Source organism: Amblyraja radiata, chromosome 9, assembly GCF_010909765.2.
Source record: "Amblyraja radiata isolate CabotCenter1 chromosome 9, sAmbRad1.1.pri, whole genome shotgun sequence".
Classification (NCBI taxonomy): Eukaryota; Metazoa; Chordata; class Chondrichthyes; order Rajiformes; family Rajidae; genus Amblyraja; species Amblyraja radiata.
The window spans coordinates 20,497,298-20,569,386 of NC_045964.1; the positions used below are offsets into that span (position 1 = coordinate 20,497,298).

General features: G+C 42.1%; 1 protein-coding gene and 1 pseudogene across 1 annotated transcript in view; one reads left to right on the forward strand and one right to left on the reverse strand.

The window, feature by feature from the left end:
• Positions 1 to 13,520, forward strand: part of med6 (mediator complex subunit 6) — a 20,651-nt gene extending 7,131 nt beyond the window's left edge. Inside the window, exons 2-8 of the mRNA XM_033026828.1 lie at positions 495 to 654; positions 2,306 to 2,397; positions 5,362 to 5,444; positions 6,072 to 6,180; positions 8,992 to 9,107; positions 10,628 to 10,655; positions 10,749 to 13,520. Coding sequence (XP_032882719.1) covers positions 495 to 654; positions 2,306 to 2,397; positions 5,362 to 5,444; positions 6,072 to 6,180; positions 8,992 to 9,107; positions 10,628 to 10,655; positions 10,749 to 10,879 — 719 coding nt within the window. The 3' untranslated portion in view covers positions 10,880 to 13,520. The remainder of the gene's footprint in view (positions 1 to 494; positions 655 to 2,305; positions 2,398 to 5,361; positions 5,445 to 6,071; positions 6,181 to 8,991; positions 9,108 to 10,627; positions 10,656 to 10,748) is intronic.
• An 8,832-nt stretch (positions 13,521 to 22,352) lies between these two features.
• On the reverse strand, positions 22,353 to 43,665 carry LOC116977302 (annotated as a pseudogene).
• Between the last annotated feature and the right edge of the window lie 28,424 nt (positions 43,666 to 72,089).

The window sequence follows — 72,089 nt, forward strand, 5'->3', positions numbered from 1 at the left end:
TTGCAATGAAATACGCCTGGATTGTATTCACTGTTGTAATCTAGGAAAGTGCTTGGTTCGCACGATAAAGTACCACAAACTCTAGCAACATTATAAATCACATTAGTCCCTCTCAGCCTGAAGAAGGGCCACGACCGGAAACAACACATATACATTTACTCCGGAGATACTGCCTGACCCGCTGAATTACTCCAGCATTTTATGTCTATCTTCGGTTAAACCAGCATCTGAAGTTCCTTCCTACACTTAATTAATCACATTATTTGTTGTTGACAGAAGAATAAAATAAATATTGTGCTTGACTCTGTATTCTGCATATATAGAATGTATAAGATTAACCGATGATCATTTGAATTAATATCTAGTTACCTTAGCAAGTAAATATAGTTGCCATTGCAAAGCAGCTATTTACTTTCTCCCTGTATGCATTAATCAAATAAAGCCTATTTTTAAAAAAATGGTACTTTATATTTGTGCTGTTTTGTTTCTTTTAGATAACCTTCTGGGGATCTCATGGGTAGACAGTGCTTGGATTCCAATTCTAAATCCTGGGAATGTGCTAGACTACTTTTCTGAAAGAAGCAACCCATTTTATGATCGGACTTGCAACAATGAGGTAGTCAAAATGCAGCGGCTTAGCTTGGACCATCTACAGTACGTATTGCTTGATCAATTTGCTCCGAAGTGCATCTCTTTTTGACAATTCCCTCAGATTACTGCATAATGACAATAAAGGAATCTAATCTAATCTAATAACATCTAATAGGTGTTGGTAGATAAAGTTAACAGTACCATTTGTGCTAGTCTGCTGCTGTAGCTTTATAATCATGTTGAAGTCTGCTTTTGTGCTGTGCCACACAGACCCTCACCTGTTATTTATAGGTTCAAAGATTCTTCTATTCCCCAGCATATTAACATTTCATGTTGCTTTTGTGGGTTCTTATTTTGCAAGATGTTTAATAAATGAATCACCAGCAATTATGATCTGGAGCGTGCCTTCACTCATAAAACATCTGGGTTAGCAGTACTGGGGCCACAGATCAAACAAAATGGTAGTCCCTGTTTTCAACCTTAATTGAATATACCACATGTTGTAATATTAGTCCCTTTGTATTTGGTGACTGGATATGATATTTAGCTACAGATAGACACAAAATGCTGGAGTAACTCAGCGGGACAGGCAGCATCTCTGGAGAGAAGGAATGGACATTTCAGGTCAAGACTTCTTCAGATTAGAGTCAGGGGAATGGGAAATGAGAAATATAGATGGTAATGTAGAGTGATATAGAACAAATGAATGAAATATATGCAAAAAAGTAACAATGATAAAGGAAGCAGACCATTGTTAGCTATTTGCTAGGTGAGAACGAGAAGCTGGTGCAACGTGAGTGGGGGAGGGATTGAGAGCTATAGTAGATTGATGATTGGTATCTAAAACAACAAATTTTTACAATAAATGTAAATGAATGCTATTCTGTGGCAATATTTGTTCTGGCAATAATTCTTTTCAATACATATTTTTTTTAATGAAGCTTGAAAATAGAGGTGCAGGTTTTGGTGTGCTGAGTAAGTTGTTTATAATAGAATGAAATGTTTAGTTTTTTTAATTTTTGCCTTATTTTCATTTATTATATTATCTATGTGCAGTGCAGAGAATCTGACCGTATATGTGGTTCAGTTCCGATTGAAAATTATATGTTTGCAGTACACACCTGCAACGCAAAGTTGCAGAACCACAAATGTGTCTGCCTTGCCCAGAGCTGGAAACGTGAGCTAATCTGTGATGTAAATTGCTTTCATCTTTCAGGAAACAGCTGGTAATAATTGATTTCAACCCTGTCATTTCACTGTGGTACTGTTAAAGGACCCGTTAAGTAATCTTAATGAGAAAATTGCTTCATTTTTCTAACACTATAATAGCATTGTCAGTAACTGGATCGTCAAAATGCAGGAGGCAATCCAGTTATCTGCAGTAAATGTGATTACAAATAAAAATTGGGTGATCCCGTTATTTATACTTCAGCTACCTGCCCCTTGCGTGAATTTGACAATCAATAGGATAGCAAGCTTCTTTGCTATGTCCTTCTGAGTTTTGGGACTATGTTATGGTTGGATGTCAGATTCTGGGGAATGATGGGTAAATTATTTGATGGTTAAAAATTTGTTTCACCATAAAGAGTTCATTATCCAAGCCTTCCTTTCATTTGCAACTCTTATGTGTGTAAAGCAATATGAGAACAATGATTGCTGGTGAAGCAACCTGGTGAATCAATCATTTATCCCTGCTATTTTTCTGTTGATTTAGTAACATGACTGGTCTGGAATACATTCTGCTACATGCACAAGAACCTATATTGTATATTATTCGAAAGCAACACAGGCACAGTCCAGCACAAGGTAAGTTTCTATGTAACTGAAGCTGTCATAAGAATAGTTTTACAATGGTGTTCAACCTTGGTGTGCTATATATTGTGAACATTTAGAATTTATCGTGGAATCAGAATTTCAGTGGAAGTCATTTGCAAATTCTCTTTTGCTGTCCAACTTGCAAAGACAAATTACTGTAAGGAATTAACTGCAACAAAGATAAATGTGATTTTTTTTGGGGAGTTTTTTCCAGAAGCTTTGAATGTACGAGTGGAGAATGCTGCCAAAGTATACAGTGCAATGTAGGGTTGGGTACAGAATGGGCAGAGAAACGGCAGATGGAATTTAGAAGAAACAACTGTGAAATGTTGCACTTTGGGGAGTTGAATGTAAGGGGAAGATATGCGGTTGATGCGGATATGCGGTTGATGGCAAGATCTTTTACAACATTGATGTGAAGAGGGGTTTTAGGGTCTTAAGTTTATAGCTTCTTGAAGTCAGGGCTTTTAGTATAAGAGTCAGGAAGTCATGTTGCAACTTTATAAGATGTAGGTTCAGCCCCATTTCGAATACTTTGTGCAGTTCCTGTTGTCCCATTACAGGAATGACATGCGGGCTTTGGACAGGGTGCAGAGGTTTATCAGAAAAGGTCATAAGTGATAGGAGCAGAATTAGGCCATTTGGCCCATCGTCTACTCCGCCATTCAATCGTGTTTGATCTATCCCCCCCCCTAACACATTCTCTTGCATTCTCCCCATAACCCCTGACACCTGTACTAATCAAGAATCTATCTATCTCTGCCTTAAAATATATCCATTGATTTGGCCTCCACTGCTTCCAGTGGCAAAGAATTCCACAGATTCACCACCCTCTGACTAAAGAAATTCCCCCTTATCCCCTTCTTAAAGGAACGTTAATTCTGAGACTATGACGTCAAGTCTTAGACTATTCCACTAGTGGAAACATCATCTCCACATCCACTCTATCCAAGCATTTCACCATTCGATAAGTTTCAATGAGATGAAATGTCGCTTGGATTAGAAAGCATTAGTTATAAGGAGAGGTTGGGCAAACCTGGATTGTTTTTTTCTGGAGTGTCAGAGGCTGAGGAGAGACCTGATAGAAGTATAACATTTAGGAGGCCTAGATAGGGCAGACAGTTGTAGCCTTTGTCCCAGGATAGAAGTGTCGAAGACTGGCCTCCAATATCCTGGAATATCTCTACTTTCCTTTTTAAGAAAGGCAACAGCTTTCTCTGCTCTCCAGACCTCCGGGACCCTGTCTATGCTAGAGTAGAATCAAAAATATTGGCTAAGTTCCTGCAATCTCCTCTCTTGCCCCTCCCAACGATATAGATTCCATCAGGCTCTTGGGATTTAACCACCTTATGTTTTTCAAGCCCCAACATCACCTCCTCCTTGATTTCAAACTGCCCTGCATACTCATATTCTCCATACTAATCTCACTGTCATAATTGTCTTCTCCTTGGTGAGTACAAATGCAAAATATTCATGTAGTACTTTGCCTACATCCACTGACTCCAAGAATAAATTGCTTGTAATTGCTTGTTCAAGTTCATTCCTGCTCGCGTTATATTCCTCAAAAAACACTTCAGAATTCATCTTTCTAAATCTTACTCAAATTTCCCATTTCTTTTTTACTAAATTCACAATCTCTTTAGTCATCTATTACCTTACCATCCCTTACCTTACCATCCTCACCTTTCCTCCTTACTGGGCCCCATGCTGATGCTGAACTCTGAGCTGCTAGCCTTAAAACAACTCCCTTATGTCAGACGTGGACTACTCAATAACAACTGCTCCCAATATGCTCTCCCCAGATCGTGCCTAATAACGCTGTAATCTGCCTTACCCAATTTAGTATTTTCCCCCAAGGACCAGACTTATTCTTGATCATAACTATCTTAAAACCTATCTTAAAACCTCTGGATGCTGCCTGTCCCACTGAGTCACTCCAGCATTTGTGTCTACCTTCGATTAAAACCTATGGAGTTGTGGCCACTGGGCCAATATGCAGGAATGCCCTCCCTAACAACATTGATTATGCCTGCATATCAAGGGATGCAGCAGTTAATATCGCAGCTCACTATCACTTAAGGGCAATTAGGGATGGGCAATCACATAATAGCTCAGCCTGCAAAACCCACATCCTGTAAGTGCATTAAAAAAAGCTCCAAGATTACTGTCTGTGATCCATCTTCAAATATAAGCACTGGCATTCAAAGAGTCATAAAAAGCTGCAAGACATAAAATAGCCATCTTGTGTGCCTCTAGAGGTCAGTCTGTTATGGACATGATCCACTGTTAGAGTTTGAACTTGCAATTGCATTTGATATTTCAACCTTAATACATTGTAAGAGCCGACATGTGGATTTAAAATTGAAGTCTGGCTGTTAGCAAGGGTGATGTTCAAGTGGATGCTGAACATAGTTTCCATGCGCTAATAACAAAAACGCACATTCTCTTCATTTTTGCTGCGAATTGTTGTGTTGAACTAAGTTTTGTTGGCATAAGTCACTGCACTTCAATTGATTATGAGATTTGCACTGTTGTACCACATAAAACAACTTTGTCTCCCCTTTTTCTGCTAATGAGTAGCATGAGAAGAAAATAGACTACAAAGAGCATTTGAGATTAGCGAAGGAGGAGTAACTCAGCGGGTCAGGCAGCATCTCTGGAGAAAAGAGATAGGTGACATTTCGGGTCGAGACCCTTCTTCAGTCTCCTTGTGTGGGTCTGTTTTCCTGCTATAGCTCCCCAATAAACCAATCCAGTCATTTCATCTCTGACATTATCCGGGGCTGATGATGCTGAAAAACTAGGATTTCAAGCAGTATCCGCTGAAGTATTATTTGTTTAATGTCTGGTTCAAGATTATTTATCTTTTGAACCATATTAGAAAATTTACTCTAATATATAAGAAATTAACTTTTGCTGTTTATTTTATTTTAACTTTATTTTTCTCCTTTTCAGCTACTCCTTTGGCTGATTATTATATAATTGCAGGAGTGGTGTATCAAGCCCCTGATTTGGGATCTGTATTAAACTCTAGAATGGTAGGTGATTTTTCTTCATGTTTTTTTGAATAAGTGAATTTGATGTTCCTACCAAATATACATGGTCAATAAGAAGACTACATCATCCATGTACGCCAGTTCATTTTGAATTCAGTTCAAATTGCGGTTTCTCTTCCAGGGATGAAAACCAGTATGCCTTCTTTTCCCTCATATCCTGTTATTACATATTACATCCTATAATTAGTGTAACAGTAACAGTTGTGAAGTGTTTTGCATGGCTGGATATCTCAGTTCCTGTCATCTCTATTTATATTTCATTAAAGGCAATAATTCATTAAATGTTAAAAGGGAACCAACAGCTCTAAAGTTAAAGTTAAACTTCATAAACAAACCGGAGTTGCTTTCGTGAATGGTGCAGATCCACTGCTGTCAGATCTACACAGCTTGCATGCAGCTGTCCAAATGATGTCCATCTTAACAAATGCAAGCCCTTGAAATATCATTTAAACATTCTGCAGGAGACATCTAACATAGTGGTCGCTATGTGATAAACTCTATGTTCCTTTTCCAGCCGAAAATATTTTAATGTTATGAATAGTTCATTTATGCTGAAGATTATTATTGTTTGGCAACAATTATTTCAATCCTATTTTCTTCTAAAAATAGCTGACGGCAATACATGCAGTTCAGTCTGCCTTTGATGAAGCCATGTCTTACTGCCGATACCATCCCTCTAAAGGATACTGGTGGCATTTCAAGGACCAAGAAGAAAGGGGTAAGTTATCACATACTATATTCCAAAATTGACCATTTTCTGAAACTGTTAGTAGCATGCCATCTGCTGGTGGAAAATCATAGAGCAAACTAAAATAATAAAAATTACAGATCATAAGAGGGAAAACTGTTCCTATTGACAGAAAATGAAAGACCGAGAAACATAGGATTTGGGCAGTTTGCAAACAAACCTAAAGTGACATCAAGGGAAATTGTATTACACTGGAATGGATTGGAATTGACCGCAGCAATGTGGGGGTTGACGATTCAATTGCAGCATTAACAAAGAAGTTAGATGAGTATATGGGGGGAAAAAATAGAGGGGTGAGGACAGAGGAATGGCACTGGCTGGATCTTTCTTACATAAAGCCAATGTGAACATGATGGGTTAAACAGCAGCCATTCATGCAATAACCGTTCTGTGATTTCATCTTACTAGTCAATTTCAGTCTGAGATACAGTTAATGACTGAGCATCCACAGCGTTTTGGGCCAGAGATTCGCAATATTCCCACTGACTGAGCAATTTTGTCTATTTTCCAGTCCTAAATGGCCATCCGCTTATCTTCAGACTGTTTCGTGGATCAGAGCTTCCAGCTAGGGCTCTCAGCCCTACCTTCTTAACCTATAAAAATGTTATATCTTTCAATAAGATCACTAATTAGTCTTCTAGTGTAAATATCATTCATATTACTCAACTCTTGGACAACTGTGTTCCAGAAATCCTTAATTCCTTCTTCTAATGATGCTGCCTAAATTGCTAAGTGCTTCCAGCATTTTCTGTAGCTGTGTTATTACAGTTTGATTTGCCTTGTCTACAGATAGATTCAAGTCACTACAATTGCAGCAATGTAAACCAGACTTCCCACCATTGACTCTAATTACAGCACACTGCTTCTGGAAAGCAACCAACATAATCAAAGACTTGTCCCACCCTGATGATTCCACCTCCCCCCTGCTCCTATCCAGCAGAAGATACACAAGCTTGAAAGTGTACAGATGCTGGAACAACTTCTTCCCCTCCATTATCAGGCTTCTGAACGGTCCTACAATTAGCTAGAGTACTGTTCGATTCACCTCTACCCTATTGTGGATCTTTGTTTATGGAACTGATGCGCTACAATGCTGGGAAAGATTTTCTGCATTCTGTATCTTTTATTTGCTCTGCCTATTGTACTTGAGTTTGACGATTCTATTTATGTATCGTATTGTCCGATCAGATTGCATAGCATACAAAACAAAGCTTTTCATTGTACCTCGGTACATATGAAAATAATAAAACTAAACCATGCAAATACAATAGCACATTATAACTAATTTAATCATTTATACCATGTGTTACATCACAATTCCTTCTGTGGGACGGTAAATAATGCTGAGGCACAATCCTTTCTAACTACTGAACTGTTGTCATTCCTTATTAATATTGCTACCCAGATTTATTTTCCTCTTTGCCTACTTTTCCTATACTTTGTTAACCGTGGAATATTTAGTGTCCCAGCTTTGGTCAGCATGCAACTATATTTCCGTAATGGAAACATGAATATAAGGAACTGCAGATGCTGGTTTACAAAATAAAGACACAATCTGCTGGAGTAACTCAGTGGGTCAAGCAGCATCTGTGCAGAATATGGGTAGGTGATGTTTTGGGTTGGGATCCATCTTGGACCATATCCAGTTACTCCCATTCATGCCACATCCACCTGTCCTGTTGCGGATATAACATACATTAGTTAGAGCATCATTAAGTTTGGGCTATGAATTCTTTTCGCTGCTGTTCCTGCTGCCTGCTTGCTCACTACATTTTTAACCTTGAGCCTTGTTTCTCTCTTATCTAACTCGGGTTACTATTCCTCATCTGAGCTGGTTCAAATCCATCACAGAAGCACCAATAAGCCCTCCTGTGATTATTTTGGTGCTACGCCTATTGAGATGTAACCCATCTAACTAGAAAATTTCCCACCTACCAAGAAAATGTGATGTTCTCTCTCCTGCACGTCACTCCAGTCATGCATTCATTTGCTTTATCCTCTTTCTGCACTTACCAGTGTGACACCAGGAGTAATCCTGAGATTGCACTCTTTGGTCATTTTTAAAACTAGGATTGAAAGAGAAGAGGGGACGTAAACAGTGTAAAGATATGGGGCAAAAGCTAGCTAGCAATAGGTGGTGCACGTGAAGAGGGGTTGATTGTTAGATAAGAATTAGGTGGGAGAGGGAAGGATGCAGATCAGCCTTTTGTTCTCCACTTAACACCTCCCAGCCCTTGTCACTATCTCTACCCTTCCCTCTCCACCTGACTTATCAGCCAATTAAGCCCACCTCACCTGTGCCCACCTATTACCTGCTAGCTACTGCCACCCTTCTCCCCAACATCTTTATACTGTCTTCTTCCCCTCTACTGTTTCAGTCCAAATGAATGGTCCCGTAGATTATTGGCTCATGCTATGAGTCATGCATTTGGAGTTACGCCCACTAGCTTGTTAGCATCGCAGTCTGCTGCATTCCGTTAGTCTTAAAGTGAACTCTCAAGTGAGAAGTTGTATTGCTTGTACCTAATAAACTCTATATAACCTGACATGGTGTGAGGCCATTGTTATTATAAGGGACACGAATCGACAGGTCCTGACCTGAAACGTTGACTGTCTATTTCCCTCCACATGTGCTGCCTGACCAGTTGAGTTCCTCCAGTGGCTCTCTTTTTCTTGCTCCAGATTCCAGCACCTGCAATATTTTGTGCCTTCATTTAAAAGGGTGATTGTTTGCCTTGAAGATATCTGAAATGTGTCGTTTTCCCACTTTTTCCCAAACAGACAAAATAAAACCAAAATCGAAGAAGAAGGAGGAACCAAGTTCAATATTTCAGCGTCAGAGAGTGGACATGTTACTTCTGGATATCCGGCAGAAATTCCAGCCCAAATACATTCAGGTCTGTCTGGTCTTTGTTAAATATATGAATGAATGCAGAAGAACACTGTTACCGATTGTTTGGTGTTCCCTTAATTCCACAATGTGCAGGGAGAACAAATGGTTTGAATCCTACAATTTGCATTGGTGGCAGATGGGTTTCAATGTGGTTTAGCTGATTGTCTCAGCAGCATTCAACTCTGAGGAACCTCGGGATTGCGCCACTTTCTGAGACCGCTTTTAATATGAAAACCATCTGGCTATACTTTTTTGCACGAGGACACACTGCTACTAGTTCGGGTTTAATAGGAACTAAGTTAAAACAGGTTTTTTGTTATTCAGTAAAGGTGATACTAAAAAAATGGTCAACTGTGTCCACCAAACAACCCCTTCATAGAATGGATTTGAATAGGATTATTTACGCATTGTACTTTGGTTTTTCAATTCACCTTCATGGATGAAATTGCTTGGTTTGCTGCAGATGTAAAGTGAGTTTATTCATTCTCTCCACGTCATCCTCGGGTGGCACATCAATATAGTTGATGCTGTACAGTGCCAGTGACCCAGGTTCGATCCTGACCTTGGGTGCTGTCTGCACGGAATTTGTATGTTTCTCCCTGTGACCATTTGGGTTTTCTCCGGGTGCTCTGGTTTCCTCCCACATTCCAAAGATGTGCAGGTTTGTAGGTTAATTGACTTCAATAAATTTCCCCTAATGTGTAGGATAAAACTAGTGCATGGGTGATCGCTAGTCGGCGCGGACTCGGTGGGCGATGAGCCAGTTTCTACGCTGTATCTCCAAACAAACCAAGCTACATCTTAAATACAATCTTGGCAGCATTGGTACCCATCAACTACCGCAGCCAGTAACAGCTCGCATGCTGTTATATTAAGCACCAGGTCCACAGAAGGTCCAACCTTATTGCAATTTCAAGCCAAGCAAGGTTGCATGATCACTCTGGTGCTTTTCTCAGTCTTTCTCTTTGCACTGCCGCACTTTACCTGCAATGGGAATTACGTTGGAGTGGAACTAATCTACTTGACAGATGGGAAACGAATCAATCTATTTAGCCTTGACTGCAGAACCATGTTTATCTCAAGAAGCCACAGTATGCAGACGATGCTTGCTTATGCGCCTTTGTATGCTGAGCTTTAAGTCGTGGTCCATTTGTTCAACAAAAAAAAACACAAGTTCAACCTTGCAACTATTGTCATTGGACAATAAGGGTTGACAATGACAATGACTTCATGGGAGTGCTGAACAGGAAATTCTGTGGTATTTCCTGTCTGTTTCAGAAAATAATAGCTTGCCCCCTTTGTTTGCTCATGCTCTAATTTTAACTAATTGCTTGTCTTCCAGAGTCGGTCTCATCCTGTTGAAATGCGGAATACAATAGAGTCTCCCTTGTATAAACATTGACCTCATTAGAGTGAGCAGGGTATTACTATTAAACAATGCGAGAATTTATTTGATCTTATCTTATGAAGGTCTCTGAATACTTTAAAAATATATATATTGATTGACATTGTTTTTATTTTCAGCCAAAATCTGGAGACAAACCTGTACCAGGTGAGGTTTTTATTGGCACATCAACTTAATTATGTGGGCTTTTAGATAAATATATTGACTGACTTTTTGAATGTGAATATTTTTGCTTTTCAGTGGAGCAGGTGAAAAAAGAATCTGAACCACCAACTGAAACAATCAAACATGAAGAAAAAGAGTCTACAAAGAACTCGCAGCAGAATTCAACAACAAAAGCTCCTCCTGAGAAACGGATGAGGCTGCAGTGAAGAGATGTTTGAATCCTTCTCACCGAGTCAATAACTTTTTGGCTCAGTTCTCATGGGCGACTGAACTCTTGCATTTTCATTTCATACACAGCAATTATTTTTTGTTTTTGTTTCCGTACTGCAACCACAAAGGGAGTATGTTCTCTGGGAGAATTTTAGCCGTTGCGGTTCTTCAGTCCCTTCCATTTCCCAAATGACAACAATCCTTGTAGCTTAAAACATTATTTTCTTGCTCTGGTTGAAGTGAGATGGAATCATTGAAAGATGTCCAAAACTACCATTTTAGCCGTAGCCGGATAAGAGGATTGAAGTTGAAAACAAGTGATACTATTGGTACTTGAAATATTACTTGGCTGTTTTGTACCCATTTAAAAAGGATGCTTTATATGTCACAGTTTATTCAGAATCTGCAGATGCTGGCAATTTTATAGAAAAAATGAAAATGCTTGAAACACTCAGCAGGTCGGACGGCATCTGTGGAAATAAATAGTTAATGTTTCAGGTCAAAGACTGTTCAGATTTGCCTGATTTACAGATTATTCAGGTGTATTGATTAATAATGGTATAGTTGTTTGGTTCATTCTTTCGCAAAAACTACCTATAATATTTTCCATCTGACTGAGATGTGTAGTTGATTGAGAAATGATGGGTGTGAAAGCAAGTTATTTTGCCCTGTGATCCTTGGCATTGTACATTGTTACTTTGTAAAGGTAAATTACATTAAAAATTCATGTTTGATGATGAATTTGGTAAAGATGTCCTTCAATGAAATGGTCAGTATTTCCAGGACTGATTCGTGGGTTTATGCTGATTACCTCATTATTAGTTTGCCATTTCTTTTTCATTCTTCCTGTACAACTGAAAGGGAGTTATTCTATTGCATTTTTGTGCTTTATCCTGTACAAATGCAAGTACAAAGCAGCAAATCTACAGGAGAACAGTGAATTGCCTCCCCTCACTGGCCATGTGCTTGTCGCAGCAGCCTCTTCCTGCCAGGATACCTTGTGGTGGCTTCCCCTGATTGGAGGCAGGTTGCCAGGGATTGCCTCCGATCAGGGCAATCAGGTGAGGATGTGGACGTCCCCAAATGTCCTCCGCAACCAAAGAGGCCGCAACTCGAGTCTTCAGGTGGTTCCTCGACCAGGAAGTGACGAGTTAGCCAGTCGAAGAAACTGCTTTAAGTGGAGGTGATAAAATGTATATGGAGATAACAGTGAGTATGAAAATGTTGCTCTTCTTTGCAAGAGAATATGAGTACAGAAGCAAAGATGTCGTCCTCCAAATATATAGACCTGGAGCGTCGTGTGCAATTTTGGATTCCATACCAAAGACGAGATTTACTTGCTGCAAAGGGACTTCAACAACAGCTCATCAGAGTGATTTCTGGGTTGGTGGAACCGTTGTATGAGGAGAGATTGGATTCACTAAGCCTGTTTTCGCTAGAGTTGAGAAGGATTTGAAGCAATCCCATTGAAACCCACAAATTAGACAATACGTTGGCAAAGTTCGATCTGGCTCAGAAGTCTAGAATGAGGTGCTCACAATCTCAAGGAGATGAGAAATATCTTTACTCGGGTGGTGAACCTGTGGAATTCCCTACCACAGAAGGCTGTGGAAGCCCAGTAGTTGAATGTATTTAACACAACAGATTTCTAGACAGACAAAGACATCAAAGGGCAAGAGAACAGTGACAATATAGTATTGCGATTGAGGATCTACTGTGATCTGATTAAATGGTGAAGTGAGCTTGAAAGTCCATATGGCCCTCTGTTCCTAATTTCTATGTTTCTGCAGTAGAACAGAAGAAAGAACATCAATAAACAGCCAGTAATGAATTCAATGCCACAGGTAATAATTAGAGTGGATCTAACAAAATCAATTGCAGGGTTTTGAAAGTGTTTTTGCTGAAAGCAATTTATCCTTAGTGTCCAGATCGGCGCATCGTCTATGGATTTGGATTATTAAACAATGTTGCAGGATGGAATGTACTGATGGAAGTGTTCACATTCTTTTACTGATTCTTTCAAATAGTATTGTCAAACGTTAATGCAACTGGACAGGACAGTGGAGTAGAAATTTGTCAAAAGGCAAAGCTTGAATACATATGTTTTTTCTTCAATTAATGAAAAAAACTCTAGTTTCTGGAAATTCGAAACAAAAACATCTGTGCAGAGAGAAATAGTTAAAGTTGCAGAAACATTCTAACAAAGAGCAATCTAAAGAAAGTTCCTGACCCAAAACATCATCTGTTAATTCCCTCCATAGATGCTGCCTGACCGCGGAGTTTCTCCACCATTTTGTCTTGTGCTTACAAAGGGCATTTGATCTGGACAGCTCACTGTTTTTCTCTCGAAGATGCTGCCTGACCTGGTGTATATATATCCAGTGTTTTTTTTTTTCAGTCCATTCACATTATGTCAGTCCCACAGCCTGTTGCCTGAGGATCCTTCTGTTTCACTATATCCTGCAGTATGACGATGCTGCCTTACATCATTTCTCAGATATTTAATGAATGTTTCCAAAAATGAAGTGTGAATAATTTGACTTTTAAAGTGTATTTGTTAAATCATGTGATTAATGGTGTTGTTTTCTGAGATCCTGAGAAGTTGTTTTGTGTTTCTGAATAAAGAACCTGAAACTTCTGCAATCTTTTATAACATATGTTTTTTGAGAATGTGTTAGCTCAGGGCATTTTAGAAACATTCTCTTGTGCCTTGTGTCCATGCTGAATGCAGATAAAGAGTTATTTAGGCTAGTTCCATTTCCCAGTTTATGTCTTTTTGTCTCTGGTCTGTCTATCCATCTGCCCATAAAAAAACCCTTGCCTGTATTCACCTATTTCTTGCCATTCTCTGTTCTGCCCCCAGCTCTCTTACAGTTTCCTTTCCCCCTTCCCCCCCAACCACCCCCACCCACCACAATCTGTATGAAAAAGCACCTCAACCCGAAATGTCTGTCTATGTTCTCCAACGATGCTGCCTAACCTGCTGAGTTACTCCATCACTTGGTGTCTTTTTTTGTAAACCAGCATCAGCAGTTCCTTGTATCACCATTATCCAGTCTTGGCTGTAACCCTGTGGATTATACCTAGTGATTACCCAACCGCTTTTTTCTCAAACAAATTGAAGGCTTTTACTTCAACTCGGGTGGTAAAGTACACACTGCTTTAGTTCCAAAATTGTCTCATTGGCTTCCTGTTAATCCTACTTCTGACATTAAATTCATATCCCCTTTATTTACCCCTCTGCTGAGTGAAATAACTATTTTTGGTTCACCTTTCCTAGGCTTCTGATAGTTTTAAATGCCTCAATTAAAGCTCTCTTCAGCTTCCAAGAAAGAAAGCTCTCAATTTTGCCAATGTCTTCTTAAAATTGCAATTCTCCTGACAATTACTTTTGTTCCTTAGCTCTGTGATGCTCTCGTATCATCACTGAATTCTACACATAAATCTACACTACACCAGTAGATGGTTAACTAATGTTTATACTGTTCCCACTTGATCTCCTTGCATTTATATTCTATGTGAATGGCATGTTGGCCTTCATAACAAGAGGAGTCGAGTATAGGGACTGTAATTTGCTGAGAGAATGGAGCGGCTGGGCTTGTATACTCTGGAATTGAGAAGGATGAGAGGGTATCTTATTGAAACACATAAGATTATTAAGGGTTTGGACATGCTAGAGGCAGGAAACATGTTCCTGATGTTGGGGGAGTCCAGAACCAGGGGCCACAGTTTAAGAATAGGGGGTAAGCCATTTATAACAGAGATGAGGAAACACTTTTTCACACAGCGATTTGAGTCTGTGGAATTCTCTGCCTCTGAGGGAGGTGGAGGCCGGTTCTCTGGATACTTTCAAGAGAGAGCTAGATAGGGCACTTGAAGATAGCGGAGTCAGGGGATATGGGGAGAAGGCAGGAACGGGGTACTGATTGTGGATGATCAGGTGCTGGCTTGAAGGGCCGAATGGCCTACTCCCACACCTATTGTCTCAGCCGATAGAAGCAAGACGCCCATATGCTGCCACCTTCATTTATTCAGCCATCAATAAAGATGTTCCTCTATACGTCTCAGTAGTGAACATTTGGGTACGTCTTTATACATTTTGTTGTCAAAATTGACTTTGTTAAAATTGTAATTTGTCCCTAGTGTGTAGGGTAGTGCTAGTGTATGGGGTGCTCGCTGGCTGGCACAGACTAGGTGGGCCGAAGGACATATTTCTGTGCTGTAGCTCTAAAGTCTAAAAGATGGTTGACATTAATTCTCCCACACAAGCACAGCTTTGTAAAAGTGGTCTAGCTAATGTCAACCTTTTCATAGACTTGTATTTCATGAAGGAAGATGATACATCAGTAGTGCCAGATTGGTGATATTATCAGTTTGGCAAGATCATGGATTGGCAACTAAGAGTGTTGTATAATCGGAACAAAATTCTGCTGATATAGGTTCCACAGTATTTGACCTGTCTTTTTAATGGAAAACCAGGAAATGCTGTAAATGTCATGCAACAGCATTATCAAAGTCAGACTCCTGCTGATTGCAATGCGGAATAAAATAATTATTAGTCCCTTTATATATTTGGTGATAGATAAGCCATTCAGTTACATTGAAAATGCCTCCTCACAGCACCACCTTCAGGCTTCATATATATTGCAATAAACTGGGTGACATACCTGGGAAACTTCTACCTAAAACCAGTGATCTCACTGCCTATTCCTATTTAGTAAGACTGAGGTGAGAAATTGAGCTAGTCTGGGAAAGCAGAGGGAAAACGAGATGGGAAGGTAGGCAGGATGATTGTTGGTGGGCTTATTGAGTGCTTGATGGTCCGATTTGTCAGATAATTATGCTTGCCTCCATGTATATCAAACTCTTCTGGTAACTTTAAACTATCTTAGCCTGTTCTTACCCTGTTTGATTAAATCACAGAAGTGTCGACAGAAATTCGATTACAAGTTTCTATTAGCAATGTCACTGAAGATTTTCCTGTCACGTATTCTATTTGGTAGCTAATAAGTATACGCACCATCCTTGTGCTCATGGTGCAATATTGGAAGTGCTGCTGTCTTAGTTCAACCTGAAAATGTTCCAGTCTCCCTGGTGTAAATTTTGGATTCTGCTCTGAGCTTGTTCAACATAATTTACTTTTGATTTGTTCTGTTTAGGTTACGGTCCTCTCCGATAATATATTGTATACGATACGATAGAACTTTATTTATCCCAAGAGGGAAATTGATCTGCCAACAGTCATAAAACTGTGGGGAGAGAAGGACAGAACAACAGATTTGATAGCCACAGGGAAGAAGAATCTGCTGTGGTGTTCTGTCCTGCATCTTGGTGGAACCATTCTGTTGCTGAAGGTACTCCTCAGGTTGACGAGTGTGTCGTGGAGGGGTGAGCTGTATTGTCCAGGATGCTCCGCAGGTTGAGGAGCATCCTCCCCTCCACAACCACCTCCCATTAATCTAACTCTGCCCCCCAGGACGGAGCCAGCCTTCCTGATGGGTTTGTTGATCATATTGTCGTCCGCAGCCTTCGCCCTGCTGCCCAGGCAGCGACGACGATGGCACTAGCTACCACCGATTTGTAGAACATCTGCAGCATCTTACTGCAGGCATTGAAGGAGCGTAGCCTTCTCAAAGAGTACAGCCGGCTCTGTCCCTTCTGTACAGGGCCTCATCGTTCCAGGACCTGCCCAGTTTATTATTTAGGTACACTCCAAGGTATTTGTACTCCCTGGTAAACTGTACATCCACACGATTGATGGAGACGGGACAGGCGTTTTCCTCTCCTCCTAAGTCTACCATTAACTCCTTAGTCTTGTCGGTGTTGAGCTGCAGGTGATTCAGCCCACACCACTCAACAAAGCCGTTGACTGCACCTCTGTATTCAGCTTCCCTCCCCTCACTGATGCAGCCCACAATTGCAGAGTCATCTGAAAACCTCTGCAGGTGGCAGGTGTCTGAGTTGTATCTGAAGTCCAAGGTGTAGATGGTGAACAGGAAGGGAGAGAGGACCGTCCCCTGTGGGCCCCCTGTGTTGCTCCCTACCATGCCCGAGACACAGTTCTGTAGCCTGACATATTGTGGTCGTCCAATCAGGTAGTTAGTGATCCAGGACACCAATGGACCATCCACCTGCATCTTCGTCAGTTTGCTCCCCAGCAGTGCAGGCCGGATGGTATTGAAGCACTGGAAAGGTTTTTTTTTTTTAAAACATGACTCTCACAATGCTTCCCGGCTTTATTCTTTAACTGCCAGCCAAACAGCCAGGCTTTATCATCAGGGAGAAAACCTAAAAGAGTCTTGAGGTAAATATATTTCATTGTTGCCCCCACTTTTTTCTTGCTGCTACTCTGATCTGAACAATACTGCAGTATTTGACATCTTTGTGGCTCGTGCCTTATTTGTACCCCTTCCCCACATTCCTGCCTTTGTCCTATATCAATTGCTACTCTTGTGTAGCATTTGAAGTATGTAGAATACTCAATGCTGGCAATACACTCCAGGTCCGAACTCTGAAACGTCTCTTCACATGGAATGTTTCTCTCAACTGATGTTGTTTGACCTACTGAATATTTTGAGCATTTTATTTAATTTTGTCATATTTGTGGCATCTGTGATAATTTTCATTTGGACTAATCTTGCTCCTGAAAGATCCAATGGTGACCAAGAATCGACAGCTTTTTGGGTTTGAGTATTCCAACCAGAAACTGGTGCATTCTCATTTTGTTCCTGAATGGCTGTAATCTGATGATTATGTAATCTTGTCTATCCACCCATCCGTGGAAATTTTTTTTCCACAATTTTACATTATCATTAGAGTGGAAAGCAAAATATACCCAGTTGACTGGGGCATTCATATCGTTCTTGTCATGGCTACAGCAGCAGTGTACAGTGTACAAGGGACGACAGATGGCACAATAGGCTAAGTGTTCGGCTGGCAACCGGAAGGTAGCTGGTTCGAATCCCGCTTGGAGTGTATACTGTCGTTGTGTCCTTGGGCAAGACACTTCACCCACCTTTGCCTGTGTGTGTCCTTGGGCAAGACACTTCACCCACCTTTGCCTGTCTGTATGGAAGTAATTGTGTGAAGCACTTTGGGGTCAATGCAAGTTGACTAAAAATGTGCTATATAAATAAAGACATTATTATTATTATTAAGTGACCGACCGCCGAGCCTCACCAGCTTAATGTACACCTCAATTAATCCCATGTTTCTTTGGCTTGGTGGTATCCTCAACACCATTGCTATGAAAAAGAGTTACTGGTAAATGTAAAAAGATATTTTCTTAGTCTTTAATGAGATAGCATTGGGGAGCCCTTTTACAGTTAGGCCACTAAAATATTTGAGTGGATGCATAGAAAAAGGCAGCAAAAATGGTCAAAGTTCTGCGATGGTTTCCATCCAGGACATTGATAGCAACTGACTGAGCAATTTATCGTTACATTTTTAACCTTCCCTTTATCTTCCTCTCTCTAGATGCTATCTGCTTAGAACCTGGGCAGGTGATTTGTACCCAAGGACTGGAAATGACACCCTTGAGACAGTTACCTGAAATTACGAGCAAGTCGCTTGGGATGATTTGTCTCTGCTGGTGAACACTTCTGTGCTACGAACTGTGGCAACATGACAGGTCAATAAAAATGTGTGTCATTTAGAATGATAAGCTATTAGAAAACTGTTCAAGCGTGATGTGTGGCAGAAGAAGTGAAGCTCGTTTTTGATGTTGCTGGTGGCTATTTACACTTTATACGTAGACGGTGCTGTAAGTCTTTTGCCTACACATGCTTCCAAACAGTAGTTAAAGAAATATAACTATCGGTTCCTGGAGTAGAATACATACATCTTTTAGAGTCTTGGAGATTGCTCTGATTGGTTTTCAAATGTGGGTAAGTAGTTTTGTGGTAAATTGACTCATAACTGCTTAAAAAAATAAATCCATATGTATTTTGCATTTGCCAAGTTAGCTGTGTCAGGTTTTGCCCACTGCATGAGTAAAGTAAATCTAAAGGAGCAGATTCTTCTCAAAATTAAGCCTTCTGTGTTGGACACATTGCCAATCACACTATGTTATTTGTGTGACAGCAAAACAGTTGCTGGTTAGAATGAAATGAAAATTTAATGACGTGATAATATACATTTCTGGGATTAGGGTATAAACTCATGATTTCTTCCTAAGGGAAATTCACTATTTCTGATTTCTGTCGTGAATTCGTTATGCTGCTAATTTAATGAAGACTTTATTTATTCTGGGGTTTTTTTTGTTGCATATTCCTTTGTCTATAACGTTAGAACCTGACACTGAGGGCGGCACAGTGGCTCAGCGGCAGAGTTGCTGCCTTACAGCTCCAGAGACGCCGGGTTCGATCCTGACTACAGTTGCTAACTGTATGGGGTTTGTATGTCCTCCCTGTGACCTCCATGGGTTTTCTCCGTGAGCTCCGGTTTCCTCCCAAACTCCAAAGACGTACAGGTTTGTAGGTTAATTCGCTTGGTAAAATTGTAAAATTGTCCCTAGTGTGTGTAGGATAGTGTTAGTGTGCAGGGATCGCTGGTCGAGATGGACGGTGTGCTGAAAAGCCTGTTTCTGTGCTCTCTCTAAACTAAACTAAATTGAACGATAATTTATTTGCACACTTGAGGCCAGAATCCGAGTGAGATTAATTAGACTAAAAGAACAAAGACATAAAAAGAAATAAACAAATATGGTGACCCAAAAAGCAGAAAAAAGGGAGACAGGCAAAATGTACACAAGAAGAAAAGAAATTTCCAGAAGTGTACGCTAAGAACACCAAAGGGACAATTGAAAGCACAACGGGGATTCTGTTCTTTGCAAAATAAGCACCGCCAGCTATACTTATTAATAAAGGATCCATGTGGAAAACATATTGTGAAGCGACATGTTTCGCATTTTTCAAAATGAAGGGAATGCTATGATGTAAATGTCAATATGTGCACCCAGCAGGTGGACCTCAGATGGAAATGTGCAGTCAACCTTATGCTTTCTATTAATGGAAGCTGCCAGCAGCATTTTGAAAATTAAACAGTAGTTATGAAGAAAATATTTTCCTAAGTTGTCAGCTACATATTGGCAAGGAAATTAATATTACCATATTGAACTAGCATGACATTGAATGTTGTTGGAGTATATTGAATGTATGATTACGAATCATATCTTTTAGTATTGGACCCACTGTTTGTGTGATGGATTTCAAGAAGCCAAAATCAATTGAGTTGTAACTAGGCTCTTAATTGCAATATTTCCCTACAATACTTTTTTGGGGTGGTACATAACAAGTCAACACTCAAAAAATGTATTCTCTCTTAGGCACTTTGCCAGTCATCTATTAATAATGAAAATTAACGGTGCATATTTGGGATTGGGGACGATATGTTACTGAAGTTAAACAAGCCCTTTCATCCAAAAGGAGCTGATTTCTGTAATTTGCTAATTGCTTTTGTTATTGCCAATTTAATGAATATTTTATCTCCTGTTTTTTTCTATTGAACAGTTCTTTAGCATTTGGAGCATTGTTTATAAGATAACTCTCATAAATGTCTGTATCTTTAGCAATGTGAATCAAGTTCAGGGAGAATGGCAAACAGTCTATGCCTGGCCAGATAGATTTTAATAACTGTTCTGTATCCTAAATACCGCCCAAAAGTTCAATTTTATGCTTTGTAATATATTTCCTTCAGGGTTTGTCTATTTGCTGATCATCCCATACTGAAAGACTTCACATCTTTTCAATAAATCTCTTGGAAGCCAAGTAACAAACCTGCTGGGACCACTCAACAAAATAGTAGCAGATCACTGATGGTCTGCCACTGATGGTCAAGTATTTCTATTTGGCTGACCAAACCAGGAATCCTTTTACGGCTTGGTGTCAGAATGGTACTACACTCATTGGGTAGATTATGCAGTGAGCACTTGGAAGGTGGGAGTTTGAAGGGGGGGGGGGGTGCGGTCGATGGTGGCAGGGAGCGGTTAAAGAAAGGTGACCAAATAATGAAGAGAATATTGACACTGAGAACCTGAGGACTAGAACTAATGGAGAGAACGAGAAATATGGGAAGTTTGGTTGGGATAGGAGTGGAATTGGGAGAATGGGAATATTAAGAATGGAATATTGTAGTGTGGGCAAAGATTGAGAATTATGAAGAGAATATTATGGGTAATGGGTGTCAATAGGAGCAATAACCTGATTTTGAACTGTGGGAGAGAGAAAAATGGAATACATGAAACTCTTAATCCTTAAGTAGTAGCATGTAGGGAGTCCTACTGGGGATAGATTTGAATTAGATCTTAAGGAGCGAGCATAGGAATGTGGTTATGATTTTCATAATAACACCGGATCTAGCAGAAGTAGATTGGACACAGCTGTTAGAGGGGAAACCAACATCTGATAAGTGGTGGTGTTTAAAAGCAAGATAGTAAGCATTCAGTGATCATGTTTCTTTAAGGATTATGAGCAAAGGTGGTAAAGTTTGGATTAACAAAGGATATTGAAAGTTTAATCCAGGAAAAAAAGGAAGCATACGTCAGGTAGAGGAAATCTATCAAATGAGTTATTTGAGGTTTATACTGGATATAGGAGAGAACTTATTAAAAATCAGGAGGGCACAAAGGGACTACGATTCTATAAGATCAAGGACCATGGACAACTTTTTTCCTCAGAAATTACTCCAATGCAAAATTTCAGACAATAATGATAATGACGGTGAGAGCACTGTTGTCTGCAAAATGTGCCAGTGATCAGGGCCAAAGGAAAGTGGACCATGTTTTAAATATCACTGTATAATCAAATGGAGATTATGAATTCATTTGCATCAAAGATGGGATCCAGAGACTGTGTTAGCAGCCCAAGTAAACAAAGATTAAAGATTGGTTTAATGGTTGTTTTCTTGGGGCTACGAACACATTCACTGGATCCCTTCTTGAATGCAAATGGATTAATAATCTCCATTTGTTGTCCTGTGATATTTAAAACATGGTCCACTTTTTGCTTGGTGCTTAATTTGCAGATCAATATTTTGATTTTGATTTCCTGCTTCACAGTATTAGCACTGTACCATTGTAATCTTTGTTTTACTATATCAAAGATGATCTGTAACCTTTTAACATTAACTTGGGTAAATTAGTAAGAGGAGATTGTGAATATCACTGGAATGCATGAGTTGCAAACAACTTTATTCACAACATTATCAAGCACAGTAAACATTTGCAGGATCAAAGTTAACTGACAGAGGATTGCACAAGATATCCAAACTTATGAGGTTGATAGTTTCATATGGCAATGATTTAATGTAATAATCAAACATTACAAAAATACAATCATTCGTTTCAAAGGTAGACAAAAAAGCTGGAGAAACTCAGCGGGTGAGGCAGCATCTATGGAACAAAGGAATAGGTAATGTTTCAGGTTGAGACCCCTTTTCAGACCTATTCCTATTGTCTATTACCTCGCTCGATAGATGCTGCCTCACCCACTGAGTTTCTCCAGCTTTTTTGTCTACCTTCGATTTTTCCAGCATCTGCAGTTCTTTCTTAATCATTCTATTCAAGGACTGTAAATGGCACTATTCTTGTGAAAGCTTATTCCTAAATGTGCTAATTCTCTCGTTGGAATATCTTACAGTTCCAGTTTGACTTTATTTTCATTTTGTAGATCATTCCAGATTCCATTAATTCTTTTTGATATCAAATTGGTCACAACAAATTATAGTTAAATTATATTTAGTTTAATCTAATTTTAAAAGCATGTTAAAACTTGAGATTTGGTTTGACTGTCTAAAATACTGTTCTTAAATGGATCTGATTTTTGTCCTTGAAATGGCCTCTTTCACCGTTGAAGATTTTTATTTGATAAAACATGATTAATCTTTAATGCAGCAAATCAAAGAAATGGAAAATAAGTCACAGTATTTGAAGTTTTGGATCTTTGATTCTGGAGATTCATTTGGTGGAGTAAAGATCAATTAATCGTTCTACCTCCCTCCAGCCAGAGAGCAGGGCTCCGTGCGTGGTGCTGTGGTAGCTCCTATGTGTGGCTTCACCAGCAAATAACAGCTGCAACATCTGGAATCCGAGTGTGTGGTTACATGATGAATGCTCATCAATATGAGGGATGATAACATTTGAATTAACAATATACTCCATTTAACCCGCACCAAGTGGTTCTGCTAGTTGTCGTGTAAACCTGGACCAGCACGGTGGCGCAGCGGTAGATTTGCTGCCTTACAGCGCCTGGAGTGCCGAGGCCCTGGTTCGATCCCCACTACGGTGCTGTCTGTTCAGAGTTTGTACGTTCTCCCCGTGACCGCATGCGTTTTTTCCCCGAGATCTCGGTTTTCTTCCACACTCCAAAGATGTACATGTACGTAGGTACAATAAGTTGGCTTGCAATAAGTGTAAATTGTCCCTAGTGTGTGTAGGATAATGTTAATGTGTGGGGATCACTGGTCGGTGCAGACTCAGTGGGCTGAAGGGCCTGTTTTCGTGCTGTATCTCTAAACTAAACCTCATTCAATAGACTACAATACAGAGCTTCACCGAATGCCTTCTTCGCTGCCTTGGAAAATGAGGCAAGGACAACTGAAGATAGATACAAAATGCTGGAGTAACTCAGTGGGTCAGGCAACATCTCTGGAGAAAAGGAATAGGTGACTTTTCGGGTCGAGACCCTTCTTCACACAGAGAGTCAGGAGAGAGGGAAATTAGAGATATGAAAAGGTACAAAGAACAAATGAATTAAAGGTATGAAAAGTGAAAAGTCAGCACCGATGATCAAGTGCTGAGTCCACAATGGTCCATTGTTGGCTGTGGAAAAGATGATAACGAGTGGATGAAAACTGCGAAACTAAGCTGAACGACAGTGAAACTAGCAGGACGACTAGGGACGGACGGAGAGATTAAGAGAGAATGCAACCGATCTAGAGCCAGTTCTCCCAGAGCAACAGTCAGTGAAATGTTGCCACAAAAGTGTGGAGCAACGTAGGCCATTACATCTTGGGTTTGATGACAGGTGTAAATTAACAGGCATCAACCAAAACAAAATAGATTGCTGGAATTGGATTTGCCAAAATCCAAAGATAATGTTGCCAGTTAAAACTCTTCAGGTAATTCCATCATAATGAAAGGTCACTGATCTAAAGTGTTAATTGTTTATTCTACCACAGATACAGCCTGACCTGAGTGTTTCCAGCATTCTCTATTTTCATAACTGAAAAAACATTTAGCTTGATTGCTTGGCCATTCTGACTGCGTAGTCATTCGAGACTGGGATGTGAATAATACTCACATGCAAGACGCTCTATAAAATGACACCTGGATAGAGTGGATGTAGAGAGGATGTTTCCAATAGTGGGAGTGTCGAGGACCGAGGCCATAACCTCAGAATAAAAGGACGTACCTTTAGAAAAGTGATGAGGACTCTTTAGTTAGAGGGTGATGAATTTGTGGCATTCTTTGCCACAGAAAGCGGAGGTTTTTTAATGATATTTTTGGACGAGGTTTTTAAGGCAGAGATTGACAGATTCTTGATTTGTGCGGGTGTCGGGGGTTTTGGTGAGAAGGCAGAAGAATGGGGTTGAGAGGGAAAGATAGATCAACCATGATTGAATGGCAAAGTAGACTTGAGGGGCCGAATGCCCTAATTCTGCTTCTAGAGCTTATGAACCTCACAGCAAGATGGGAGGAAAGCAAACCACAGTTAGAACATAGAACAGTTCAGCACAAGAACTACGGCCCACGTTATATGTGACGAACATGATGCCTAGACCAACTGTTACCTGCCGCACATAATCCACATCCCTCCATTCCTTGCATATTCGTATGCCTGACCAAAAACATCTTAAATGGCACTATTGTATCTGCATCAACCACTACCCCTAGTGGCACAATCTGGACACTCACAGTCCTCTGTGTGAAAAGACCTGCCTGGCACATCTTTAAATTTTCCCCATCTCAATTTAAAGTTTTGCATTCTCTAGTATTTGATTTTTCCACCCGGGAAAAAGGTTCTGATTGTCTATCCTATCGATGCCTCATAATTTTATATATTTCTATTAGGTCTGCCCACATAACGTCCATCATTCCAGAGAAAACAATCAAAGTATGTCCAACCACTCCTTGTACCTAACACCCCCTGAACCAGGCCTCGTTTTGGTTAACCTCTTCTGCACCCTTTCCAAACCATCCATACCCTACAATGGGGTGACCAGAACTGCACACAAACCTCCTAATGTGGCCTAATCAGTCCCATAAAGCTGCATCATGACTTCCTGACTTACACTCAATGCCATACCCTATGAAAGCAATCATGCCATATGCCTTCTTTACCACTCTCTCCCTCTACTTGTTTTGCCAGTTTCAGGAGTTATGGACCCAAGAACCCTCTGTACATCAACGTTGCAAAAGGTCATGGCATCCATTATAGATATTTCTTCCCTTGCATTTGACCTAAACAATGTGCAACACCTCACACTTGCTTGGGTTAAACTCCATCTGCCATTTTCTGCCCACTTCTGATCTATATCTTCACAGTCTGCAAACCCAGCAATCTTGGCATCACCTGCAAATGTACTATCCAACCCATCTAGGTTTACGTCCAATTGTTTACATATTTTGCAAACAGCAGAGGTCTCTGCACAGTTCCCTGTGGAACTCCTCTGATCTCAGAACTCCAGCCTGAATATTGTCCTTCCACCACACCCCTCACTCTTCAACCAGTAAGCCAGTTCTGAATCCATATGACCAAGTCCTGTTCATCCTGTGCATCTTAATCTTCTGGATCAGCCTACTATAGGGAACATAATCAAATGCCTTGCTAAAATCCAGGTAGACACCATCTACTACCCTACCCTTAACAACCAACTTAGTCACTTCCTCAAGTTTAAATCTAAATACAACTCTCAGCAAGTCGATTCAGTTTATGCCTTAGAAAGCCATATGCCATGGCTTACCGGAGAACCACTTCCTTCTGTTGCATGTGGTAAAGGTTCAGTCAGTAGGTCTATCATATCACCAGTTGAATTGATCGATATATGGGAGTAGGAGCCCCGGGTATAAGGGTTACTGAACCATTTTGTTACAAAAACATTCTTTAATTCAGGCAGCGATGATCTCCCTAAAAAAAAAAACCCAGTTGTAAATAAATTAGAATTAGTATACATTCTACAAAATAACAAAATTATATATTTAGTTTTTTTTAAATGTACTTTAAGCCTGAGTATATGAAAAATCTCAAGGAGAACAATATTGTGTGAATCTGAAAAGTAAAACCTTCTCTACAATGTTCCCCACTGTACAGGTCCACCACCAATTTTCTGGTCTGGCATCTCCTTTGTTCCAGACAAAATTACGAGAGCGCACTTGAAATCCCTCCCAGAAGTCCCCCTGAAAATGTGACACCTAGGCAAGGTGAGTTGACCGATCTCGACCTCATCAACCTCATTGGGATTTCCTCACCGATCAGCGGGTCAAATTTGCCCGCCGGGGCTCTGGAACTCCGGCCCAGCTGGAGCCGGCAGATCCATTCCCATAGCCGACTTCCGTGACTGACTTTGAGGACCGGTATCTCAGCTCCTCGCGGCTTAGGTAGACCATTCCGGTACTGTTAGACTCCTTCCGGAGGCCGTGACCTCTGTTGATCCGGCAAACCATACAATCCCGAAAGGCAAGCAAGGATGCCGGAAAATCGGTGGTGGACCTGTATTGACTATGTAACAAAGATAAACCAGATGGATAACCACACACAACAAAAGGTATAGCAGAATGCTGTTTATGCACATAAACATATGCAGAGACTTCACTGTTTGTAAACTATGGATGGTTTTAGTGACAATTAATTGCTCTGCTGGGGAAAGGTTATTGCAGGGGCTGTTCTCATCCATTATGAACAAACCTTTTAACCCAACAGTCCAAAATCGTTCAACTTTTCATCAAGAGTAACTTATCCCTTGTCGGTTACTGCCTGTAATAAGTGTCAGACTGCCATGTGATGATGAGCATCACAACCCTGCAATAAGATACTCAGTGTGATGCACATGGACTCCATTTATGGAACTGGCAATTTAAAAAAGGATTCAGAAAAATCTGCAACATTTTCAAATTTAACTGAATCCACAGAATAACCCAACTGGGCTGGATTGAGTGCAGTTGACCTCTGCGTCATTGTTAGGCTGACCACCAGGATCTACAGACTTCACTCCACAAACGGACATTAAGATTAAGTGCACTTGATTATTTTTCTTTATTTCACTTTATCTTTTAAATTGATATTATTATTTATTAATATATAAATATATTTTATATCTATATTACTAAATCTCTGATCTTGACCGCTTTTGGCCGACTGTGCTGCGATTTCCGAGAGAACGCCGCCACCTATGGCCGTCATTTTTGGCCACCTCGCTCAGCCCCCCTCTGCCGTATGAGTGCGGAGGATTTGTTCCGTCGATGAAAAATGAGAGAGATATAAATGTTTTTATAAAATTCCCCATTCTCTCTGCTGCCCCCGCTGGCGGCAGGGGGAGGGACTATAAACCAGGAAGTGTCGTGCCTCTCTCAGTCTCTGCCAGACCAGGAAGCGAGAAGGTCACGGCTCTCTGAGCTGCGAATAACACTGAACGCACGTCTACTCCACGGTGAGTCCCCTTGATGCGGCTGTAAAATGGCTGCAGCCCTTTTTAACAAGTTTGTGTTCACAAAATGAATTTTGGTTGTCGGGTGTCTGCATCCCAATTGTTTGCCTCGCCTTTTTTAACAAGTTTGTGTTCACAAAATGAATTTTGGTTGTCGGGTGTCTGCAGCCCAATTGTTTGCCTCTACTTTTTGACAAGTTTGTGTTCACAAAATGAATTTTGGTTGTCGGGTGGCTGCAGCCCAATTGTTTGCCTTGGCTTGGCTTTTAAAATTGTTGCAACAGTTGGATGCCTGCCCAAGCATCCATACGGCCCACAATGTCTATACTAGCCCTCTGGAAACCAGTACCTTCAGACCGCAACACCCATGATAGCGCAACAGACAGCCCCCCCCACTGGCGAGCAGTATTGGAATTGGTGGAGAGGTGGAATATTGCGTTGGTGACCAGCCCTCCCGTGTGATGCTGGGACCCAATAGGTCCCACTTAGTCTAGTATTATTATATAATTTTAACTTTAAAAAAATCTTTATTCTCATCATTTAAACTGTGTCTCTGAATAGCAGAAATACTTAAGCACAAAGATGTTTTGGCTGCAGAGAGCTGTCAATGACCAAGGGGGTAGTCTGAGGTTCGCAGCCTCAGCCTGTGCCAACTGAGGTCTTGTTGCTACTCGCACCTCATGGAAGGGCCCTGGAGTGATGACATCAGTACGATGGAGTGACTGGGTCCTGCAGCAGGTAAGTGCAGGTGTGGGATTAACACAGAGTCCTGATGCAAGTCAGATGCACCTTAGCTGGCGAATTCTAAGCATTAAACAAATACTGCAGATACTGCATTGGTGAAATGCGCAGAAAATAGGGAATGCTCAGTGGGGTCACGAGGCACCTGTGGAGTGAGAAACTGGAGGAAGGTTAGTGTGAGAGGTGGAGGCCTGGAAGGATTAAATGATGGTACAAAATGAAGTGATAGTGAGACAAGTGTAGAAATCTAACATTGTCTGAAATCTAACATTGCCTGTTTTTCTTGTGGGAATTTCACTATTATGAATGAATATCAAGAGAAAAAAATAGCTAAAAAAAAAAGTATTATATGAAGATTTATAAAGTCAGAATTGTGCAGCACGTAACCAGGACCTTAGGGCCCACTGTGTACCTGTTAGCCATTTTCGCCAGGGACTTGATGTCGTATCCAACCATGCTTTGGGAGTATGCTGCTAGCTAGAGACAGAGAGAAATTCTGGGACCAGGAGAACAAAGAAGCACTGTGAAAATGGTCTCGTGGTTGACTTCGGGTGAGAGCTTAGTTGAAGGTAACTTCATGGCTTTGTTGTGTGGCCTTGAGAAGATAAGGTGTCTGGGAACGGCCATTTTGCAAAGGGACTGTATGATGAGAATGCAAATATGAACAGGCAACATAATTAAGAAATCTCTAGCCTGATAAGAAACAAAGATACATTTTAATTATTCAGCCCTTGGATAAATAACATCTTGAAATGATTGACCAGAATCGTGAGAGCCTTGGGTTAGAACAAAAGCTTCCTTTATAAGAGTAAAGGAAAAAATTGTATAAAAGATAGGCAGTTCGAGACTTTGACAGTGACAACCTGGGAACAACCATCGCAAGAAGAAGGGACCTGAGTTCGAAGCTCAGAGAAGACTACCCCCTACAAACAGAGTGAATCTGGCCAATTCATGCATACGGGTAATATGAGTCCAAATCATGAGTTTTGTGATTTAGTTTAAGAAGTGATGTTGAAATAGTAAAGCAAATGAGTAGTTATTAGAAGTCAATAGTTTGCATGCTTGAGTAACTCGAGTGTTAAAGATTGAGTTGTACTAAACTTTGGTTTAGAGTCTTTTGTTTGACATGTTAGTTGATACCCTTTTGAGGTAATAAGGGTCAACAACATTAAATCTATACCAATCCCAATTTCCAGCATTCGGCTCATAGCCTTGCATGCTGTAGCACTTCAAGTGCGCTTCTAAATACTTTTCAAATGTTGTGAGAGTTCCTGCCTCCATTAACCCATCAAGGAAATAAACTGCAGATTTCAACCACACTGAGTATGTAAAATAAAAATAATTCTTGTCCACTCCAAATCTTGTATCCTTTACCCAAACCCACAAAATATGCCAGTTGGTTTGTACAAATAGTTTGTACAAATTATCCCAATCGGTTAATTTATTCCCGTATATTTACACCACAGGTTATATTCCTAAGAATTCCAATTCCTACCTGTAAATTGTCTGAAAAGACAGGTCAAACTTTAAGCCACTTCTTGCAGACTCAGCAATTCTTTAAATTCTGCCTCTTTCCCAGAGATTGTTCCCACAAGAAGATGCCCATATCTTTGGAACCAAACAGCAAGCATTAGTCACTGGACATTTAACATTCAAAAATCTTATACATACAAAAAACTACTTAACTATACCACTTGCCAATAATGCATGCTCGTTGTATTTAATTACATACATAACCAAACTTCTAACCGTAATGCATGTAGACCCTAGCTTATTCGCAAAACAAAACGGATAAACCAGAATATTACTTAGTTAAAAGACGACAGATGGCTAAACGGGCAGTCTTATGTACTCCACACATTGATCAGCATGTGTGCAACAGACTTCATTGCTGGATAAACCCTGGATTTATCTAAATGACAGCTAATGTTTCTGATGGGAAGGGCTCATTTTGAGCTTCACTCTATAGTTAAGAGCTTTTTCTCATCCATTTTGACCAAAACCTTTTGATTCCAACTATGCAAGATTATTCCACGCTATTTAAGAATTTATTTTCCATATCATTCAGTACCCTTTCTTGAATGCTGATCAATTTGGTATCACAATATTGCAAATTGTTCCAGAGTTCATAGTGGTCTAGGCTACCTAATTTTACATAGAATTAACAGTATAATCCATGAAGAATAAGGCTATTTGAGCCAACCAGATAACTGTGGCCCTTGGAGTATTTAAACTACTGGATTTGATCTGAGAGATGAAATGACAGTCTTGCTACTGCCTATAGGCAATAGGTGCAGGAGTAGGACATTCGGCCCTTCAAGCCAGCACCGCCATTCAATGTGATCATGGCTGATCATCCACAATCAATACCCCGTTCCTACCTTCTCCACATATCCCCTGACACTGCTATCTTTAAGAGCCCTATCTAGCTCTCTCTTGAGTATCCAGAGAAACGGCCTCCACCGCCCTCTGAGACAGAGAATTCCACAGACTCACAACTCTCAGTGTGAAAAGGTGTTTCCTCATCTCCATTATAAATGGCTTACCCCTTATTCTTAAACTGTGGCCCCTGGTTCTGGACTCCCCCAACATCGGGAACATGTTTCGTGCCTCTTGCGTGTCCAAACCCTCAATAAATCTTATATGTTTCAATAAGATCCCCTGGACTTTATAAACTCCACCATCAATAGTGTCACCTCCCTCAAACAGGTGACCATATTCCCGAATCAGAAGCCATGGATGAACAACGAGGTCAGGCTACTGCTGAAAGCACGGGACACCGCTTTCAGGTCAGGCGATGCTCGAGCCTACAGTTCAGCCAGGGCTAACCTGAAGAGGGGCATCAAGAAGGCCAAGCACTGCCATAAGCTCAGGATTGAGGAGCACTTCAACAACAACTCCGACCCCCGACGCATGTGGCAAGGCATCCAGGCCATCACGGACTACAGACCCTCCAACACCACCCCCACATCCAGCGACGCCTCCTTCCTTGAGGAGCTTAACCACTTCTATGGCCGCTTTGACAGGGACAATCTAGAGACAGCCATCAAGGCTGTGCTACCTGCCGATCACCAACCCCTCACACTCACCCCCTACGACGTATTCGTGGCACTGAGTAGGACTAATGCACGTAAAGCTGCTGGCCCTGACGGCATCCCCGGGCGCGTGCTCAGGGCCTGTGCTGCGCAGCTGACAGACGTCTGGACTGACATCTTCAACCTGTCACTTGCCCAAGCAGTTGTCCCCACGTGCCTTAAAACCACCTCCATCGTGCCAGTGCCAAAACACTCCACTGCGGCAAGCCTCAACGACTTCCGCCCAGTTGCACTTACCCCCATCATCACCAAGTGCTTCGAGAGGCTGGTCCTGGCACACCTCAAAAGCTGCCTACCCCCCACACTGGATCCCTATCAGTTTGCCTACCGCAAGAACAGGAGTACGGAGGATGCCATCTCAACGGCACTTCACTCCGCCCTCTCCCACCTCGACAACAGAGACACTTACGTAAGAATGCTGTTCATCGATTACAGCTCAGCATTCAACACCATTATACCATCAAAACTGATCACCAAACTCGGTAACCTGGGCATCGACCCCTCCCTCTGCAACTGGATACTGGACTTTCTAACCAACAGACCCCAGTCTGTTAGGTTAGACAAGCACACCTCTTCAACCCTCACCCTGAACACCGGCGTTCCACAGGGCTGTGTGCTGAGCCCCCTCCTCTACTCCCTCTTCACCTATGACTGCACACCTGTACATGGTACTAACACCATCATCAAGTATGCAGATGATACAACGGTGATTGGCCTCATCAGCAACAACGATGAGTCGGCCTACAGGGAGGAGGTCCAGCACTTAGCAGCATGGTGCGCTGACAACAACCTGGCCCTTAACTCCAAGAAGACCAAGGAGCTCATTGTAGACTTCAGGAAGTCCAGGGGCGGCACGCACACCCCCATCCACATTAACGGGACGGAGGTGGAACGTGTTTCTAGCTTCAGGTTCCTGGGAGTCAACATCTCCGATGACCTCTCTTGGACCCACAATACCTCAACTCTGATCAAGAAGGCTCACCAGCGTCTCTTCTTCCTGAGGAGACTGAAGAAGGTCCATCTGTCTCCTCAGATCCTGGTGAACTTCTACCGCTGCACCATCGAGAGCATCCTTACCAACTGCATCACAGTATGGTATGGCAACTGCTCTGTCTCCGACCGGAAGGCATTGCAGAGGGTGGTGAAAATTGCCCAACGCATCACCGGTTCCTCGCTCCCCTCCATTGAGTCTGTCCAAAGCAAGCGTTGTCTGCGGAGGGCGCTCAGCATCGCCAAGGACTGCTCTCACCCCAACCATGGACTGTTTACCCTCCTACCATCCGGGAGGCGCTACAGGTCTCTCCGTTGCCGAACCAGCAGGTCCAGGAACAGCTTCTTCCCGGCGGCTGTCACTCTACTCAACAACGTACCTCGGTGACTGCCAATCACCCCCCCACCCCCCGGACACTTATTATCACTTATTATTATTTATTTAAATCATTTGCTATGTCGCTCTTCCAGGGAGATGCTAAATGCATTTCGTTGTCTCTGTACTGTACACTGACAATGACAATTAAAATTGAATCTGAATCTGAATCTGAATCTGAATCATCCAGAGTATACAAGCCCAGCCGCTCCATTCTCTCAGCATATGACAGTCCTGCCATCCCGGGAATTAGCCTTGTGAACCTACGCTGCACACCCTCAATAGCAAGAACTATTGCTACTGCCTACCGTTTGGAATCTAAATCAAGACCAGTTAGAAGATGGTCATAGAGTAATACAGTGTGGAAACAGTTTCCCCAGCCCAACATGCCCACACCGATCAACATGTCCCATCTACACTAGTCCAACGATGCCATTTGGCCCATATCCCTCTAATCCTTTCCCTACCATTCCTTGACCTCACCATCTCCATCGCAGGGGACAGACTCCTGACCGACATACATTATAAACCCACTGACTCACATGGCTATCTGGACTACACGTCTTCCCACCCTGCCCCCTGTAAAGACTCCATCCCCTACTCCCAATTCCTCCGCCTACGCCGCATCTGTTCCCAGGATGAGACATTTCATACCAGGGCATCGGAAATGTCCTCGTTCTTCAGGGAACGGGGATTCCCCTCCGCCACCATAGATGAGGCTCACACCAGGGTCTCATCCATACCCCGCAACACTGCTCTCTCTCCCCATCCCCGCACACGCAACAAGGGCAGAGTCCCTCTGGTCCTCACCTTTCACCCCACCAGCCGGCAAATACAACACATAATCCTCCGCCATTTCCGCCACCTCCAACGTGACCCCACCACTCGCCACATCTTCCCATCTCCCCCCATGTCTGCCTTCCGCAAAGACCGCTCCCTCCGCAACTCCCTCGTCAATTCTTCCCTTCCCTCCCGCACCACCCCCTCCCCGGGCACTTTCCGTTGCAACCGCAAGAAATGCAACACCTGTCCCTTCACCTCCCCCCTCGACTCCATTCAAGGTCCCAAGCAGTCGTTCCAGGTGCGACAAAGGTTCACCTGTATCTCCTCCAACCTCATCTACTGCATCCGCTGCTCTAGATGTCAGCTAATTTACATCGGTGAGACCAAGCGTAGGTTGGGCGACCGTTTCGCCGAACACCTCCGCTCAGTCCGCCTTAACCTACCTGACCTCCCGGTGGCTCAGCACTTCAACTCCCCCTCCCATTCCCAATACGACCTCTCTGTCCTGGGTCTCCTCCATTGCCAGAGTGAGCAACAGCGGAAATTGGAGGAACAGCACCTCATATTCCGTCTGGGGTCCTTGCGCCCTTATGGCATCAACATTGAATTCCCCCAATTTGGCTAGCCTGTGCTGTCCCCTCCCCTTCCTTCACCCTCTAGCTGTCTCCTCCCACCCTCCCATCCGCCCGCCCTCGGGCTCCTCCTCCTCCCCTTTTTCCTTCTTTCTTTCCCCACCCCCCATCAGTCTGAAGAAGGGTTTCGGCCCGAAACGTCGCCTATTTCCTTCGCTCCATAGATGCTGCTGCACCCGCTGAGTTCCTCCAGCAATTTTGTGTACCCTAGCCATGTACCTGTCTGATTGCTTCTTAAATGTTGCGATAGTACCTGCTTCAAGTACCTCCTCTGGCAGCCCGTTCCATACATCCTCTACCCTTTGCATGAAAAAGTTACCTCTCAGATTCCTATAAAGTCTTTCCCCTTTCACCTTAAATCTATGCCCTCTGGTTCTTGATTCTTCCACTCTGAGCAAGACACTCTGTGCGACCGACTGATCTATTCCTCTCATGATTTCATACACCTCTATAAGATCACCCCTCATCCTCCAGGGAATAGAGTCCCAGCTTGCTCAACCTCTCCCTATAGCTCAGACTCTCGAGTCCTGGCAACATCCTTGTAAATCTTCTCTGCATTCTTTCCAACTTAATAACATCTTTCCTGTGTGGGAAGGAACTGCAGATGCTGGTTTAAACGGAAGATAGACACAAAATGCCGGAGTAACTCAGCGGGACAGGCAGCATCTCTGGAGAGAAGGAATGGGTGACGTTTTGGGTCGAGACCCTTCTTTTTCCTTCTTACCCATTCCCATGTGTGCAGTATTGTTATGTTTGTCGTCAACACAAAGCTGGTGGGAAAGAGCAGAAGGATGAAAAATGCCTGCAAAGTGATGCAAACTGTGAAGTATTGAAAGGGAAGGCAAGTAGAGAACAATTTTGGCGAATGTGTAGTTTTTATCACTTTGGTTGAAAGCGTAGAAAAACAATATCTTAAAAATAGTGAGTAATAAATTCTGGTGGTATGCATTAAGATCCTTGCTAAATCGCTAAGCAGTCATTTTGAAAACAGTTTTCCCCCATTGGCCTTCTACTATGTAATTCAGGGGTTGTGGGTGAACTGCGATTCCAGAAAAAGGAGGGCATTTCAGATGTCCTAGAGTGGAGTAATCTCGAGAACATATGGGGCTGTGATAAAGAAACTGAAAGGGGTGGCATCCTTCCAAGAGACAGGGTGAGACGAGATTTAGGCTAGATAGCTTGGAAGTCAGTGGATTTGGGAGAAGATGAACTCAGGAAATGAACTGCAGTTAGATTTAGCCCGTGGGGCTAAGGGAATCAAGGGATATGGGGGGGGAAAGCCAGAACGGGGTACTGATTTTGGATGATCAGCCATGATCATAATGAATGGCGGTGCTGGCTCAAAAGGCCAAATGGCCTACTCCTGCACCTATTTTCTATGTTTCTATGTTCCTATCAGTAGAAGTGTATAGGCAGCAAATTAATGGCTGAAAGAAGAATATTTGAAAAATTGGATATATATGGTCTAATCTTTTCACTATGCTAGATCCTGTATTTCGCCTAGTGTGAATATGATATAAACACTTGAGTGGTGGGGCAGTGGTTAAATGGCTGGACTAGAGATATAGAGGCTGACCATCCAGAGAAGAGCCACAATCCCACCAATGCAAATGTGGAGTTTAAAGTCAGCTCATTAACTCAGGAATTTTAAAACAAAAATCTAGCTCAGCAATGGTGATCGTGAAATCCTAATTAAAAAAAAGAAATGCAATGAAAGAGGTGGTGCAGTGGCAGAGCTGCTGCGTTACCCAGGATTGACCACGGGTTCTGTCTGTACGGAGTTTGTACGTTCTCCCTGTGACCACGTGGGTTTTCTCTGGGTGCTCCGGTTTCCTCCCACATTCCAAACACACACATGTTTGTCGGTTAATTGGCCTCCGTAAAATTGTCCCTGATGTGTATATGATGTTGGGTAGAACTACTGTGAATGGGTGATCGCTGGTCGGTGCAGACTTGTTGGGCCGAAGGGCCTGTTTCCACGCTGTATCTCTCAACTAAACAAACTAAACTTGAATTTTAGGTACTTCCCCACAGCCATCAGGCTATTAAACTCGGCTCAGACAAAAGTCTGAACATTAATAGCCAATAATCTGTTTATTTGCACTTTATCAGTTTAATTATTCATGTGTGTATATATTTATGCAATGGTATATGGACACACTGATCTGTTCAGTATTCGTGCCTACTATGTTCTGGTGTGCTAAAGCAAAGCAAGAATTTCATTGTCCTATCAGGGACACATGACATTGAAACTCTCTTGAACTCTTGAACATGGAGACATTGCTGAGAGACAGACACAAAGATGCTCTACAAAGGTAAGACATTTCTAATCATACCTTTCTGTTGGTTTGACCACATAGAAAACAGGGGCACTTTTCCACCACTCAGCCAGATTGGGTTCCTGACGAGACAATGGGGGTTCCTCCTCCCAAACCAATCCAATTACATCTGTATTTTCATCCCAAAATGGGGCCTCGAATTCCAGGTAAATCTTGTTCATCGTTCCAAAGCCCATGCTTTGAATTGCATTTAATTTTTGCTCAGGAAGTCTTGGCTGGAACAATGATTGACAATTAGCCTTCAGACAACCTGTGGATGGAAAAGATCAAACATTTCTTTTCTGCTACATTTGTTTTAAAATGAAATTTTGTGCTACTGGCAGGTTTGCAGAATTGTTATCGCCAGAGGTTAATCAATATTTTTCACTTTACACTCAAACAGTAATGCTGTTTATATAATGGGTATGATGGCAGAAATGCTACCCTATGAAGTATAGTTTTAATATAATATCAAGTATAACCCACAGAAATGATTAAACTATCCCAATCACACATTCCATTTATTTTTATTAACCTTGCTCTCTATTCTAATGCATTTTTTAATAAAAATAACATACAGTGGAAAACAATATATCAACAGAAAACATTGTAAATATGCAGCTGGTCAGGAGCAGTTCGGGAGACAGAAACAGAATTAACATTTCATGTCAATGGGGTGTCATCAGAACGTTAAATCTAAGAGCAAAGACTGTGCTATGCTCAAAGATGCTGCTTGACCTGTTGAATATCTTTACCATTTTCTGTTATTGTCTCATTCAGTTCTGGCATTTGAGATAATGGTAGGCGCCATTTGCTGCTGAGGACCTGAGCATGGCCACAGAGGACAAATTTGGCCTGCCGATCCGCCATGGAAGTCCTGATGAGGTCAAGATCGGCCGCCTCACTCGGCCTAGGTGCTTCATTTTCAGGGGGACTTCCGGAGGCGATTTCAAGTGCACTCTTGTAATTTTTCATGATTAAAGGAGGTGCAGGACCACCAGTTGCTGGAAAATCGGCAGTAGACATGTATGTCCCATTCACAAAAATCAGGGCAATCCAATCCAGCTAATTTACCACCCAACGCTTCTATTCTCAATCACAGTAAACTGATGAAACCTGTCACTAACATGCTATCAAATGACACCTACCAATGCCAAGTTTGACTTTTGCTTGGTCATCTTAACTCCAGACTTTATCATAGCCTTGGTATCATAGCCAAATTGCTACCATTTGGCTATCATAGCCAAAAAGCACACAGTTGCTTCAATTGCTAAGGAGTGACAAATTGGATTGAGTTTGTTGTCATATGCACAAATACCTGCATCTCATCCTACTTGTGCTTCTGACAATAAATTCAATACAATCTGTCATTCCTCAACAAATGAGACAGTTGATGCTTGCATTAAGCAAGCCTTAGACAGCATTCAAACCTGGGCTGATAAGTGGCAAACAACATTAGAACGACAAACATTTTGGTAATGACCATCTCCAACAAGAGAATCTTGCCACCTCCTTTATATTTAATGGCATTACCACCTACCTTTGATATATAATGGCATTGCCATTATTGAGTTCCCCATGGCAGCGGTAGAGTTGTGGACTTACAGCGTTAGAAACCTGGGTTCGATCCTGACTACAGGTGCTGTTGTGCAGAATATGTACGTTCTCCCCGTGATCGCGTGGGTTTTCTTCAGGTGCTCTGGTTTCCTCTCACACTCCAAAGACGTACAGGTTTGCAGGTTGATTCGGCTTTGGTTAAAATTGTAAATTGTCCCTACTCTGTAGGATCGTGCTAGTGTACAGGGATTGTTGGTCGGCGCCGACTCAGTGGGTCGAAGGGCCCATTTCCACGGTGTATTTCTAAACTAAACTACACTAAATTATATATATATATATTACAAGGGTCATCATTTTATCAAAGACTCAACTGGACCAACCATATAAATACCATTTCTACAGGGGTAGGTCGGAGACTGAGTATTCTGTGGTGAGTGACTGAGCTTCTGGCACCCCAAGGCTTTTCTTTCCTCACAAAGCACAGGCCAGGAGTCCGATGAAAGTCTCTCCACATACCTGGACGAATGTAGCAACGACAAAAATCTTAAAGAAGTTGGGTGGTCATGTTGCAATTGTATAAGAGTTTGGTGAGGCTGCATTTAAAGTATTGTGTTCAGTTTTGGGCCCCATGTTATAGGAAAGATGTTGTCAATCTGGAAAGGGCGCAGAGAAGGTTTACGAGGATTTTGCCAGGACTAGAGGGTCTAAGCTATAGGGAGAGGTGAGTCGGCTGGGACTATTCCTTGGAGCACAAGAGGATGAGGGGTGATCTTGCAGAGGTATATAAAATCATGAGAGGAATAGATCGGGTAGGTGCACAGAGTGTCTTGCCCAGAGTAGGTGAATCAAGGACCAGAGGACATAGGTTAAAGGTGGAGGGGAAAAAATTTAATAGGAATTTGGGGGTAAATTTTTATGGAAGCCAATTAACCTAAAACCGTGTACATCTTTGGAGGAAACTGGAGCACATGGGGAAGACTCACATAGTCACAACGAGAATGTACAAAAGCCATACAGACCGCACCCTTAGTCAGGGTTGAATGCAGGAACTGACACGGTGAGGCAGCAACTACTGCTGTGCCACTGTGCATCTCTGTTAGATTCCTTTAGTATAGTGAATATGTTGCATCTTTATTTGTTGTTGATCCTGCACCTTGCGCAGTGCTGTTACAATGACCTAGTGAAATACTAAGGATGACATGATCAGCTAGAATGTGGCCTCCATCTTCACACAACACCTTGTCAGGATATAGTGAACTGTCCTCTGACTCAAAGCTTCCATTCCACAGGATTTGCTGAACAGGCTTCTTCAGCAACAGCTTCTCACTCGGAATAACCTTCAGCAATTTCTCAAGCAAGTTGGGGAATAACCTGGAACAATAGAGCATTCTGTCATTGAGGTAGAATTGGACACAATGCAATTATAAGTAAAGAAAAAGAGGAATACCTCTTGAAGCTAATCTCCCCCCTCCCCCCCCCCCCCCCCCCCACCCCCCCTCCCCTCCCAAGTGGTGAATTCACACAGCACTGGGTAACCCTACAATTTCCTGGGATGAATCGGGGAGATGCTGATCATGATGAATGAGGAAATGGCGAATTTATGAAAACAAAAATCCTGGAAATATTTCTTAATCTTCCAGCCTTTCCCCACACTTTCAACATTTCCTAATGCAACCAAGGCAGGATCTTGTCGACACTCAATCATTTATTATCTATCATTAGTGCAGCTGTAAACATCAATTTTTTGTTTAGTTTAGAGATACAGTGCGGAAACAGGCCCTTCGACCACCGAGTCCGAGCCAACCAGTGATTCCTCTTACACTAGTTCCTTCGTACGGACCATGGATAATTTACAGAAGGCAATTAACCTACAAACCTGTAAGTCTTTGAAATTTGGGAGAAAACCGGAGCAACCGGAGAAAACCCAATCTGTCACAGGGAGAACATACAAACTCCGTACAGACAGCACCTGTAGTCATGAGCGAACCCGAGTCCCTGGCGGTGTAAGGCAGCAACTCTACTGCTGCACCACCTTGCCGCCCTTTTCCCCAAGAGGTTGCCTGGTTTACTACAAAAGATTCCAGTGAATCTGTAAAATGCCTACATTTTGGGCAGTCTACCATAACTAACCATTTCAAATAACCTATCATACCAGACATTTAAAAAAAACTCAGAATCGTGTTGTAATTTTAAAGTAAATAAATACAACACTTGGAACCTGTCCCATTAACAATACTCAGTGTTAGAACTTCTCTGTATCATCTTCAGAACCTTGGTGTCCTTTGTTATGAAGATAATTTAAAAAAACCTTTGGATTTAAGTGCTAACATGAACATGTATCGAAGACACTGTTTAAAACATTCCTATTTCTGCAATTTACATATTGGATTCAATAATGTGCAAATTTGGGTTGTTGAAATGACTGCCTTCAACCGGTTGAAATTACCCCAGAATGTACATTACCAATCTTCCATTAAGATCTACACAAGACTCTCAGTGAACAAACTAACTTTTTGTCGGTCACGATAGGTCAAGCAAGAACATTACTGAAATAAGATTTATTTATCAATCATATTAGTGGCATTTATACATTGACTGTGCAAGTAGATGGGATTAATTGACAATATCTGAATTTTTAAGAAAGTAATTTGGTATGTTATATTAATTCAACTATAATGAACATCAATTTTCAGTTAAAATGAATGTTGGAAAGTACCATCGATTAATTTAGTTTAAGAAAAAATGCAGATGCTGGAAAAATCGAAGGTAGACAATAATGCTGGAGAACCTCAGCGGGTGAGGCGGCATCTATGGAGCGAAGGAATAGGTGACGTTTCGGGTCGAGACCCTTCTTCAGACTGATGTGGAGGGGCGGGAAGAAGAAAGGAAGAGGCGGAGACAGTAGGCTGTGGGAGAGCTGGGAAGGGGAGGGGAAGGAGGGAGAAAGCAAGGACTACCTGAAATTGGAGAAGTCAATGTTCATACCGCTGGGGTGTAAACTGCCAAAGCGAAATATGAGGTGTTGCTCTTCCAATTTGCGGTGGGACACTCTGGCCATGGAAGAGGCCCAGGGCAGAAAGATCGGATTTGTAATGGGAGGGGGAGTTGAAACTTGAAACATTGAATTAATGCAATATTTAGGTACTTTTAATTGCTCTTAAGATCTGGTATTATTTATTGGCCACCCTCAAAATCTCTGAAGGCATTAAAAGTTAGTCTTGTATAATGGACTTTAGACTTTAGAGAAACAGCATAGAAATAGGCTCTTCAGCCCACCTAGTCCGTGGTGAGCAGCCACCACCCATACACTAACTAACATATCCTACACCCTAGGGACAATTTTACAAAGCCAATAACCTATGAATCTGTACGTCTTTGGAGTGTGGGAGGAAACCGCAGCACCCAGAGGAAACTCACACAGTCACATGGAGAATGTACATATTCCATACAGCCAGCACCCGTAGTTAGGATCGAACCTGGGTCTCTGTCCTGTTGGAGATCTATCAGAAGCGGAGCATCAGCAGAACCATCTCCATTATTAAGGACCCCTATATCCATCACACCACACCTTGTCCATTCTGCCATCTGGGAAGAGGTCCAGGAGCATCAGCTGCAAAACCAGCAGGATGCTACACAGCTTCTTCCCTCAGGCAATAAGACTGGTTAACGGACTGTGTCCACTCCCCATATATCATACACCAACACATCTAACCTCGCCCATACTTTGACAGCTAGGCACCTGTCAAAGCAAAGCCACTGTTCGGTCTGAATGTCTGTTTATATTTCAATTTTTAGGCCTATTTTAGATATGGTAATTTTAATTTTTAAAGCTACATGTATTTATTCTCTTTTTATTAACTGTACTGACGGGAACTGATTGAGAAACAATTTTTTGTTTCATCTGTGTATGTAAGTACTCAGTTAAAATAACATTAAAGTAAATACTGATAACGATACTGGTAAGGCAGTAACTCTACCGCTGTGCCACTGTGCCACCCTGGAATTGGTGTTTCATGTTGGCTAGAGCAGAGAAGAGGGACAGATTCCTTCTTCTCACGAACTATTAGGTTTACAGAAACTTGATTATTTGCCGGTATTGCTATGATTTGAAATTTGAGTTGAATACATTTCAAGATCCATGTTGACTTTGACCATTGTGGAGAGGATCCAATATCATAATCCTTGCAGGACCTACTACATCCAAATATAAAGTAAAAGTATCATAGCTAGTAAACATCATCTAAATTATTTATGGGCAGTTTCAAGCATGCTTCACTAACCCTTGAGAATTTCTGTCATGGCCTTCAATGGTGTTATATTCTTCATATTCGTGTACAGACACTTCACTCAGACTGCCTGCTGCAAGATGAACACACTGCCATTCATTAACATGCTCAACAAACCCAGCTTCTCAGGTCAGTGTGGTCACCATCCCACTGTGCGACTAACGTTTTCACTTCCTCTAAGTAGACATCAGCCAGGCTGTTAGCTTGTGTGTATTGCTTTTGTTGAGCAATCAGATGAGCACGTCTCAGTATGTTGCTGGCTAGATTCTTCACTTCTTTCGTGACATCGGGATCCATCTGCTTCTGCATGTTGGTAAGCACTGACAATTCTGGGTCAGACCGATCGTACGTTTCCTGTAAAAGGCCATGTTCTTTGGCCAGTTGAAAAATAGGATTCTTCACACTTGCTCCATGAATGTACTGGGCTCCTTCATCAACGGTTGACTTACCTGAATAAATTAAGGAAACAAAAACTTTAATTGAGATATCATTTCTGGGCCAAATTATTTACTTACAAAATAACTGAAGGAACTATTCACGGTCAATCTGGATGTTCCAAAGTATAGTTTGGAATATTAAAAATGGTCATGTTGTTGTTCATCATTTGTTCTCGAGCAAAACCGTGATATCTCAACTTAGACCTTAGAGATGCAGCGCTGACACAGGCCCTTCAGCCCACCGAGTCCACGCTGACCAGCAACCACCCCGTACACTTGCACTATCTTTCACACTAGCGACAATTTACAAATTTTACCGAAGCCAATTAACCCCACAAAACTTTATGTTTTTGGAATGTGGGAGGAAAACGAAGGATCCGGAGAAAACTCACGCAAGTCATGGGAAGAACGAACAGAATTTGTACAGACAGCACCCGTAGTCAGGATTGAACCCGGGTCTCTGGTGCTGCAAGGCAGCAACTCTACCGTTCTGCTCTATCATTAGATATTTGAGAGATCTTGTGTCTATGTTGATTGTGAACAGTATGCCACAAAATATCAGAAAAAACCTGCATCATTGCACAACAGAAAGTCATTGGTAATTATTTTCATTATTAATAATTAATGTCTTCCTTCATTTAACCCCACCTCTGAGGTGGTTTAAAAAAATCTGGATTTATGTAACTTAATTTCCACCATCTCATGCTTTTTCCGTCTTGTTAACCATACCGAACAGACTGCTTCTGATCCGCCCTCCAGGTTGGCTTGAAGCCTCAACAATCTGAATGTCAGTGAATCCATGCGTTAGTAGTTTTCCAGCTGCTCCCACTCCAGCTATCCCAGCTCCGATCACAACCAGCTTTGGGCTTTTCTTCAGCGTATTCTTGGAGTTCATCTTGGAAAACACACAGAGGTATAATACTAATTTTCTGTGACACGTGTCTGCAACTTTAACAAAAAAGCATTTTTGTCGAATGTGACTTTGGTAACTTCCCCTTTAAAAATGAGTCTGTGCAGAATACATATGGCAGGCAGTCAACTTTAGCAGCTGATTAAAAGAGTGTTGCCAGAATTTTTTTTTTAAATGAAGTCTCCCTGGTAACAATCTTGAAGGGAAGCCTAATGTTGAACTTATGGACCTCTGGTTGAATTTGTAGTTGGCTGATTGCTTTTATGCAAAATTAGTATGGGAGGGATAATTGAATTCCAAGATGTCTGAACTGCTACCTTCAGGATATGAGAATGAGCATGTTGTTTCAATCTGCCTTGCGTCTATATGGAGAATGTCATAAGGAAAGACAGTTCCAAAATTTCCATCAGCTCAGCCAGTGACAATTTGAAAATAAAAGGCCAAGGACAACGCTTCTAAAATAGGTATAAATACATAAGCAATGTGTTTAAAACTCAGTTATAAAATATTAGACTAGCTATAAATGATGTTCCATCGCAGCACAGAAAGCGTCTATCTGGACTATTGAGACTGGCTCTCTGTACAGAAATCCCTACACACACTCTTTCCCGGTTATTCTGCTTTCCCCTTAACAATTTATCCTATTTCCCATTGAAGGTCCTGGTCGAGTCTGTTTTTACCACTCTTTAGGGCAGTGAGATCATTTTCTACATGAAAAAGTATTTACATTGCATCCCCCTTCAGTTCTTTGTTGCTATTTTATCAGAGGCAATTGAAATATATTTTGCAAGAACTCTCTACTACCTAAACATCTTTAGTTCAGTTTAGAGATAAACAGGCAGTTTGGCCCACTGAGTCTGTGTCGACCAGCTATCCCCACATCCTAGCATGATCCCACACACAAGGGGCAATTTACAATCTTGACTGAAGCCAATTAACCTACAAACCCGTTCATATTTAGAGTGTGGGAGGAAACCAGAGCACCCGGGCACAAACCTGTGCGTTCACAGGAGGAACGTACAAACTCCATACAGACAGTACCCGAAGTCAATCAAACCCAGCGATTGAGCCCAGGTCTCTGGCACTGTAAGGCAGCAACTCAACCGCTGTGCAACCGATAAAAACACAAGCAACATGCTTTCACCTTGATAGAGTGGGGGTGCAATCATTGATGCAGCCAATAATTAAATAGCTGAAAGCAATTTTCAATCAGGCATGTAATATCTGAAGTTTTACCCGGAACTCATAACAAGAATAGAATTCCTCAATATTTAAGATGTTGGCACATCCCCATCAGGCTAATCTATATGAAAACCAGCTTTGCCATTATCTTATCTCTAACTTCTCCATCTATCTATATTACTAAAAGTCTGATCTTGACCGCTTTTGGCCCACTGTGCTGCGATTTCCGAGAGAACGCCGCCGCCTACGGCCGTCATTTTTGGCCACCTCGCTCGGAGCCCCCCTCCGCCTTCCTGGACCGGAGGATTTTTCCCATTGATGACAAATCAGAGAGATATTAATGTTTTTTTTTAAATCACCATTCCCTCTGCTGCCCCTGCTGGAGGGAGGGGAAGGGACTATAAAACCAGGAAGTGGTGTGCCTCACTCAGTCTCTGCAAGATGGATGAAGCCAAAGGGTCACGTCTGTCTGAGCTCTGAATAATACTGAACACATGTCTACTCAACTGTGAGTCCCCTTAATGTGGTTTGAAAATGAAAATATGGTTTGTGCGAAGTTAAAAGGCACTACTTACTGCAAATGGTGGCTTGGGTGCTTTGGCATGAAGTTAAAAGGCACTACTTACTGCAAATGGTGGCTTGGGTGCTTTGGCTTGATGTTGAAAGGCACTACTTACTGCAAATGGTGGCTTGGGTGCTTTGGCTTGAAGTTAAAAGGCACTACTTACTGGAAATTGTGTCTTGGGTGCTTTGGCTTGAAGTTAAAAGGCACTACTTACAGCAAATGGTGGCTTGGTGCTTTGGTTTGAAGTTAAAAGGCACTACTCACTGCAAATGGTGGCTTGGGTGCTTTGGCTTGAAGTTGAAAGGCACTACTTACTGCAAATGGTGGCTTGGGTGCTTTGGCCTGAAGTTGAAAGGCACTACTGACTGCAAATGGTGGCTTGGGTGCTTTGGCTTGAAGTTGAAAGGCACTGCTTACTGCAAATGGTGGCTTGGGTGCTTTGGCTTGAAGTTGAAAGGCACTACTTACTGCAAATGGTGGCTTGGGTGCTTTGGCTTGAAGTTGAAAGGCACTACTTACTGCAAATGGTGGCTTGGGTGCTTTGGCTTGAAGTTGAAAGGCACTACTTACTGCAAATGGTGGCTTGGGTGCTTTGGCTTGAAGTTGAAAGGCGCTACTTACTGCAAATGGGGGCGGGTGCTTTGGCTTGAAGTTAAAAGGCACTACTTACTGCAAATGGTGGCTTGGGTGCCTTTTCCTTGAAGTTGAAAGGCACTACTGCAAATTAACTTCCTGTTAGCACTGTATATTGATTTTAGATAAAACACTACTACTTACGGCTGTGATATTTGGCCATCTTACTCAGTCCCCCTCTGCTCAGCAGGTGCAGAGAATTCTTCCCATCAATGAAAAATAAATGTGTTATTAGTGTTTAAAAAATGTTGAGAATCTCTCTCCTGTCAATCACACCATGAAGGCCACACCTTTTCTGGCGGGAGGGGGAGGGGTTATAAAGCTCGGAAGTGTGGGTGTGACTCAGTCTCTGCATGATGGGGGAGGGAGAGGTCACGACTCTGTCTGAGCTGTGAATCAACTGAATACACTGAATGTCTACTGAACTTAGTTTGGTGTTTTGTGTGTTTTATGGTGATTTCACCCGGCATGAAATGGTATGAAGCTGTATTTGAATTTTGTGGCCTTGCACCCTGCTTGAAGTGGTTGGAAACTGCACTTGAATTTGGTGGCCTTGCACCCTGCATGAAGTGGTAGGAAACTGCACTTGAATTTGGTGGCCTTCCACCCTGCTCAAAGTGGTAAGAAACTGCACTTGAATTTGGTGGCCTTACACCCTGCTTGAAATGGTAGGAAAATGGATTTGAATTTGGTCGCCTTGCACCTTGCTTGAAATGGAATTTCAAGGAATAGCAATGAGTGTCAGCCTGCCAGCCGTGAGAGAGCTGCCAGCAGATCAGGCTTGAGGGACTGAGCTGCCACCCCAAGAACCCATACCAGCGCTCCAGAAAGCCCTCCCCACTGGCCACCAATATTGGAATTGGTGGAGAGGTGGAATATTGCGTCGGGGGACCAGCCCTCCCGTGTGAACATGGGACCCAACGGGTCCTACTTAGTCTAGTATTTAAATGGAATCTGATGTGATCTGTGCCTTAAATACATTATTAAAGACAGACTATCAACATAATCAAAACAGCACATGTGGCGCACCAAAATAGGTGTTCCACAGAACCTAATTTTTGAATCAAGATCTCTCCCTTCGATCAGGACAAATATCAACCGAGCACTTTGTAACACAAAGTGTGGAAATCACTTTGCTTAACTTACATTTATTGTTGCATAAATGTTGCTAAACCATTTTGGCTGTACATGAGTAAGTGCAAATGACAAAAAATAGCATAAATAATAAAAAATTCTGAAATAGAAATTCTCAAACCACCATGTCTCTGAATGTAACATGTGTTTATCCCATAAATGGTAAATTGTTCAGCTGCATTCTGGAATCAATAATATGTTTTTATTAACCCTTTGTTCCTAGTAGAGTTTAAATCCGCACTTATACAGCACGAATAACATAATATGTGTTTACTACCAAATTCACTCCATTTTCATTATTCACAATTGACAACTGAACTAATGTGAGATCTATTTTGCAGTGTCTTACCTTTATTTCGTCTTGTTGGTGTGCAGCAGAGGGTAAACTTTCTTAGAGCAGATTTTTCTTCCAACTGAAGTCTCCTCGGGCAATCTTTTGTGTATCTCTCGAACCTCGGTTTAAGTACTTTGTCCGTGAGTGCCTATAAATTAATAACATGCCAAAGGCGGTTTCTAACTCTCATGCATATCTGCAAAAAATTACGTCACTTGCCATTGAGTAACAAATGAATAACACAGTGTTTATATATCAAAAGCTCAGCAGAACTGAGAGAAGATCAGACTAAATGACAACCTATTGCAACTTCTGCAAATGTGTTCATATGCTTTTTTTCCGCCAGCACACTTGTGTAAATAATGATTGATTTATTTTTTTATAATTGTTCTTTACACCGAAGTTCCTAATGTGTCATCATGGTTCTGCTGGTTTCAATTGCCTCTGGGCTAGAGCATTAGAGACTTAATACCCCACAAAAGGAGTTACAGGATTAACTTAGGGAATGATGCATTGTAAGAAACATAACAATTTCTAATTGTCCAAGATAGACACAAAGTGCTGGAGGAACTCAGTGGGTCAGACAGCATCTCTGGAGAAAAAGGATGGGTGACATTTGAGGTCAGAACCCTTCTTCAGACTGGGGACGGGTTCCGATCTGAAATGTCACCCATCCTTTTTCTCCAGAGATGGTGCCTGACCAACTGAGTTACTCCAGCACTTTGTGTCTATCTTCGGTATAAACCAGCATCTCAGATCTTTCCGACACAATTTAAAATTCTCTCCTTTTAGGCTGGGGCACTGCATTTTTAAGCAGAGTGAGGATTGTGAATTGAAACTTGCACTATTTTGTACACTATGAATGAAATAATACTGACAGTCCCTTATTGTCCCATGGGTACCACTAAGATAACAAGTTGTCTTATGGACACCATGTTCAATCCAACTTAAAAGTAGCAGAAGGCAAACTGTGAGACCTTTAAATTCATGCTAAAAGCAGGGATTAATTAAATAATTCTACCAGGGAGTCGGCAAAATGTTATACTATTTTATCAACCTATGAAATTTATGAGTTATGGATCACATCTGTTGTTGTTGGTCCAGGCCTATGGAAATGAAGAAGATATTAGTTTAAGAAATTGAACAGTCCAGAAATTCTAGAGCATTGCAAGATGTTAACTTGTGCTAAACATTTGAATTTTGACAATTGGTTACTTACTCCAGTCAGAATATTTTTTCCAGGATGGAAATGTCAAATACTAGAGGGTATATCTAAAAGGTCAGATGGGATTTTTTTTTAACACGGAGGTTGGTGGGTGCTTGGAACACGCTGCCAGGGATGTTGGTGGAAGCACATATGATAATAGTGTTGAAGAAGCTTTCAGGGGGACACATGAACATGCTGGGATTGAAGAGATTTGGAGCATGTGCAGGCAACTGTGAGTGACAACATGGTGGCTCACAATTGCAAATAAATTCTCAACCTTTATTTCAAAGGAGAAGTGCAGTGGTAGAGCTGCTGCCTTACAGCACCAGAGACCTGGGTATGATCCTCACTCCAGGTACTGTCTGTACAGAGTTTGCATGTTCTCCCTGTGACCGTGTGTGTTTTCTCTGGAAGTTCCGGTTTCCTCCCACATTCCAAAGATGTACAGGTTAATGGGCTCCTTTAAATTCTCCCTAGTGTGTGGGATAGAACAAATGTATGGGGAACGTTGGTCGGCATAGGCTCGGTGGACAAAGGCCGTATTTCCACATTGTATCTCTAAACTAAACTAAAAATGTCAACCCTTGGTTTCAATCACATTTAGTGTAGGGATATACAATATGGAAACAGGCCATTCAGCCCACCATATCCATGTCGACCATGTGCACCCATTCTTATTAATCCCACCTTCCAGTACGTGGCCCACAGCTTTCTACGACCAGGTGATTCAAGCGCACAGTTTAGGTCTGAATCTGTGAAAAAATATATTACAGGCACAGAATAAACTGAAAAGACGGTTCAAAGTGCTGGAGTAACTCAGCGGGTCAGGCAGCATCTCCAGAGAACGTTTCAGGTCGAGACCCTTCTTCAGACTGATTGTAAGGGGTGGGGAGGAAAATAGGGTGAAAGGGGAAGCAGGACAAATCGGCAGGTGGTTAGAACAAAGGCCAGAGATTAAAGCAGAAGGTGAGAAACCTTCAAAGAATGATATTGCTATCAGTACATCATTACCCAAAGTAGTGTCTGGCTGGTTTCCAATAGGTTTCCATGTGGCTCTAGAATGGAAGAAACTGACAATGGCAAATCTTGTCCCAGCTCTATCTGTTCCTCGGAGTTAAAGGAAAATTAGGTAAACTCTCCTCTCTTTAACCATGAAACTAGGGTGTCATCTCCACCACAGCAGGGAGCAATCAATTGCGAGGTGAAATTCAGAGGCAGCAGCCATGAAGAATGCTGAGAATGACCGTGGGCTTGATGCTCATGCTATGTCTGCCAATGGGGACCATCTCAGTGAAGCTCCTCAGCAAAGTCTAGGTAAGAACAAGGGTATCTGTACACTCTTGGGTGGATAACATTTTGGGCAATGAACCCCATTATGCTTCGTCCCACATGTTCCCCAGGCATGTCTCTGATTCCAATAGCTAACAATATCTCACCAATGGAAAAGTCAAGTATGGACTAATGGCCACCTGAAGCCAATTCTACTGTGTGGAAAAGTCTACAAGTGGAGGCTTGGTTTTAAATGTGACTGTGTGTAGACTGAGTGCACATTGATGAGGAACGCCTGGGTGAGGAATGAATTGTGAGCTTTGGCCCTTTAAATTGCTCCATTTCAGAAAAAATAGTCGGTCAAAGTTGATTCTTCTGTGTAAACAAAGAATGTCATTTTGTAGACCACTGAGGTAAAATAAAAGTGCCAAAATTGTACATTATGTGAACATTGAGGTCATGCTGGGCGAGTTTTCAACTGGGAAAATTACAAAATTTATGCTGGAAAATTTTTCTGAGGAAGAGACCCAGAAATGAGCGCAATGTTGCTCTGCTCTGGGGCGAGCGAATGGTCACCTGCACAACACAGTGTTTCCATGAGAGTTTGCCATTCCTTGCAGTTATCTTGTGGAGCAATAAAGTCTGACATTGAACTCTCAGCTTATCTGCAGATAGATAAGGACCTCATGTCTGTATTAGGCAACTCTCCATGATTGCAGCATTGTCAGGAGATCAGCAGTCAAACCAACACTTAAGGGCCTGTCCCACGTGGGCGTCATTTGCGCGTCACGCAGATGGCGCGCGGAGATTTTGTACATCCCAAAATCCTGGGGCGCCGCGCGCGCCCGTGCGTCACTGCCTACGTCACCACGCACCATGCACACATAATGCGCACCATGCGCGCATCGTGCGTTGTGATGCGTAAATGATGTTGCGTAAATTACACGCAAATGACGCCCAAGTGGGACAGATCCTTTACTAAAAGGCTTGTTGAGGATGTCACCAAAAATATTAAAAATACAATTGCCTTACCAACATGATTAAGAGAGATGATGTTCTTTGTACAACATATCCTGCCAAACTCCTTCCTCCATCTCCTCATTGTTGACTCATTCTCCTCAACTTTCAGAGAGAGCAATACTGATGTTCTCCTGGTTTCTCATTGATGACAATGAGAAACCAGGCACAACACCCCTTGAACACTCACCAAGACCTATAAGACCCTCATGCAAATCAATTTTGCAATTGCCAGTAGGTCTCCATCCAAAGACCCTAAGAGCTGGAGTAATTCATGGGTCAGGCAGCACCTCTGGAGAATATGGACAGGTGATATTTGGGGCAGGGCCCTTCTTCAGACTGATTGTGGTGGGGGAGGAGGGGTGAAAGCTGGAAGAGAGGAGGGGCAGGACAAGCCACCACCTCCTCAGGTACGTTTCCCTGTAACTGCAAGAGATGCAACATCTGTCTCTACACCTCCTCCTTCACATCCATCCAAGGACCTCAGCAGTCCTTCCAAGCAAGATAAAGGTTCACATGCACATGATCTAGTGTCATTTACTGCATTTGCTGCTCACAAAGAAGCCTCCTATACTTCAGTGAGACCATGCATAGACTCAGTGACCTTTCGCTGAACAAAAGCGCTCAATGGCTTTTGATTAATTCATGGAGGTTGCTGCAAATTTCTCAGCACCTACCATGGGAATGCACTTCAGAAACCCTATTGGGGTTACACCTGGCTCAGGAAGTTGGGGCGGCACAGTGTCGCAGCGGTAGAGTTGCTGACTTACAGCTCCAGAGACTCAGGTTCAATCCTGACTACAGGTGCTGTCTGTACAGAGTTTGTACGTTCTCCGTGTGACCGTGTGCATGGGTTTTCTACGAGTGCTCTGGTTTCCTCCCACCTCCAAAGACATACAGGTTTGTAGGTTAATTGGCTTCTGTTAATTTGTAAATTATCCCTAGTGTGTAGGATAGTGCTTATGCACGGCATTATCATTGATCAGCACGGTGGGCTGAAGGGCCTGTTCCACGCTGTCTCTCTAAAGTTCAAAGTTATCCTCCATTGATATGACTGAAGATGAGCAGTGGGATTAATATTTTCTTTTTTTTAATTTGAATTTATTTAAATTATGTTACTTTCTTTTGAGAGGTTAAAGGATTATTTAATCCCTAACATTTGCCTTTTTAAAAGTAGTTTGATTTTAATTTAAAAAAACCAAAACAGAAACATCCCCCCCCCCCCCCACCCTCAATCTGAAGAAGGGTTTCGGCCCGAAACGTTGCCTATTTCCTTTGCTCCATAGATGCTGCCTCACCCGCTGAGTTTCTCCAGCATTTATGTCTACATCAGAAACATAGATAGTTTTATCATGACTGACTAAATTAGGGGCAGTGAGTGACCTGGCTGTTAGTGTTTTTGTGGGTGGGGTTGTTCTTGTTTCTGCCATGCGGGGGAGTTTTAAGTGCAGACTGCTGCTGTACAGGGCCTGGGCTGTTAAACCTGGGGCAAGACCTCAGAAAAAAATTTGTGCTGACTACAAATTCTGGGCCTGATTTTCTAACTGTCGCAGATGATGATAATTTAATTTACTGAATGTGATAATAAAATCTTTATATGTGGTTCATTTACAGCAGACAATTTGCCTCGCCACAAAATCTAAATATCCAACTGTGATGAATAGGAAATTGGGTTAATTTTTCTTCTTTTCATTTAAATTCATGTGAACTAAAGTAACATCAAGACCATGTGAAAGAACTTGCAGGATTCTGCAAGAGGGCCTATTTGCATACATATGTCTTTTCTTTGACATTATTAATTCCAGGCACAGTATACTCAGAAGTCTTTAGGTTCCTGAATCTCTACAGATGATATCTCTTTAATGAGTCTGCGGCAGTGCTGAAGCGAGGATCTACTTGTGAGAGCTCGAGAGACAGTGACTAGTGAATAAACAGGGAATGTGTAGGAAGAAACTGCAGATGCTGGTTTACACCGAAGATAGACACAAAATGCAGGAGTAACTCAGCGGGTCTGGCAGCATCTCAGGAGAAAAGTAATAGGTGACGTTTCAGGTCGATACCCTCATAGCTTACAATCACATGGAGACCATTGACGGCATTGGAGGGATGTCACGATTCAAGAGCATAGAACAGTGAAAAGTACAGCACAGAAACAGGCCCTTCACTTCACAATGTCCATGGTGAACATGATGCCAAGTTAAACTAATCTCAATGGGACAGTCCTGACCCATATCCCACCATTCCTGCATACCCATTAACCTATCTAAAAGCCTTTCAAAAAACGCCAGTGTCGTATTTGCCCCCAACACCATCCCTGGCAATACTGTGTCAGACACTTTTCCCACACATCTCCTTTGAATTTTGCCCCGCTCACCGCAAACCTATGCCCTCTAGTCTTCGACATTTCTACCCCGGCAAAAAGTTTCTGACACTCTTTCCTAACCATGTCTCTCATAATTTTAATAACTTCTATCAGGTCTCCCCTTAGCCTCTGATGCTCCAGACAAAACAATCCAAGTTTTTTCACCTTCAACTTGCAACTAATATATCCTCCAATCCAGGCAACATTCTGGTAAACCTCTTCTGCACCCTTTCCAAAGCCTCCACATTCTTCCTGTAATGGGGTGACCAGAACTGTTAAACAGAACTCTACCTATAACAACTGTTTATAGGTACACTACAATATTGATCAATCAGAAAGATGGGCAGAGAAGTGGCAGATACAATTTAAAGCACAACAATCGGAACTATTACATTTTGGTGGGTGGGCGGGGGGGACATAAAGGGGCTCGGATAGATATTGAGAAGCGTTTCCCCTTAGTAGAAGTAAATATGACCAGAGGATTAAAGGGACAGGTAGTTTAGAGGTTGTAGGAAGGAAATGTAGATGCTGGTGTATACCAAAGATAGGCTCAAAATGCTGGAGTAACTCAGCAGTCAGGAAGCATCTTTGAAGAGAAAGAATAGGTGACATTTTGTGTTGGAACCCTTCCTCGGACTGAAGAAAGGCTCTGATCTGAAACGTCAGGCATGGAAATCGCTATCAAAACATGGAGGGGACCGAGGGACAGGGGGGACAGAATTTCTTGGCGGCCACGGGCGCATGCGCACACTAAAATCCCGGTGGGGACAGGTGGGACACGTTCCCCCCTGTTTCCCCCCCCCCCCCATTTTTTGTAATCCGGATTTTAAAACCCGGTGAAATCTCCGCTTTCCGCGAGACAGTGGGGGTGGACTGATGACCGAGGGCGCCGATTGGACAAGAGGGACATCGGTCATCAGGCAATGGGAGCAGCACAGACCTGCGCCTCATCCACAGCCAGGATCGATCCCTGCTTTCCGGCGCTGTCCCGTCCCCACCCGAGTTCCCCCCCCCGCCAGGGGGTGGCCAGAGACGTCGGGAGTCAGGCAGGAGCTGTGCCCCCAGGCCCACAGCCAGCGCAGAGAAGCAGCGTAAAACCCAGCTCCACTCTGCCTGTCCCGCCAGGTTAACCTACAGTCCTGCCTGGACTTGCGGGAAATATGGCCCAGGTGTACAGCCAGCGCGGAGAAGCAGCGCTGGCGTCCCGTCAGTCCAGGCAGGGCTGTAGGTTAACCCAGCGAGACAGGCAGAGTTGAGCTGCATTTAGCGCTGGATTGAGCCTCCGAAGCCTCGCGTGTGTGTGTGAGTGTGCGCATGCACGCGCGGCCGCCAAGAAATTGTGTCCCCCCTGTTCCCCGGTCCCCTCCATGTTTTGATAGTGATTTCCATGCCTGACGTTTCAGGTCAGAGCCCTTCTTCAGTCTGACATAAAGGGGCTAAGATATACATAATGAATGATAGGATCCTAGGGAGTACCAAGGAACAGCGGGATCTTGGTATACATGTTATGAGAAGAAGAATAAGAAAAAGCTTTTATGTGATTTATATGAAGTGAATGGAACAGCGAATAAGAACGGAAAGTTATGAGTTATTTCTTTGATTTGTATTATTTCAATAGACGACTAATTAATCAAGAAACGACAACTGCAACATTCATCTTTGCTGCCTAGTGTGTGTCGTGAGTGCATTATGCTATACCTTCAAATCATACTCGCCAAATTAATGGCTATCGAAATTGGATTTTGAGAACGTTTTAAAAAACAGCCATTACACTTTGTCTTAAATTCAATAATAATTTCTAGATCAGGATTGATTCAATTCAATTCCATTCAATTCAACTTTAATGTCATTGCACAAATACTGAGTATGGGTACAACGAAATGCAGTTTTGCGTCAGTCCGTAGTAGTAGTGCATATAGAAATAAAAAATAAAAAAAGATACAGAATAATCAAAAATACAGAATAATTAAATAATGGGGACGGAGGGACCGGAGAAATCTATCGGCGGGACTCCGAGTTCAGCAATGTGATGGTATAATTGTAGAAGCTGTTCCTCATCCTACTGGTACGAGATCTGAGGCTCCTGTACCGTCTCCCTGATGGGAGGAGGGCAAACAGTCCATGGTTGGGGTGGGAGGGATCTTTAATGATCTTCCCGGCCCGTTTCAGACACCGTTTTCGGTGGAGGGCATCCATGGCAGGGAGCGGGGCACCGATGATGTGCTGCGTGATTTTCACCACCTGTTGTAGTGCCTTCCTGTCCGCAACAGTGCAGCTGCTGTACCATACCGTGAAGCAGGTGGTCAGGATGCTCTCGATGGTACAGCGGTAGAAGTTGGTCAGGATCTGGGGGGACAGGTGAGCTTTCTTGAGCCTCCTCAGGAAGTAAAGGCGCTGCTGTGCCTTTTTGATCAGCTTGGAGGTGTTGAGGGACCAGGACAAATCCTCCGAGATATGTACCCCGAGGAATTTGTAGCTGGAGACGCGCTCCACCTCAGTCCCGTTTATATGGATGGGGGTATGTCTGCCCCCTCTGACCTTCCTGATGTCGACAATAATTTCCTTCGTCTTCTTGGAGTTGAGGACGAGGTTATTGTTGGCACACCAGGTTGTCAGGTGCTGGACCTCCTCTCTGTAGGCTGACTCGTCGTTGTCACTGATCAGTCCTACCACCATGGTGTCGTCAGCAAACTTAATGATGGCGTTGGATCCGTACTTAGGGATGCAGTCGTGGGTGAAGAGGGAGTAGAGGAGAGGGCTGAGCACACAGCCCTGTGGCACGCTGGTGTTCAGTGTTATAGTGGAGGAGGTGAGGTTGTTGATCCCAACAGACTGTGGTCTGTTGGTGAGGAAATCTAGTGTCCAGTTGCAGAGGGAGGTGGAGATGCCAAGTCCGCTGAGTTTGGTGATCAAGCTAGCGGGGATGACAGTGTTAAAGGCAGAGCTGAAATCAATGAACAGCATCCTGATGTAGGAGTTGTTGTTGTCCAGGTGGGTCAGGGCAGAGTGTAGGGCCGCCGATATGGCGTCCTCTGTAGACCTGTTGGCCCGGTAGGCAAACTGATGGGGGTCCAGTGTGGGGGGGAGGCTGGCTTTGAGGTGAGCCAAGATCATCCGCTCAAAGCACTTAGCAATGACAGGGGTGAGTGCCACTGGGCGGAAATCGTTGAGACTCCCTGTGGCTGACTGTTTGGGCACTGGCACGATGGTTGATGTCTTGAGGCAAGTGGGGACAACACCCTGGGCCAGTGAGAGATTGAAAATGTCGGTAAAGACTGGGGATAGTTGTCCAGCACATGCCCTAAGCACCCGGCCAGGGATGCCATCGGGGCCGGCAGCTTTGCGCTCATTCACCTTGCTCAGTGCATCTTGTACAGCAGAGGTGGAGAGACTAAGGGGTTGTTCATTCAGGGGTGGAGCAACTTTGATGGCTGGGGTTTTGTTGTCCCGGTCAAAGCGAGCTTAGAAATGGTTTAGCTCGTCAGGAAGGGTGGCGTTGTCTGGGGGAGGGGTGTTAACTTTATGGTAATCGGCAAGGGATTTGATTCCTTGCCACATGCGCCTGGGGTTAGAGTTGTTTTGGAAGTGCTCCTCAATCCGCCGTTTGTGATTGAGTTTGGCATTCCTAATTCCCATTTTCAGATTTGCCCTGGATGAGCTGTATCCCTCTGCGTTGCCAGATCTGAAAGCGGCATCGCGAGCCTTCAGTAGGAGTCTGACCTCCCTGCTCATCCACGGCTTCTGGTTAGGGAAGGTCTTTATCTCTTTGTGGGTAGTGACATTATCGGTGCAGAATTTTATATAGTCCATAACTGTTGAGGTGTATGAGTTGATGTCCACTTGTGAATTGAAGGTGGACTGAGTAGCAAACAGACTCCAGTCTGTCTGCTGAAACTGCTGCTGTAAAACAGAGACAGCCCCCTCAGGCCAAACCTTCACTGTCCTCATGGTAGGTTTCACACGTCTGATCAGAGGTGTGTATTTGGGGAGCAGGAACAGAGAGAGATGGTCAGACTGACCAATGTGGGGGAGGGGGAGGGCTTTGTAGGCTTCAGTAATATTAGTATAAACTAAGTCCAGATATTTTAGATGCTCTTAGTACAGTCTAAAGAAAATTCTCCTTCATCTAAAATATCTGTGGAGAACATCTTAATCCTAATAATTTTGCCGCTTCTGGTGGTAAACTTTTAGAAGTTTAGGTAGGAGAGAAATAAAAATGCTGTATAACTGGACCAAATAATCAGCGGTTTGACTTGTTTCATCTAAAACAGTCGAGTCTGAGGATGTTGTTCTTGATGGGTGGAGTAATGAGCAATCAGTTGATCTGCCTCTCTCCAGCCAGACACAGGGCTCCGTCAGTGGTGCTGTGGTAGCTCCGATATGTGGTTTCCCCAGCAAATAAAACCTGCAACATCTGGTATCAGAGTGACATGATTGTATTAATATGTTGGAAAGAGCACAGGGCAAATGCTTTTAGATTGTTCACTCGGCAAAGAAAACCCAAGATTCCCACAGAGTACTTTAAAACGTACTTTTGAAGTACAGTCATTCATTGCTTCTCTTTAAATTTTCCCATGGGATTTTTTATACCCACATGACAGGGCGGCACAGTGGCACAGCAATAGAGTTAATGCTTTACAGCACAAGAGACCCGGGTACGGTCCTGACCTTGGGTGCTGTCTGTACATATTTTGCACATTCTCCCTGTGACTGCCTGGGTTTTCTTCAGGTGCTCCGGTTTCCTCCCACATTCCAAAGATGTGCAGGTTTGTAGGTTAATTGAGTTCTGCAAATTGTCCCTAGCATGTAGGGTAGAACTTGTATACAGGGTAATCGCTGGTCAGTGTGGACTCGGTGGGCCAATGAGCCTGTTTTATACTGTATATCTAAAGTCTGGGCAAATAGTTCATCATCTAAACATCCAATTCCAAAGAAGGCCCACTCAGACCAAGTTTAGTTTAGTTTAGAGATCCAGAGGGCAGCACAGTGGTGCAGCAGTAGAGATGACGTGCATTACAGAGTTTACACGTTCACCCTTTGACCCCATCAGTTTTCTCTGGATGCTCCAGTTTCCTCCCACATTCCAAAGACGTGCACATTTGTAGGTTAATTGGTTTCTATAAATTGCCCCTAGTTTGTAGGATAGAGCTAGTGTACAGGGATTGTTGGTCAGTGCGGACTTGGTGGGCCGCAGGGCCTGTTTTATACTGCATCTCTAAAGTCAGGGCACATAGTTCATCATCTAAACATCTAATTCAAAAGAAGGCCCACAGACCAAGTTTAGTTTAGTTTAGAGATACAGAGGGCGGGACAGTGACGCAGCAGTAGAGATGACTGGCTGTTGTATGTTGCATCTCTAAACTAAATTAAACTCACAAGTGGATGCCCAGCCTGTGACCTGCTTTTGCAGCCATTATATTTATGTGGTTGGTCTAGCTGAGTTTCCAGTCAATAACTATCCCCTGGTGTTAAATGAGTTAATTGTAATAAGTGGAGCATTTTTCTTTTATCTTTGTCTTTTTTCTTTTTTCTTTTTTAAACGATTAAACTAAATTAAACTTGTTCCAATATAAAAATTTCCAATATAAATATTTTTCTTATTGTAACGAAAGGAATCTTATGTCAAACAATACAATAATAATACATTTTATTTATAGGGCGCCTTTCAGGACTCTCAAGGACACCTTACATTTAAAACAAGCATGAAACAAAAACAACATATACAGCAACAATACACAATTCGGAGAGAGAGCAGCGGCAACCAATTGCGCCAGCGTTCATTCTTGCCTCCAGCAGCCATGTTATCTGAGCCATCTGCAGTACACCAATAAAAAATAAAACACAACATTAAAGAATTTAACATAAAACATAAAAACATCCCCCCACAATGGTTCCCACTGTGAGGGAAGGCAACATAGTCCAGTCCTCTCCCTCCTGTTCACCCATGGTCGGGCCTATTGAGGCCTCCGCAGTCGCCGCAACTGCGGCCCGATGTTATAGGCCCTCTCGCCAGATGATGGAGTTCTGGCGACGGGAGAACACTCTCAGCGGCTTGGAGTGTCTAGAATGGCCGCTTCCTCCCCGGAGACCGCGGCTCCCGTAGTCCACAGGCCACGCTGGTCGGAGCTCCGACACTGGCGATCTCGGCGAGAGATCCCAGGCTCCGCGATGTTCAAAGTCAGCGCTGCCTGCAGCTGGACGCTCCACAGACCACAGCAGTCTCAGCACTCCGGAGCTTACCACACGGCGACCTGGGTAAGGCTGTACCGCCGCCGAAGCTGAAGTTCTGGCCGGTTCCGGCAAGAAACGCCGCTCCAGGCCCGTTGGTAGGCCGCAAGGGAAGGGGCGAAGACGCGACTCGGAGGAAAGCCGCAGCTCCGACCAGGTAGGGACCGAGAAAAAACAGTTCCCCCCCCCAGCCCCCATATAAAAAGACTAGGCCTCCAAAACAAAAAACTTTTAAGGCACCAAAATTAAAAAAGGGTGAAAAGGACAGACAGCTGCAGGCAGAGCAGCCATACTCGACGCTGCCCCTTCGACAAACAATACGCAAAGGGATAGAATTTATTCTTCTATAGTTCCTTGTGCAGCAGAAAATGGAGAGTACGAAATGCAGGCTGATATTCAAATAGGATGTGAATAAGGTTATCCATGTTGAGGTTGCAGCTATTCATTATTTAGATGATATTGCATAATCACATAACTGGGGAGATCTCGAAAGAACTGCCAACAACTGAGCGAGGTGGAGGACAATTGTCAATGGCCTATGCTCCCTAGAGGAGCAGAAGGCTTAAGAAGAAGAGACATAAGGGCCTGTCCCACTTGGCGATTTTTTCGGCGACTGTCGGCATCATATCAGGGTCGCCAAAAGATTTTGAACATTTCAAAATCCAGCGGCGACAAAAAGATTATTGTGACATTTGAAAAAACACCTTGCGTCAATACGTCATCAAGCCGCATCACACCGCGTCACCGCCACGACACGCCGCATCACACCGCGTCACCGCCACGACACGCCGCGTCACCGCCACGACACGCCGCATCACACCGCGTCACCGCCACGACACGCCGCATCACGCGCAAATTTTCCGGTGACCTAATATGTGAGTCAATGACGCCGGCAGTCGGCAAAAAAAATCGGCAAGTGGGACAGGCCCTATATCCTTTTGTTGATGCTTCGAGAATAGCCAGGGTTGAGAACAAGGAACCATTAAATCACAAAGAAGTGCGGGTAGATTAAACATGCAGGCAAAACAATGATAAAACGATTTCAATATAGATAAATGCGTTCTCATCCATTTCAGGCCCTGTTAGGCTGTTATCCAGGCTCATATTTCATTACTAAATATTGGACGTAAAATTACTCTTCCTTTGTTGCACACCAATCAAATTTCTGCATTTATTTATTATGTCATTTTTTTAGCCACCATCAAGGTGCAAACTTTGGTCTTGCCTGTAAATCCATTTCAATTTATTACCTATTAAGTTTAGCTTAGTTGAGTTTAGAAATACAGTGGAAACAGGCCCTTCAGCCCACTGAGCACGCCGATCAGCAATCACCCGCCCGTGCACTATTTCCTGCACACTAGCCAATTACAGAAGCCAATTAAGCTTATGTGCTTTCTTTATGATTGCATCTGTGTTCTGGGACTAGGAGAGATCTTCGGAAATATGCACGCCCAGGAATTTGAAGATCACAGGGAGAATGTACGAACTCTGTACAGACAACACCAGTAGTCAGGGTCGAACCTGTGTCTCTGGCGCTATAAGGCAGCAATTCTACCGCTGCGCCATCGTGCCACCCCTAGTCTGTACTGCCTGCTTAGTTATGTTGTAGCCTCTCTCAACACTAAAGTGTTGTTAATTGAAAATAGTCGATTACTGAAGCTGCTCGTCCTCTGCTCACATTTCTCCAAATATTTCCAATGGAACTTATTTCCTTGTATAGTTCCTCATCCTATGGTCTCGTGACAATGTTTCTTGGTTATTGTGGGCAGAGAATCAATGTTATAGCAGTGAATTGCAATGTTACTTTAATCCACCAGCATCGTATCAGTGGTCTTACTCAAGAAATTCTTACCGATAAATTGTCTAAGAACCCTGGTGATAAATAATGCAACCTCCTCATCACTGAGTGCTTCTACAAACTCGGCTTCTTTCCCTGAGATCCATGCCAAAAGAACGTGGCCATATCTACCCGACACAACAAACCTCTGTTAGCACTTTTATTTATCAAATCAACATCAAACTCCCTGCAATCTCTGTATTTGCCAAAATATTTTAAATATTTATTGAATTAACAACCAACATTAAAATACCGCTGATCTTTTTAGTTTAGGTTAGTGTAGTTTAGAGATGCAGCGTGGAAACAGGCCCTTTGACCGACCAAGTCCGTGCCAACCAGTGATTCCCGTACACTAACACTATCCTACACTTACGAACAAATGACAATTTTTACTGAAGCCAATTAACCTATAAACATGTACTTCTTCGGAGTGTGGGTGGAAACCTGGGGAAAACCCATGTGGTCACGGGAAGTACATACAAACTCCGTACATACAGCACCCGTGGTCAGGATCAAACCCTGGTCTCTGGTGCTGTAAGGCTGTATTGCTGTGCCACCATGCTGTCATCTATTTCTGTTTCCTCAGCAACCTTGTATTTTCAAGAGTTAACAGTTTAATGAATCAAAGAAACTACATTTGCAGAGTAATTATTTTTGTAATTTCAGAAATGCACCAACCAAGCTCTAACAAACAAATAATATTACTTTAATCCACAATTTCTTCCGCATTTTATCAGTGGTCTTATCCAAGAATTTCAATGTGGTAAACAGTTAATCAGTTCCAGTGATGTTCATTAAAGGGTAAATATCCCCCAAAGAATTCCAACGGGTCCGTCAGGCAAGATCTCCCTTCCACAATAGTAATAGCCATTGCACTAACTTCCACCCCCTGACCCTCTCGAATTTCAGTCACATTGCTGGTGTCTTCCACTGTGAAGATTGATGCAAAAAAGTCATTCAACTCCTCTGCCATTTCTTTATTTCCCATTATCACTTCTCCAGCATCAACGTCCACTCTTGTCTCTTTCTTACACTTTATATATATCTGAAGAAACTTTTGTTATCCTCTTTTATATTATTGGTTAGCTTACGTTCATTATTTCATCTTTTCTCCCTGTATTGCCTTTTTAGTTACATTCTGTTGTTTTTTAAAAAGCTTCCCAATCTTTGCAATGTTATAATAAATGCTGTTCCAAACGTTTGAGGCAGCTCTCTCGATTCTAAATTAATAATGTGTTCCACTTAATCTTTTTGATCCCCATTTGTATCATTGGTAGTGACATAGTTCCTACAAGATCCGAAGAAGTCTGGGACTTCATCTTTCATGTGTGTTGATCAAATGGTCACTTTCTGCCCAGATCACTGAAAGCTAAATAAAAAATACTAACCATCAACAAAATCTCTGGGAGATAAGTATAATCCTAAATTCCTCAAGGACAAATCATGTTTTTTTACACCCTTCCTCTGCCATTTATATTCTTATTATTGGTATCAAACAGGAATCTTTGAGGATTTTATATCAAGGATTAAAAGTATTCTTCGATTCTTCCCCCTTAGGACATTTATCCTGTTACACGTTCCAAAGAACAAAAAAAGAGTGAACTGGTACTTAGAAATTGTTTTTGATATGAACATGTACAGTATAATGCGCCTACCTTTCCGATGGGCGGAACACTTCAAGGCAATACAGACGTTGCCACCACTCAGTTGTGTTTGCTTTCAAACCTAAAAATGGAGTTTCATCCTCCCAAACTAAACATGCAATATTCTGCACCAACATCTTTGTCCCAAAATGGAATGTCATATTCCAGGAAAATCTTATTAAAGGGGCTGTCCCACTGTGGCGACCTAATCTGCGAGTTTAGAAGAGTTTGCCCTCGACTCAAACTCGCAGCATGGTTGACACGTGGTCCTAGGAGGTCTTATGAGGTCACTGGAACTCTCCTTCATGCTCGAGGGAAGTTCCCGAATACTCGTGGTCTCAGCTAGGTCGCGGAAAATGTTTCAGCATGTTGAAAGATTTTCCGCAAGTAAAATTTGGTCTGCATGGTTCTTTTTAACTCGTAGTGCAGTGGAGTGGGGTCGCTATTTAGTTACAGGCAGTCGAGGTAGCCGTAGGCAATCTCCTTCACTGACCGGGCATTTTAATTGGCTCATTGGAGTTTTCAAGACCAAGAAAAACTGACCGGTAGGTAAAATGCCCGCTAAACTTTATTATACTCCTTAAAAGTGTCTCCACTCCTTCTCCCCCCTTCTCCACCCCCCCCCTTCTCCACCCCCCCTTCTCCCCCCTTCTCTCCCCATCATCGGCATAAACCAGAATCTGCAGTTCCTTCCTACACACAAGGTAAACCCTACTGTCCTAAGATTTAGATATTTTTTATCACTTAATCACAGCTCTTTCACTGATGATCATTCCTTTCAAGTTCAAGTTCAAGAGAGTTTATTGTCATGTCCCAGATAGGACAATGAAATTCTTGCTTTGCGTCAGCACAACAGAATATAGTAGGCATGAATAATACAGAACAGATCAGTGTGTCCATATACCATTATATAAATATATACACACATGAATAAATAAACAAATAATGTGCAAATAAACAGATAATGGGCTATGAATGTTCAGAGTTTTGTATGTTGAGTTTAATAGCCTGATGGCTGTGGGGAAGTAGCTATTCCTGAACCTGGTCGTTGCAGTCTTCAGGCTCCTGTACCTTCTCCCTGAAGGTAGCGAGGAGATGAGTGTGTGGCCAGGATGGTGTGGGTCCTTGATGATGCTGCCAGCCTTTTTGAGGCAGCGACTGCGATAGATCCCTTCAATGGTAGGGAGGTCAGAGCCGATGATGGACTGGGCAGTGTTTACTACTTTTTGTAGTCTTTTCCGCTCCTGGGCACTCAAGTTGCCGAACCAAACCACGATGCAACCGGTCAGCATGCTCTCTACTGTGCACCTGTGGAAGTTTGAGAGAGTCCACCTTGACAAACCGACTCTCCGTAGTCTTCTCAGGAAGTTGAGGCGCTGATGTGCTTTCTTTATAATTGCATCAGTGTTCTCTGATAAATGAAAAAAGGAATTGTAACCTAAATTGAACTGCTACTTAATTTTTTTAACTTTTTATAAACAACTCACATTGAGCTTTTAGCCAGATCTTCTGACCATCGAACTATAGGAACTGGACATTACCCAACTACCCACTTGCCAGTCAAGCTGGTCACTTGACATGTTACTGGAATGAAATCATCCAGCCATTATAATGATGCCATATATGATGATGCCCAGCCTTGTTGTATGGAAATTCAGCTCCTACAGGGTCACCAACTCTGCCTGGATCTGCACAGGGTAGGGGGATACAGTGAATTTTGTAAAAGGTCCGTCCCCATTTAATTGTTTTCCTAAAATTATTGCCAACAAGGCAGGTATATGTTAAACAATTAGGAGAGTGTTGGAGAGTTAAATGTTCACACCATTGGGTTGTAGAATACCCAAGCTGAACATTAGGGTTTTTTTTCTTCCAGTTTGCCTGTAGCCTCACGGTGGAGGTTGAGGAAGCCGAAAGCAGAAAGGTTGATATGGGAAGGGGAACTAACATGGTTTGAAACTGAGAGCTCCAGCAGACCTTAAGGGACAGAGCGCGTTGAAACAGTTGTCTTGTTTACGGATGGTCTTGCCCATTGGGGAATTTGATTCTAAACTGTTGCACTATGAACATTTCTGTCAATATGCAGTGAGCAAAACTTTTATAAATAACTTGTTGACAGCATACTAACAGTAATTTGCATTTAAATAGTGGTATAAACTAAGAAATCCAATGTGAACCAAGATTCTGAAGAAGAATCTCAACCCGAAACGTCACCAATCCATGTTCTCCAGAGATGCTGCCTAAGCTGCTGAGTTACTCCAGCACATTGTGTCCTATTGTGCAGTGCTTTGTCACTACACCAATGACCATGACAGATACCAATCAGGGTGGCTAATGTTCAGTCAAAGAAATGGGGTTTAAACTGGAGAGGGCTGGACGAGGTTAGAGATGAAGTGAGGGACAGGCCACAGTGCAATTTCAACAAGTGCGTCAGAATATAAAATTAGAGGTTTCTGAGAAAGTACAAGCCAGTGAGGACAGTGTCATTAGGATTTGATGCTGGATAAGTTTGGGACTGGAGAGTTTTGGATGAGCTGGTTTATAGGATACGAAGGATGGAAAGACAGCTGGAAAGCAGTGCTGCAGTGAAAAGATGATGTGGTGGAAACATAAGGGCAAGTCTATGAATAGGGTGGAGGGCAGGGTAGCTGGAATAATGAACGTGGTGGTGAAGTAATCTAAACGGGGAATAGGATAAATGAATGAAATCACATTTTATTTCTTCTATTTACACCTTCTATAGACTTATCTAACATTATTCAGCTTTATCACCCTATTTTTCTGCCATCACCACTAATACTTGATTCATTCAGTCTCTCCCTCCTTTCTCTGACTGTTCTGTCCATTTCACATTTTTTCTCCATATAAACACCTTCACTTTTTTTAAATCTCCAACTTTACTTCACTTATCTTCACATTCATTTATTTCCATTATTCCCTTTATCATTTTTCTGTACACTGTGGATGGCTCAATTGTAATCATGTATTGTCTTTCCTCTGACTGGTTAGCATGCAACAAAAGCTTTTCACTGTACCTTGGTACACATGACAATAAACTAAACTTTGTCCAGTTCATCGATGTAAAACATAAACCATGCTTCCTTCTCCACACATGCTACCCAACCCACTGATTTTTTTGTTAGCTGCTTTTATTTAGGATTTCTAGTAGTATTTTGCTTTTAAATCACTGAACTACCTGTGCAGAGGTATGAAGAGCATAGATGTGGAGTGCAGCAACAAATGCATTGAGGGAGGGTCACAGATATTGCAAGACAGGAAAACAGGATAGACAATTGCTTCAACCTTCCCCAAATTTAATCAGAAAAGTTATTTGATACAAATTATACACTTTATTCTGCCTCCTTGCTTTGAGATTATATTACTCACTGCTTGTACAAAGCTCATGCAATCAAACTTGCGTCTTCTCTGATTTTGGTGCCTCCCTGGACCAGCAAAACTAATGTTTGAAAACCATCAGACAAGGAAAAATCAAACCTGCTTCCTTCAGCTGTTCAGCATGACTCATACTGCTTAAAGATATTATTTTGATCAGGCTGTATGTAGGACATTAATGGTGTTTCAATTACTGAATGGCGACTCCAATTTTATATGTTTATAATCAAGTTTCTCTCATCTGAATATAGATACAAAGTGCTGGAGGAACTCAACGGGTCAGGCAGCATCCCTGGAGAAAATGAATGGGTGACGTTTCAGGTTGTCACCCATCCTTTTTCTCCAGAGATAGACAGTTTGTGTCTATCCTCGGTATAAACCAGCATCTGCAGTTCCTTTCTACACACTCCCCTGATCTGAAAATACCCTCATTCTAATGCATTCAGGACATTTCTAGATCTTTTTCCCTTAATCACAATCTTGGTCATCTTTGTCCTTAACTGATTGGTGCTCAATTCATCAGTTTTTACATCTGATTAATATTAAGAACGTCATTAATTATATTGTTATTCGTGTAACTTTTTCACAATCGAGAATATTTTGATCATCAATTAATCATTAAAGCAGTATCTTAAATGAGGTGTTATTTATTTTACCTAATGAGACTATCGCTATGACGTGATCAGCTAGAAAGTAATCTCCATCTTCAACCATCTCTCTGACAGGATACCAAAATCCATCCTCTGATGCAAAACTGCCATTCCACGGGATCTGAATAACAGGCTTCCCCACCAACAGCTTCTCTTTCGGGATGACTTCTGCTAGGTTTGAAATCAATGAGGAATACTCTGGAATAGGACAAGTTTTACTTGTCAGTAAATCCTGAATGAGAATGACACAACATCATTTGGCCATAATTTAAACTATTGCATGTATCCATCAGGCACATTGGACATTAGAAATCATCCAATTACTTTGATGCTCATTGAAAACTGCTCATTGAGTTACAAACTCCATTTAATACAATGAGTTTTGGAAAAAATGAATGTTAGGTAATGAATGTCTAATGAATACAATGGGGCATATTGAGCAAATTCTCTCATGAAAACAATCAATGTGATTCAGTATCTCAACTGGTAATTTTGGATTGTCTGATGATGGAATTCTAACTGAAGTTGAGTTCAAACAATGCAAAGTAAAACCAAATCGATCTTTAAAGTACTGCAATTATTTACAACACATCTCTATCACACAAATGTCTCCCAACAGAGATTTTTAAATAAGTGGTTTAAAATAAAGTACCATTTTCACACCGTAAGAATTTACATATATAGTGGTACATTATAGTAATGGTTCTGATTACTTACATCACTCATTAAAATAATTTTGCAATGGTTATTAAATGAACAAAACTATTAAAGACGAAAGGGATCATTTAACTTCATCCACCCCGTATGTATACTGAATATAATGGACAATAGTAGTTATACATTAAGTATTACACCAATAAACACATCTAATTGCAGTTTGATACCTTTTCACTCTTCACCAAACTACTCGCTTCTGATCAATCTACAATAATGATTTTCTTGTACATCATGTACTATCGCGTATCACGAGACAATATTCCATGCTTTGATATGGTTGGATGTTCTGACTAGCCTCCTCCAGGGAGTTTACAGGTTTTAATTTTGTGCCAGGTTCAATCTGTTCTGATGTAATGTGCCATGTGCACCCAATAATAAGGCATATGCCTTCCCGATTTACATTCTGAGTATCGGTAAGATGTGCCTATATTTTATAGTCTACGTTACAACAATTAATGACTAAAGCTTTTAGATGATGCCAAGATGTTAAAGTATTCAATTGTAAGTTGCAACTAAATGTATGTCCTACTGAAAGTAAGCTATTGATACCAGCAAGATAATATAGAATGTAGGAAAGGCTGGTGGAGGAAAGTGCAGAGTTAATGTAGAATGGTCAAGAGTGCTTTATGTCCAGAAACAGAACACCATTTTTACTTGCAGCTGCATAACAGATATGTAAACATTGTACTCGGTAAACACCATAATAAACAACAAAATGTTGCTCAATAATAAAAAAAATTTGATGCTAGAGTTTTACTTTCACTGGTTCTTTGGAAAGGGTGTTTCTCTCCACTATCTATACTCTGACATAATACAAGGCATTCACCACCACCAGCTCCTGTCACTGAGCAATGCTATATATCTAGTGAGAACCCATTCAGTGCAAAACTTGGTAACCATTTACTTACTAAAGATACAAAGAGCTGGAGTAACTCAGTTGGGTCAGACAGCATCTCTGGAGAACATGAATAAGTGGCATTTCAGCTTTTTTTTAAAGAAAATTGCTCATTATGGACAATTTGATGTGGTCTGCCAACTCCATGTAGTGATCACAATATGTGCTCCGAGAATTATCTGGTTAAACTCTTTATTTTGATATTGATCCGGTAATGTCTACACATATGGAATGTTAATTAGTTGTTCAAGTGATGCTTTGATACAGTTGCACTTGTTAAATGTATATTTTTAATATAAACTTGATGCTGCTCAAAGTATTGCAACCATTTCATAAACTATGGAACTGTGCAATTTAGATGCAAAAGACAAACAAGGACAAGTACAGGTTTTTTTTAACTTACTGTGGAGAATTGTGGAATTGCTGTCACCACCTTCAATATTTTCATAAACACTGAATTCCTGCAGCGACACATCATTGAGGCTTTGTGCAGCTTTAATGACGCATTCTTCCTTCATTAGCATTTCAAGCAGGCCAAGCTTCTGACGACAGAGCGTAGTAAAGTCACCAGTTCAGTTTGCAATGAGGTTCTTTATTTATTCCAAGACGTCAGCACCAATGCTTTTTGATGGTGTGTATTGCTTTTGCTGAGAATGAAGGCAAGAATGCTAATGTATAGATCTTGATAGATTCATCAGAATCTAGCTGTTCCTGCATGTTGATAAACGCGGCCCAATCAAAGGCAGAGTTATTTTGTCCTTGCTGAAGAAGGCCACATTTTTTGACCAGTTGAAAAATGGGATTCTTCATGCTTGCTTCGTGGATGTACTGAGCTTTCTCATTAACAACAGATTTGCCTAAATGCAAAATGAAAATAAATTATCTTTACACTTTAGAGATACAGCATGGAAATACAGGCCCTTCGGCCCACTGAGTCCATGCTGACCAGCAATCCCCGTACACTATCCTTATCCTACACACTAGGGACAATTTAAAATGTTAACAAAGCTACAGTAACTAATCTACAAATCTGTACATCTTTGTTTTGGAAAGAGATGAGATTTTCAAATGTTGTAGAGCCACAAATCAAATGGAATGTACAGCATTCCACACTGGAGCAGAGGAAATTGTGAGGGAATGCAATTAGTATTGTTCAAAATGTTTATGGACTTAGAGTTAGGGAAATAGTGCCAGAGGAAATGTTCCATTGGTGAAGGAGTCAAGAACCAGTGGACATAAAATGAAGGCGATGAGTGAAAGGTCTGGATAGAGTGGACGTGGAGAGGGTGTTTAGGGCCAGAGGCCATAGCCTCAGAATAAAAGGACATACCTTTTGAAAGGAGATGAGGAGGAATTTCTTTAGTCAGAGGGTAGTAAATCTGTGGAATTAATTGCCACAGACAGCCGAATAGGCCAAGTCAATGGATATTTTTAAGGCGGTGATTGACAGATTCTGGATCAGTATGAGGGTCAGGGGGTTTGGGAGAAGGCAGCACAATGGGGTTGAGAGGAAAAGAGAGATCAGCCATGATTGAATGGCGGAGCAGACTTGATGGGCCAAATGACCTAATTATTCTCCTAGAACTTATGAACTTATGAAAGGGACACAATGGAATATTGTTTACAATAAGTGACTAAGATGTGGAATTGTCTGCTGGGACTTGTGAAAGTAGATTCAATAATAGAACCCAAAAGAGAATGGAATAAAAGCATGGGAAGCAAAAAGTGAAGGCCTTTCGAGGAAGGCTATGGGAGTGGGTTAATTGGATTGGTAGTAATGGTAATATTGCCATGAATAGAGCAATCAGAAAGCTCTTGGAGAAAAAAGTCCTCTGCTACACTATAAGCTTTCTATGACTTTGAATGGATGACAACTCATGTAAAGCACAGTTCATCGAACCATTTAGCCTAGTAGTTCTGTGCTACAAATTCTATATGAGATCTTTCTATGGCCTTCAATGGCATTAGCATCCCCAAATCTACTACCATCAATATCCCGATTCCAGTAGACCAAAAATTCAAATATATCAGCCCTATGAATCCATTGCCTACAAAGTCAATCTTGAGGCTGAGTAACCGGCAAACTCAACTCCTAACATTTCTTTGCCATTCACAAGCCACCATCCCTGCTTCTCTGGGTGACTGCAGATGTAACTAAAATTAATGCAATATTCAAGATATTGTACTGATTGGCATACGGACTTTCTTGGCCAATCTTCCCTTCAGCGGCATTCAATGGTAATAATCCGTGCAATGTAGTAATGCGTGCATGCTCTACGAAAGATTGAGGTAAATCACCAAATGCTTGCTTCTTCTGCAAAATGTCTCCAGAAGGCCAAGAACAGCAGATGCATGGGATCCCATTCACCTCCAGCTTTCTGAAAGCCTCACGTCAATCCAACCTGGATATGTATCACTGCCCCATCAATGGTTTACAAGGTAAGCATCTTGTAACTCCCTACCTTACAAACTATGGGAATGCATTCAGCAGATGGATTACTGCAGCTAAAATAAATGGTCTTCCTCAATCTACTCAAGAGGAACTAGATATGGGCAAAACAGCATGCATTAGCCAGCAGTACAATTTCCTTTTGAAAGAATAAAGTGGCATTTTAATCTTAATTTTGACGATTTCCCAGATTGAGGAATGGTAAATTACCCTCTCATCTTCTGTTATTGCAATTAACTTGTAGAGGGGGAGCTGGATTCAGCTCTACTTGAGGTATCAATCGTTTTTTCTGTCATAGTGGCAAATTACAGCTGGAATGTTAAGGGTCTATATAATGATGCACTCGTTTATAGCTTAATTTCAGTTTATAATTAAACTAATTTGCTTAATTGCATTTCATTACACAGCAGGCACCTTGCGCATATTCTCAAAAAAGAAAGATGCTCAAAACTGAAAGAATGCATATTTTATTTATCGATACTTTTATGCAGATTTATGTTATTTGTTATTGCTTAATGCTGCTTTGTGTGTTTGTGTAATAACTTAATTTTGAATTATGCCCTCGTAAGCAATTTGTTCCTTCACCAGCAACATTCCTGTGTTGAGAAAGCTTAAAGGGCTCATAGCAATTTCACAAAATTTGATTGGGAATGAAATTCACAAAGTACCAATGCAAAGCAACCAACCAACATATATAAAAAAACATTAAAAATGGGAGCCGGGATTAACCCTATTAAGCCATTGAATTCCACTCCAGTGGCGCAGCGGTAGAGTGCTGCCTTACAGTGCCAGAAACAAGGGATCGATTGGGTGCTGTCTGTACTGAGTTTATATGTTCTCGCTGTGACCGCCTGGGTTTCCTCCAGATGCTCCGTTTTCCTCCCACATTGCAAAGATGTGCAGGTTGGTAGGTTAATTAGCTTCTGTA